The following is a 72,089-nucleotide window of genomic DNA, read 5'->3' on the forward strand; positions in this document are numbered from 1 at the left end:
TCAATCTTCACACTCTCGCCCTGTTCATAGGGCCGATCATCTTCATGCTGAGAGTTATATTATAAGACTGAGCTCGTAAGCTGAAAGTAATACTGTAGAAGTGAGGAACTGAACCTCATATGCTCAATCGGTGCATTAAAATTGAACGAGTTTATTCTGACCGGCGTCGCAACCAGCCTGCTTGTGTAGGAGATAGGGACACTGAGCTTGATAAAACCCAACCAGCTTTGTAGCTAACCATTCGTATGAAGGAGAACTGGCATATGAGGAGTACACTAAAGCCCATAGGTTCGCTCAACTATATACCGAGGGAATACGTTTTAGCAATGAGGAGTTGTATCTCATATGTTCGATCGACTTTAGGGTCGTAGAGCGAATGGTAAGCTTAGATACGCCCGATCGGCCTTTGAGCCAATCATCTATAAAATAGAATTATGTAGTGTGGGTCATAATTTCAATTGGTCTTTATGTCTAGAGTTGTCAAATGGCTCGACCCGTGGCTGGCCAGGTCGGCATGTGGTGGGCCAACCATTTGGTGGGGTGAGATGGACCAACCCGTCAAATTGGCGGGTTGGAAAATCTCCAACCCAACCCAATCAAAGGCGGATTGTGGGTTAGGCGGGTCAACCTAAGGGCCCATAATTTTTTTAAAAAAAATTAAAAAAAACTTTCATATCTTTGGCAAGCTTCTACAACTTGAGATGCAACCTTTAAAAGAATAATGAAAAATTACAGTTTGAGATAAATTCACAGGAAATGTTGCTTGAAGAAGAGATTGATGGCTTGTGAGAGACAATTAGGAAGATCAAAGCAACAATGGGTGAGATAGATGGATTGTTGGCTATGCAAGAGTTAAAAGTTGTTGATCAGCAGAAGTAAATTTCAATGTTTCAAGCTGAAGAATATTCAACCATCTATGACCTTAATCTCATGATCAATGAAGTCGATAGCTGGTTAGAAAAACTTTCATATCTTAAACAGTATCGTGTCTTCTCCACGTCCACGAACATATGTTTCTTAACCTGGGGGCCAACCCAAGGTCGTCGCGGGGCAACCCGCGCAGGTCGTGGCCATAGGCGGGTTGGCCTGTGACGGACTTGGGTTGATAAAATTCTAACCCAACCCACTTAATTGGTTTGGCGGGGCGGGACAAGCCGACAGACCCAACCTAAATTGATGACTCTATTTATGTCAGCCAGTTGTTCACAAGCAGAGTGTGAAGACCCGATTTTGGACATGATGATGGACACTAGTGGAGATACCTTTAAAGGTTAAGTTAGGTTCGACTCCTAGAAATCTTAATATCAAAAAATTGAATCCAAATTTATGTATATTTTTTCTATGTTCTGCATAATGATAATTTAATGAGTCACATGTTAATTTTATATATTTAAAATTTTTATTCTAATTATATCTATATTTTTCTTGCTTTCTAACAAAATGACTTAGTGAGTCATATGTTAAAATTTTATGCCTATGTTTATTTTGGTTTTATCATGATAACATAATAAGTCATATGTTAATCTTTTTATGTAATTTGGACTTGTTCTAGCTATGCATATGTTTCATGTGCTAAGTTGTAATGGTATAGTGACCTTTCACCTAACCTTTTTAATGGATGACTTTTCATCTAGCCATACCTTTCACCTAGCCTTTTTAATGGATGACTTTTCATCTAGCCATGACATTTCACCTAACCTTTTTAATGGATGACCCTCCATCTAGCCATGGTTGGCCTATAAATAGCCAAGGCATTGTCTCCCAAAGGTACACTTGAATCCTTTGAAAAACTTCCTGTCCAAGTGCTGCAAAGATTCGTCCAAACCTCATCCACATTTCGTGCAAGTTTCTGCCCAAGTTTAGATCAACAAGTGCAAGTTCAAGTCCCATAAAATTTCTGTCCAAAATTGAAGAAGTTTCTGACCAAGTAAGTGGGTTTTTCGTTTCGAGTATAACTGCGAACTATGTTTACATTTCATCATTTTATATTATAAATTCATTTCTTTTTATTCCAAGATGCACTGTTATGATTCAAGTTAGAGATGGTAAAGGGAATTTTCGAAAATATGATAATATATGACAAGTTATGGCCTTGATGTGGTGGGTAATAATAACCGATATATGATCTCGCCCCTGAGAGGGATTACATATAGAGGACTGATCAATTAAAGAGAATTTTCGAAAAATATTATAAGATATGACAAGTTATAGCCATGATGCGGTGGGTAATAATAATCAATATATGACCTCACCCCCTTAGAGGAATTACATATAGGGGACTGATCAGTAATACCATAAAAAATAAGATGATTAACAGTGCTAAAAGTATATATTTTCGAGTAAGTTATGTTTCGTCAAGTTTCATGAAATATGTTTTTGTCATGAATTCCGAATGTCTTGCTATGTTTTGTATTCTGTCGTGCTATGCTCGATCGATCTCACTTACTGAGTGTCTTCCCAAGTACTCACCCCCTACTCCCATCCCCAGATAAAGACGAGGAACAAGTCGAGAAGGAGGAGCAAAAGATGTTTTGGGGCTGGTAATGAAGCTGTGCCCAAGTGATTCGTTCTTTTAGTTCATATTATCTTTATTTGTACGTTTTCGCTTTTGGATTGTAAAGACAATATTTTCGTTATATTATTACTTGTTTGGTATGCACTTTATGAGGCTTGTTGTTTTTGAATATTTATATTCGCAAACAATGCCGGTGTCACGCGCCTAGGTCACAGGGCGTGACACAGAGCACTATATCCTTAAAGTTTGACCAACTTTTAGGCTGACCGTCCTTATACCAAAGGTCTTTGCGTTGATTGAGAAACTAAGCCCTGATGAGGGTGATGTTCTGGCTATAATCTTACCCTTACTTTGATCACCACCTCACATTGACTTTTACTACCACATCACCTCTGGGTCTGTTCGTGACATCCCGTATCATATATATATATATAGGATGACTTCTCGGTTTATGAGATATTTTAGCCTTGGCGAATTAACAGATGAATTCTGTTTAATGTCAATTGACCTAAGAACATTGGGCTGATGGTCGACCGTCCGGTACGAGCACTCCAAATTTATCACTTTCTAATTTATCTTGATGGGTTGATAAAAAAACTTTTGTGGGGACCCTTTATGTGAGAACTGGATCAGTCATCCCTGTGATTAATCATCATAAATGAGATACCTAGTACCAACTAAAAAAATAATATTATATTATAGCATTGCTTCAAGTCTGTCATCGCATGATTACATCTGAAAACCTTTCTCCCCCGATCTGCCGGGCCACATAAAACTTCTAATTCTATTACATGAGACCAGAAATGAAATACTTAAATATGGATTGACACAAAGTTAGTTAGTTAGTTCAGGGAAAGATCAAAACAAAGGTCAAGTGAGATGACAAATCAACTAAAACATGACAGAAACCTAGAGATCAGAAAAGAGAAGAGAGAAGCCTTTATCTTCAGGGCAATTCAATTGAAGAAGGGAAAAAAAAACTCACATCACAGTGCCCATGAAAGTCCAATTTAAAGATTTAAGTCCATTATGTTCTGTCTTAAAAAAAAATACTTTTACTGGACTCTAACTTTTAGAACGCTATTTGCTTAACAAATATGCGATAAATACGAAAAAACTATACATTTTTTCCACTACAAATTTATATATGCATGCTGCAAAAGAAATTGAAAGCAAGGACATTGCAATGTCTGTATGAGATGCCTAATTGATGAGGTGAGGCAAAAAAAAATTCCTTCCTCTTTCCAGCCATTATGAGAGTCACATGGATGACCATACTTGTGCTACTGACGTTATAACAATTAGCCATATCCAACGATCGATTTTATATCTTATATGTATATATGTATACGCATGTATTACTCCTTATTGTTGGACCTAACTTTGTAGTTTGAGGATGCTCCAAATAGACTCAATGGAGGGTTGAATGCGGACTTAATGGAAGCCCATCCAATCCTACTATAGCCCAATATAAGGTAGCTTCAACTAGGCCCAAACTGACATCGTTTTGGATGATCTTAACTGGCCCAAATCCGATTATTCTCGTAGCTACTTCCTCCGCCACCGCTGCATCCATCGCCCGACCTGTTTTTTTTTTTTTTTCATCTCCCTTCCCGATCCTCGATTCTTGCCTAGTCATGGTGATCCGCAAGCTCTTCGCACTCTCTCGCCGCCGATTCGTCCCGTCCGGACGCCGATCAGCCTCCACCGATGCTGCTGATGCTTTGTCAATCAAGGGCGCTGCCCCTTCACTGGCCAAACCCCCCGTCATGCCCTACGATCGTCTCGTCCAGGCGGTCAGATCCAAGATCAAGAAGCTCGATGACCCCGACCCCCGATTCCTCCGCCACGCCTCTCCCCAACCTGCCCTTGCGGACCACACTGCCATCCTCACCGCCCCCGAGACCCGCGTTACCACCCTTCCCAACGGCCTCCGCGTCGCCACCGAGTCCACCCTCGCCTCGCGCACTGCCACCGTCGGGGTGTGGATCGACGCGGGGAGCCGATTCGAGACGGACGAGACCAACGGGACCGCGCACTTCTTGGAGCACATGATCTTCAAGGGCACCGAGTCGCGGACGGTTCGACAGCTTGAGGAGGAGATCGAGAACATGGGCGGACATCTGAATGCTTACACGTCGAGGGAGCAAACGACCTACTATGCTAAGGTTTTAGATAAGGATGTGCCCAAGGCGCTAGAAATTCTTGCGGACATACTTCAGAATTCGTCTTTTGATGGGAAACGCATTGAGAGGGAACGCGATGTCATTCTTAGAGAGATGGAGGAGGTAAAAGTTCAGCATTTTCTACGTCTTTGATCATTAGCATTTTTACTTGATTGGAAGATAATCCATAAGTCCCCCTTTGAGTCGGCTTAGCTTGACCATCTTCATTCACCCTAAATTCTGTTATTGTATTACTTTTTTTTTAACACTGGAGATAATACGATTGTTGAGTCCCCTCTTAAAAATTGCACGAGGATAAGGGGAGATAGTTCAGATGGTGTTAATCTAATTGATTAAAGTCCGAACAAGCAGTTTATAAAGATCTAAAAAAGGCATCATTCTTCAAACTCATCTCATTGGAGCTCCCATATTATGGTTTTCAATCTGGTAGACTTCTGTAAGAAATTGAAACAGATATTTTTTTAATTGTTTTTCTTTCCTGTGTGCATCATATAATTTCAAAATGCTTGTCTGGTGACCATGATTTTTATGCATGATATTGCATGATTGCATCATTTCACTCTGCTGTTTTTGACTGAAGTGCATTTAGCGTTGAGTCCATGTTTTCAGTCAAATTGAGCAATTACAGTGCTTTCACAAGTTTTTTATTATGTTAATATTCCTGGTTTGGTCCTTTACATTTATGGCCTTTATCTCTTAAATACAGGTGGAGAACCAAACTCAAGAAGTTATTTTTGACCATTTACATGCGACTGCTTTCCAATACACTCCACTTGGCAGAACTATACTGGGGCCTGCTCAAAACATTAAGACGATTACTAAAGAGCATCTTAAGAATTATATATCAACTCATTATACAGCTCCTAGAATGGTTTGTGTTGTTTTGTTTCGTCAAACTAAGATACCACTTTTTTTGTGCGGGGGATAGAATTATCTTTTCTTTGTTACTGTTTTTAATGTTTTAGGTTATCTCAGCAGCTGGTGCCGTTAAACATGACAATCTTGTTGAGCTAGTGAAAAAATTGTTTCCAAAGCTGTCAAATGATCCTACTACAGCATCTCAGTTGACTGCAAGGGAGCCAACTGTATTTACTGGTTCTGAGGTGAGATTGTGTTATAATTGTTTATGAAGTCAACCTCACTTATAAAATGAGAGAAACGAATCAGAGAAAATAATCTGAAAACGAATTAGTCAATATAATGAAAAATGATTTTCTTAATTGGAATAACCCTATTGATATTGCCTTGCGTAAAGCTCAATGGAGAGCTAAGATTTACGCATACAGCTCTTAAGTAGTTGGGACAAGCATGGCTCTGATGATGATGAAGTTAATCAATCTTAGATGTGTTATCTTTGTTAAGATGATGACGATGATGATGATTGAGAAGTTAACCTCTATTAGACAGTTATCTTTGTGGAGATTTTTTCTTTGACTGCTACAGTGTGTGATATTCAGGTTAGGATTATAGATGATGATATTCCTCTTGCACAATTTGCGGTTGCATTTAGTGGAGCATCTTGGACAGATCCAGATTCTATTGCTTTAATGGTTATGCAGTCTATGCTGGGCTCTTGGGACAAGAATTCAGGCGGGGGGAAGCATATGGGGTGGGTGGTGATTGTTTTATGTTTATAGTTAGATACTACTACTTGTTAACTTCTCTAGTTTTGTGCTCTTTTATGACCATCTACCCATTGTTTAAGCAGTTCAGAGCTAATCCAAAGAGTTGCTATCAATGAGATTGCAGAAAGTGTGATGGCCTTCAACACAAACTACAAGGATACTGGCCTCTTTGGTGTTTATGCAGTTGCCAAGGTTAGCCATCTGTTCCTTGTAGCTTATGAGATCTTAAGCTTGCATCATAAAGGTGCGATTGATTGGCATACATGATTTTTTTATTTGATTTGAATCTGATATGTTGAACTTTGTTACAAATTAATGATGATTTAGGAAATTTTTTTGCAGTGGATCCTATGACCATTTGCTATTCATCTGGTTTCTCTTAAATTTGTTAGAGATTTGTTCTTGTCGTGGGTTTAAGCAGTTCAGAACTAAACCCTTTCTCAGTTTGTTTCGTGTCTTTCAAAATTTGTGAAATCTATTTAAGTTGTGTTAGGTCATCATAAATAGTATTTGTATGAATTATGGGTATATCACAATAATGGAGCATGAACCCTATCTCATTCTAGTTGCAAACCTGCATTCAATTCCTGCCTGTTTCGCATGCATGATGACTAACATTTTTCATATTTCATTTTCAGCCAAATTGCCTGGATGATTTGGCCTATGCAATTATGCATGAGATAAGCAAATTGTCATACAAAGTTTCGGAGGATGATGTTACTCGTGCTCGAAATCAAGTAATTAAGTGATCCATATATAGTTTCTTTGATACTTTGTGAATTTGCGTACTTATTTCCTAAATATTGAAGATAATATCTTGATAAATGCAATCTAGATACTCTTGATGCAGAAAGGTTGTTATTATTTTTTTTCTCCAATGAGCATCACTTTGTTTCATGATTGCTACTTGCAGCATATTATTAGTTTAATTCTTTAGTTAACATCATTAATAAAACCATTTTTTCGTGAAGCTACACAAACATATTGAACGTGTGATTTTGTGGTACTAATAGCTAAGGTAACTAAAATGGTGTTGGTATATCCTAGGTTACCATAAAATTTCTTTAGAGAAAACATGTAAGTTTATTGGTTGGAATTTGGGTGATTGTTGCTAGTTATGTATGCAGTAAGTTCACTTGAGTTTCTTTTGTTATTTTGCAACTCAAATGCCTGATGCAAATGCAAGTTATTGGGAGGAAAATACAGAACCTTTAAAGTGTTGAGAATGCAATGAATTAGATGTAGAAAATGTGACCACAGTACACTTTGGTTATTTTTATTCTTATTTTTTCAAGCTATTGTAGAAGATGTGCACATCGTACAATTATTTCAGATAGAAAAAACCTGTACTGTTCGTCTATAATTTGCATTAGCACTATTGGTTTTTTAAATCTATTTACCTACACTCTTGGTTTTAGTTGAGATCAAGTTAGTTACTTATGGTACATAGATGAGAGGAGATGCAGAGAACATAAATATGCACATTATAATTAACACCATGTAATCATGTAAACATACAGAAGTGTAATTCATTGCATAGAACAATGTATCTTCTTGGATTGCTATAATTGAGAATATGCTTTCAAGATCTTTTGTTTGATCAATTATCCAAATGTTTGCATATATGATTGGCAAAATTAACTTCAATTTGTTAAGACAATTTTAAGGTTTTAAAATTCATCACATGGATGCAAGAGTTTTAGATATTTTAGATTTATTATTTAACTTGGAAATATTGATAAAAGTATTAGTAATAGGATAAGACCAAGGTGATTAAAATAGGTAAGATGAGAATTGTGTGATCATCATGTGCCTTGTAGTAGGCTAAAAGGAAAATTTTGTTAGACTTGGTTACGAATGGTCATACTTCACATGTTTGGTAGAATAACATAACTCATACAAAAGGTTAGTGTAGCATATATTTGAGTGGAAGATGGATATATGGGGTTAAAAAAGAAGATAAAAAAATTATTCTACATGTTATAAATAAACTCTATAGGTAGACAAATTAAACAAAATAAGAGTTGAATGGGCTAGAGGTAAAGGGATCAAAGTAAACTTTACACTAACCTAGTTAAAAGTGAGTTAAAAGGTTACTGATAGTGTCAAGAATAGATACGTGTAACCAACTAGATACTCAGGGTTAGTTTGAATCTGTTAGGTTTTTTTTTGCATTGGTTAATTTTGTAATTTATGGCTAGATCTCTTGAAATTGGTTCATTGCTGGTCCTAAGCCCGGTTAAAGGAGGAGGGTTACGTTAGGTTGCTAGCCGACATTAAACTATGACAAATGTTCAATGAATGAATCAATTAAACTATTATGCTAATCCTTCCCTTGAAGGAACACGTTAAAGGGTCTGACTGTAATGTATCGACAAGGATCGCTACATCTCCATGAGAATTTCGGTGTAGTGTTAAATAGGTAAGAGTTCTCACACTGATAAGAACAAATATTATAGGAAAATTAATAGTCTAATATTTGAAACATGGAACACGGAAGAACTGTAAATTAATGGGAGTAGTAGATGCGATGATTAGGAAAAGAATTAGTATTTTGTGTATACAAGAGACAAAATGGGTAGGCGGTAAAGATGATAGAGAACTTGGGTTTTAAGTTATAGTATATAGGAAAGAGTAAAACAAAAAATGGAGTGACGTTGTAGGAGTAGTTAGAAAAGGGAATAAAATTATAACCGATAAGATAATAGTGACGAAAGAAATTATGAACGTAATTAACATATATATACACTAGAATTACATGAAGCTACCAAATCAAGGTTTTGAGATGACCTAGATGGAGTATTACAAAATATTTTGTCAAATGAAATGATTTTAATAGGAGCTAATCTAAATGGACATGTCAGAATGAAAAATGAGGAATATGAGAGAGTACATGGGGTTATGAGTTTGGAATGAAAAATGAAGAAAGGAAAATTATATTGGATTTTGTGATAATATATGATCTTATATTAACTAATATATTTTTTAAGAAAAGAGAAGGATACTTGGTCATTTGCGAAAATGGGAATAAAAAGTCGCAAATTGAAATATACGGTGACTTTAATACAACATGAGATAAGATGATATCAAAGTTGAAAATAGTAGATAAGAGTATACTCAGTGAGTTAAAGAGACATGTACCATCATGTAAGGAATCTTGGTAGCGGAATGAGAAAGTACAAGAGAAAATGAAGGAAAAATAAACAGCTTATAAGAAATTATATATTTGTCAGAACGAGAAAAACTTAAAAAAGTATACAATAGTAAGAAAGATGCTAAGAAAGTAGTGAATGAAGCAAAGAATAAAATTTTTGAATGATTATATAAAAAATTAGATACAAAAGAAGGGAAAAGAGACATGAGAGAAAGGAAAATCTTATCCAAATAAAATGTATTAAAGACGAATATAATAGGGTACTACTGAACGATGGAGAAATAAAAGAGTGGTGAATGAAGTATTTTCGTAACTTTTTAATGAAGTTTTGTGTGACTAACTTAATTTAGGTAATTTAAGTAGGTTAATGAGTATAAATATTTAAAGTTTTATCGTAGAATTCAAATTTCAGAAGTAGAACAAGCTTTAAATGGGATGTACAATGGAAAATCGTTGAACCGGATGATATTCCTATAGAGGTATGGAAGTGCATAGGGAAATAAGGTATTGAATGACTTAAAATTATTTAATATGATATTGAAAATGAAAAAATGCAGGATAAGTACTTTAGTTTCCTTATATAAGAACAAGGGAGACATATAAAATTGTGTAAACTATAAGGGTATTAAATTAATAAGTCATACCATAAAATTTTGGGAAAGAGTAATAGAAAAAAGATTAAGGAGGGAGACAATAAAAACTATACATCTTCTTAGGCAACTAATTGAAAAATATTAGGAGCAAAAACAAGATCTGCGCATGATATTCATTGGCTTAGAAAAATTTTATGATAGAGTTTAATTAAGGATATGTATGAGGATATAATGACCAGAGTGAAGACTTCGGGCGAAGTAACTGAAACATTTCTAATAAAGATAAGATTACATTAGGGATCAGCTCTAAGTCCCAATTTTTTTATACTAATTATGGATGAACTACTGCACACACATTGAAAACACAACATCGTGGTGCATGTGTTTGCAAATGATATTGTTTTGATAGATGAAGCACGTGAAGGAGTAAATGCTAAACTAGAATCTTGGCTGGAAATACTAGAAGGAAAAGGTTGTAAGCTTAGTAAAATAAAGACAGAATATATGAAATTTAAGTTTAACAATATTATACATAATAAGATAATTGTTAAGATAGGAGATGACGAGTTGTCTAGTTTTAAATATTTAAGATCATTTTTGCAAAACGATGGAGGGATTGAAAAAGATGTCTTACATAGAATACAAAGCAAGATGGTTGAAATGGAGGAGAGGGTTGGATATTTTATGTAATCGTAAAACATTTCTAAAACTTAAAGGAATGTTTTATAAAATCGCAGTTAAACTTGCTGTGTTATATGAAGTTGAATATTGGGTTATGACTCGAGCAATGAGCAGAAGATAAGAGTTGTAGAGATAAGGATGCTAAGGTGAATGTATGAACATACGTGGATGAACAAAATAAGAAATGAGAGCATTAGAGAGAAAGTCGGAGTTGCATCTATTGAGGGAAACTCTGAGTGACACGTTTAAGATGATACGAGCATGTATTTGGATGACCAATAAATGTTCTAGTCAAGCGATATGAAACTATGACAAACACACACGTTAAATAAAGAAGAGGAAGGCCAAAAAAAAGATTTGGTTCAGTAACAATAAAATAAAAAAAAGGGCAGCCCGGTGCACGAAGCTCCCGCCATGCGGAGTCCCGGGGAAGGATCCATTGTACGCAGCCTTATCCTGCTTTTTGCAAGAGGATGTTTCCAGGATTCAAACCCGTGACCTTTTGGTCACATAGCAACAACTTTACTGTTATGCCAAGCTCCCCTTCTGTAATAATAAAATAAGATAAGATAAAATTTATTTAAGTATAGATGATGATATAGTAGGGGATAGAGCTTAATGGCGTAAAATAATCCATATTGCTGACTTGTCTAACAATTATAATCTGAATAGCGGGCAGGCCAAGTTTATTACATCTGTTGTAGTTGTATTCTTCAATTATAATATGCTAATAATTAATGATTTTACAGCTTAAATCTTCCCTTCAACTTCACATTGATGGTACCAGTCCTATTGCTGAGGATATTGGCCGTCAGGTAATTACTTTTGGCACCATATGATGATTGCTTGGTAGCACTGAGTTCTACAGGAAGTTTATGTTCTGGCCAAGCGTAGCCCCATCATCTTTTTGCTGCTAATTCTTTTCTTTGTAGATACTTACTTATGGTCGTAGAATCCCAGTTGCTGAACTTTTTGCAAGAATAGATGCAGTAGATGCAAGCACTGTTAAGCGTGTTGCAAACCGCTTCATATTCGATCAGGTAAAGCCTTCTTATTTTACTAGTCTCTGTGATTAAATTCCTAGTAATTAAATCAGGAAAGAAGGATGCAGGAGCTTAGAATCTTATTGCGGTATGTCATTACTTGAACCTCTTCATAACAAAACATCGTGGAACACAGATTGAACCTGACCAAATACATTTGTCGAGTTAATTCAATTCCTTTATGTCAACCGGATAATTAATTAACTATAACTAAAATGTCTTCACTTATGCATACTATTGTTGGAGGAATGTATTAAGTGATGGAGGGACGTAGAAACATGGAATTGCATTGGGGTATTTGTTGGTTCACCTCTTCATAACAGAAATCTTTTGAACACAAATTGAATTGAACCAAATACATATATTGGTTCCATTCAATTGCTTCAGGTAGAACTTGAAAACTGGCTATAATTAAGAAAGCCTTAACAGATATTATGATTGGAGGAATGTGCATGACTGACGTGGATGCCCTAAGGAGGTTGATGGGACATGCCGGTCAGTCATGCCATGATAGTTGGATACTATTGTCAAACTGAGATCATCAAATGGGTCATACTGGCCTAGCAAACTTGACAAAATTGAGTTCAGGGATGGCAATCGCTACTAGAGAATTTGGTATCCGTGATTAAGTTTGATTTAGGTTCACAATCATGTATATTAATCTGATTCAGGTCAGATTTGCTTAAAATTGTGGGTACACATAAGTATCTATGGATACTTGTTTTTTTTTCCCAGTTTAAGCAGTTGGGTTGAATGTGTCAAACCGACAGAAACATTATTAGTTGCTTAGCATACATATAAGCAGATAATAGACACAAGGGCCCTCTGTCTGTCTGTTATTATTCATCCTTTTGTTTTTCTTTTGAGGGATAACAATGTATCCAATTTTGGGGATGCAGGATGTAGCACTTGCAGCCATGGGACCTATCCAGACCCTTCCAGATTATAACTGGTTCAGACGCCGTACTTATTTGCTCCGCTACTAGCTGCACTGCTTTTGTTTATTTGTTTATCTATCAAGATCTTTGTTAGCTCGTCCTTCTACAATGTCGTACGAGTATGTTATTTGTACCATATTGATCCGTGCCAATGTCCAAGATGCTGTGGGCTGCCCCCGTAGAGACACTAGCTGTAGAATTCCTGACTGTCAAATAATGAATGTGGGAAACTACAGTATTTTTTTCCTTTCGCCAATAAAACTGTTAACCTACCATTTCTCCAAGAGCAACATAAGAGTTTGCATCATGTATCGATCTCCCAAGAGTTGAGAAACCATGTCTTACTCCTTTTTAATCCTTACACTTTGTTGTTTTCATGTTTAGCAACTGCAATTAGTTGCCAAAAAATATCCTTATACTTGTGACCCCGCATAAAGGTCTTGATAAGCAGGTTTTGTTAAACTAATGGGTGATGTACAGGTTTAAATTAAACGATTGTTTTAGTGATTTCTCAGGTAATTATTGTTTTACTGATAGCTCGTATTAGAGTATTTATAAGTTCTTGATTAAAGTTGATAAGAAACATAATTTGGATATATAATTGATGATATGGCGACGAAGAGGGATCCAATCAAAGAAGGGTTAAAGGGAGAAAGATTTACTAATGTGGAGGTCAAAGTTAAAAATGGTCAAAGGTCTTGGTTGGCCGATTGGGTGTGACGATCAAGAGCCCTTGGTTGGTCGGGCGAGGATGTCGAATGACCATCCTTTGGTAGCGAGCAATTGGAGTTAAGAGGTAAGCGGCAAGCAACGAGCTTCCAGTCCTCGTTGATCGAGCGGTACAGTCGATCAAACAAAGGTAATCACTGACAATTGGGAAGCAGAGAAGGGGACAAGCCAGTAGCTTCGAACAACATGATCGAACAGGGACAACCCGTTTGAGCGAGATTCGGTTGGCCAATAGTGGAGCTCACCTATATATCTCCTATATCCTTTTGGAAGTTTGTGTCGTCGACAACAGAGTATGTCCAACATGTAAATCATACTTTAAAAGGTCACATAATAGATTCACATGTCTATTTAAGGAAGGTGTCAGAGACACTTTTGACTTGTCTTTTCTTACAACACTTTGGAAAACACGCATTCACTTTGAGATGCGTGCACAAGCGATACAGTGATACTATGAAAGGGGGTCTCCATCTACAAATGGGGGTATGTGATGCTTCACTGTTGAACACACTTTTGCTATAACATATTTACTGTTTTTCATCTTCATTTGCGTGGATCATTGATTTGAGTGTCAGAGGACCAATGTTGGGAATCCCCTCCCTGGCCTGACATTAACACTCTCGGTTTTGTAGGATAGCGTGGAGTCTTCTCCCAGTCAACCCAGAGCCACCGCCCCAACTAACCGTCTTCTCAGCTTTCGGACATGATCATATTTGGCGTCGTTTGTGGAACTCTATCTGAATCCGAAACGTGAAGATAGAGGATGTTGGACGATATACCATGGTAACGCTAACACAAGAAGACTTGGAGATGTTGATATAAGCCCGAGATGTGAAGATGGTGGAGCAACAGCAGACAACAGTTGACTGCCAAGTGAACGACCCTGCAGCGTCGATGGTAGGACAACAAACTGATCCCAGAGCCCGAGTGGAAAACCCCGCTGTTCGCAAGCCAACTAACAGGGCGACCGATGCCTTCCGAGAGGCACCGAACGCGCCGATCCCCTATCATCGGGCATTATTCTGCACACTCTTGGAAGAGCAAGACCGAGCGGAAAAGACACAAGGATCCTTTCAGAGAACACACTCGCTCGGGATGAGCGGAAAGACAAATCACCCAGACTTGACGACTCACTCGAACAGATCAATAGGTAGTTCTCCCAAGAAATCCTCGAGGTTCAGTTGCCGCCTCACTATAGGTCTCTGACAATTAGAGAATACACGGGGCCAACTGACCCCGAAGACCATCTTATTATATTCAAAAACATGGCGACACTCCACCAGTACACGGATGGAGTCAAGTGCCGAGTATTCCTTACCACGCTCTTTGGTTCGGCGTAGAGGTGGTTCAAACGCCTATTGATCGTGTCCATCCACAGCTTCAATGACTTCCGAATGACTTTCCTCAAACATTTTGCTAGCAGCCGCCACTACCAGAAGACGAACGTGAACCTGTTCGCGATCAAACTAGGGCCCAAGGATATGGACGTTCCATCGACCACTTTGGAGATCTTGGTAAGTTCATTTTCCCAAGGAATTACAGATGACGACTTCTTCTGCTCACTCATTCGGAAACCCTTGAAAGACTTCGACCATCTGCTCGGGCGGACATTAAGTACATCAATGTGGAAGAGACTCAGTCAGCTCAGAAGAAGGAAGCAATTCTCGAGTCGTCAATCGTCTTGGAGCACCGAATGTCGCACACCCAACAACCGCTAAAGGGGTCCTGAGCGGGCACAACTTAGCAACAACAGGAGCACCAAGCCCATGCAGTTCAACATGTGGAGGTTGATCGGGCAAAGTTCCCCGAGCCTCGGCCATGGACCTATTCTGCTCCTACCATTGATTGGTGACTTACAACATGAGAGATTGCTAACATCTCAAGTCGAAGCTCCGCCAACCGACTCCGTCGAGACTCCACTGTCGATCTCCGTCTCCTGATCGCCACCATCGCCGCCAATCAAGCGAATGACACGAGGCAGGCAGGCCGGCGTATGAACAACCCCCATCATAGCCCAACAAAGAGAGTATCAAAGGCTTGCTAGGGCACCGTCCGAGCGGTCAAGACCATCTGCCTATGAAGAAGAGAATCGCAGTGATGCCTCTCGGGATGACATTGGCATGATCGCAGGAGGCCCTATAGACGGTGATTCTAACAGGGCCCGGAAGTCACATGCCTGGTGATTGGAAATCCATGTTGTCGAGTGCAAGAATGAGAAGGCGGTGGGACCAGAGATCAGTTTCGGTCTTTAAGATTTAGAGGGAGTAAAAATCGCTCATGACGACGTCTTGATCATCAAGGCAGTAATTGCTAATAATATTCACAGTAGTTTTGTAGATACAGGTAGTTCGACGAACATCATATTTAAGAAGACGTTGGATTAACTTTAGATCGACCAGAGTGAGCTCTAGCTCATGACGACCCCCTTATACGGCTTTACGGGTAATGAAGTGTTGTCGATCGGCCAGGCTTGACTTGCTATATCACTTGGAGAGGAGCTACTCAAGAGAATAAGGACAACGAGTTTCATTATAGTGGATGCTCCATCCGCTTATAATGTTATATTAGGCCGACCGACGCTAAATGAGTTCCGAGCAGTTGTCTCCACATTTTGCCAAAAGTTCAAGTTTCCTGTGGATAATTTGGTTGGAGAAGTTAAGGGCAACCAACTAGCAGCTCATCGGTGCTATGTGGAAATGGTCAAGACTAAGTCACGAACAGCTCGGAAAGCCCAATAGTTGGAGGTCAATGCAATTCTGGAGGAGCCTCCTGCGTTAGTTTATGAAGAGAAAGAGAAAGAGGAAGTCCAGGTGCACCCCAATCGACTAGAGGCCACAACCTTTATAGCGGCTGATCTGAGCATGGGAAAGAAGGCCGAGCTGGTTGCCTATTTGAGAAAAACGATAACATATTTGCATGGGCAACCCACGAGCTCCCGAGTATCTCCCCAGCAATAGCGCAGCATGAGTTGCACGTCCGACCAGACACCTGGCCAGTGAAGCAGAAGAAGAGAGACTTTAGCGCAGAGCAGAACCAAATTATCCGAGCCGAGGTGGAGAAGTTACTTGAGGTCGAGCACATCCGCAAAGTTCAATTCCCGAGATGGTTTACCAAAGTGATATTGGTTTCCAAGTCGGACAACAAATGACGGGTTTGCATTGACTTCCGAGATCTGAACAAAGCTTGCCCGAAGGACTACTACTCGTTGTTATGTATCGACTAGATGGTGGATTCCACGGTTGGTTGTGAGCTGATCTACATGTTGGATGTGTACCAGGGCTACCACCAGGTTCTGCTCGCTAAAGAGGATCAAGAGAAGGTCAGTTTCATAACGACCGACGAGACCTTCTACTACAACGTAATGTCGTTCAGACTGAAGAACGCTAGAGCCACCTATCAACGGTTGATGAATAAGGTGTTTCGGAGGCAGATCGATCGAAATATAGGGGTATACGTCAACGATATTTTGATAAAATCCCTCTGAGCTGCCGATCTCTGTGCAAATATAGAGAAGATCTGCCTAACGTTGAGGGAGTACGGAGTCAAGATCAATCCTAGCAAGTTCCTGTTCGGAGCAAGGAGTGGATGCTTCCTCAGTTACATCATTACTGAACGGGGAATCGAGGCAAACCCAAGTAAAGTGAATGCCCCCTCTGCGTAACCTAAAGGAACCTCAGCGACTGATCGATCGGATCACAACTTTGTTAAGATTCATCTCTAAGTCGTACGACTGAAGCCATCGGTTCTTCAAAATCCTTTGCCGAGCTATGAAGTTTCAGTGGGACGCGAAATGCGCAAAGCATTGGAGGAACTCAAGGACTATTTAACTTCTTTACCTGTACTAGCAAAGCTATCGTTGGAGAGCCGCTCTGGATGTACTTATCGCCCATAAAGTGAGCGGTCAGATCGACGTTGGTGCGACAGAACAACACTGAACAACAACTGGTGTATTTCTTGAGCCACTTATTGAAAGATGTCAAATGCCGTTACACTTGTCTTGAGAAGTTGGTGTACGGGTTGGTCCTTGCAGCTCGGAGGTTATGCCCTTATTTTCTCTCGCATCCCATAATTGTGTTAACTAACAACGCGCTAGGGAAAGTGCTCCTAAACCCAAAGATGTCCGAGCGGTTGATCAAGTGGCCTACAGAGTTGAGCGAGTTTGATATACAGTACCAGCCCAGAGTGGTGATTAAGGCACAAGCCTTAGCCGATTTTGTGACTGAAGTCCAGAACACTGAGCCAAAAACAACTTGGAGAATATATATAGATGGGTCATCCACCTGGCAGGGCAGCGGGATGTGCATACTCTTGATATCAGCACGCGAAAATCGAATGTAGTTGTCTGTTCGGCTGGACTATCAAGTTATAAACAATGAGACAGAATACGAAGCGCTAATCGCCGATCTACAAGCAGCCAGACATATCAGAGTCACACAAGTCATTATACACTCCGATTCCCAACTACAACCCAACAACTCGTAGATACTTTCAAAATAAATAATGGCAGGCTAAAATTATACGTTGAGGCTTTCGAGAAGTTAAAGTCAGGATTCCAAGAGGTGACCATGCAAAAAATCCTCCGGGTGGACAACCAATATGTGAACAAGTTGGCCAAGTTAGCAGTTCATTGAGCCCGATAGTGGTGGATAAGCTGATCAAGTGATGTTGGTAGCTCACATCAAGAGAACAACTGAAAGAGGAGTCTCAAGCGATTGGAGGACACCATTAATGGAGTTCTTCCGATCGGGCAGCGTTCCTGTCGATCGGGAGCAAGCTTAGGTGATTAAAAAGAGATTCGAGCGGTTCACCTTAATAGGAGACCACCTATATAAAATAGTTTTCTCGAGCCCATTGTTCAAGTACATCTGATCAAAAGACATTCAATACATCATGCAAGAAGTACATAGAGGCTCTTGTGGCAGTCATTTGAGCGGCCGCTCCCTAGCTTGGGAAATTTTGTTGGCTGGATATTTTTAGCCTACCATGCAAGTAGACACCACCCAAACGGTAGCAACTTGCTTATTTTGTCAGAAATATCAAAACATACTACACAGGCTTATAGAGGAACTAAAGGTATCCATCATGTCTTGTCCGTTCGACTAGCGGGGCATAGACATTATCAGACCTTTTCCTATGACGACCGGTCAGAGGATAGTCCTTCTTGTAGCAGTAGACTACTTCTCTAAATGAATGGAGGTCGTGCCACTCACCCAGATTACTGAGCGGATGGTTATCAAACTTTTATGGCAAAATATTGTGTATCGGTTTGACATCCCTCACAAGTTTGTCTCTGACAATGGGAGATAATTCCAAGAACGAAGGATAAGAGAATGGTGTGCCGGCTATGATATTATACAGGCCTTCACTTCGGTAGCCTACCCTAGAGCAACGGCCAGGCGGAGGTCACCAACAGAGAAATCCTCCGAGGGCTCAGAGCTCGGCTCGACCACGTGGGAGGAAGCTGGGTGGATGAACTGTCGAGCGTGTTGTGGTCCTATCGCACCACACCTCGCGAAGCCATCGACATAACCTCGTTTACTTGGTATAGGGGGGAGGGGGTGCGGAAAGCATCAGACGATCGAACCTAGGTTTTGATTATGTCAAAGGGTCCAAAGTTAAGTTGTCTTGTGATCTAACAAGATTGATTGAGTTTACAGGAAAGTCCTAAGTTGTCTTAGGCAAAAGGCCTAGTGGATTCTAAGCAGGTGGAAAACCCTGGGAGAGGTAACCCTAGGTCCTAGGGGCGGTAACTCTAGGTGATGGAAAGTCCTAGCTGTGGTTAGGCAGGTGGAAAATCCTAGGAGGAGATAACCCTAGGTCCTAGGAGGTGGTAACCCTAAGTTATGGAAAATTCTAAGGGGAGGTAACCCTAGGTGAAAAGTCTAGTCGGTCTGGAGGACCGATCTGGCAACATGTAACTTCTCTTGAGAGGAGAATGTGAGGACACGTTCCCCGATGAGGGAACAGTAGGTGTCGGTTCGACCTAGGATTTTTAGAAGAAATCTGAAGTCAAAATCGGATAGCCCGAAGGCTGTCAGGTTAATGATTTATATATTATCTGCTATGTGCTAATTCTGTTTTGCAGGAGATTAACACTTTGTGCAGGGTTAGATTCGATCGGAATCGAATGTTCGGTTTAGTCGACCGAACCTTCAAGCAGCAAGATCAGAGTTCCAACGAGTGGACCGGGTTCGACCAGGGGATCGGTCGACCGAACCTTGGGTTCAGTCGATCGAACCAAGGATAAGTGATGACTGATTAGGCCGGGTTGATCGGGACAGAGATCATCGGTTGATCGCGGGATCGGTCGATTGAACGAAGGCTTATCCGAAGCGACAAAATCTGAACAAGAAGCGGGGTTGTTCCAGGCAAGATCGGTCGACCGATCACCTGGTTCGGTCGACCGATCAACGACGAGTCAAACTGATCCCAAGATCAGTGGATCTGGATCAGGTCTGGGTTGACTATAAAAGGAGGGATCGACCAGTTGTTTCGATAACACTGACGAAACACAATTTCCGAGATCAAGAACGAACAACTACTATTCTCTCCGACGCTACTCCGACAATCGACAAAAGACTTAGGGTATGTTTGGTTTGTAATTTTTTTTTTTCATTTTCTACTTTTTATTTTCTATTTTTGTTTTTATGTTTTCTAATATAATTTTTAGAAAATAGAAAATGTGTTTGGTATGATAGATTGCATTTCTATTTTACAGAAAAGAAAACTGGAAAATGCGTTTGGTAGGTTAATATGAAAAATGGTAAGTAAAATTATTCTTATTTAGGAAAAAAAAACAAAGATGAAAAATTAATATCACAAAATTATTTTTATTTCTAATCTAATATAGGATTAAGCTTCCATATTATAATAATACCAGAGCTAAGCAAATCACAATATGGTTGATTGAGAAAACAAGATTTTTAGGTGCTCAATTACAAGAGTGCAACATTAGATTAGAACATCAAGAAGAATTTAAACAAGGCACTGCATCCATGGAGCTTCTATTCATTCTTTTGAGACTTCATGACAATAAAGAACTATCATATCCTTTACACTACAAGAGAATAATTTCAGCGCTTCAAACAAATAAATCCTATTTTTCTGAATTTTTAAATAATATAGCTTAATTTAGACTTCTATTTAAATTTTGATTAATTGGTTAAAATGCTAGAGTCCCGCTTGTAACACAGATATCAACGAAACGTCTTTAGTTGAAATTAACAAATTGTTACTTCAATCTAAAAAGAGAAAAGTTTTAAGAGAAAGTTGTGAATAAGAACGTAGAGTCATCATCTTGCCTTAGCTGACGACATATTCACTAATGTTACTGTAACTACTTGCCCGCAACTTTTTCTGCACTTTGTGAAATTAATAAGAACCACATGTTAGAGACAAGTAAGCAAATTAAAAAGTTGTCCATATTTAATCACAAGATACCTATAGCAAGAGACTGATGTCTCAAGGGAAAACTAAGGTCGGGTAAAAGCCGTCATTGTAAACTTGGGGGGTGCTCCATATAATCATTCCATATATTGCTTGTAATTTCATCATGTACGTTTCCCATCTGAGTTGTTTAGCTTGAATCAATTGGAATCGACTCTTGATTATTAAAATCATCTTCGACTCCAGACATGAGCATATCATCAGAAGAGTATTTCATAAACAAATTATTCATTGTATGATGTCGACGTATGAAATTATGCACCGCACAACATGCAACTGGAATTAATCTTTGCCTAGTAATGGGATAGTTTGACATATCTTTTAAAATTCAGAACCTTGCTTTGAGCACCCCAATGCATCGCTCTATAATATTATGACATGTACCGTACCTATAATTGAATAAATCCTCCTTCCCCCTTGGCCTACCTTGCCCTTGATAATCTCGCAAGTGATAGCATCGACCTCGATATAGAGCAAGAAACCCTGGCATGTTTTGGTAACTAGAATCAACAAGAAAAAATTGATCTGCATATATTGTTTCCAAATTAATGATGTAAAATATCAACATAAATGAATATATATAGAGAGTTTTATATGTTATTTACCACCGCAAGGTTTAGAAAATTATTTTCATGCCTTGTCAATGCGTCTATGAACACCCTGGAATCATTTGTCGTCCTTTCCCAACTAGTATACACAAATGTGAAAAGTATATCGAAGTCGCATGCAAGCATCACATTTTGTGTAACAATAACCTTTCTACCACTAAAAGATGTCTAAATTGATAATGGTGCCCATGCCGATATGTGAGTCCCATCGATAGCTCCAAGACAATTCTAAAAATGCATAATGTATTAGTAAGGACAAATTGTTAATGTAAGTAGATACATTAGTGTAGCATATGTACCTTAAAATACAGAACCCACTTTGGATTATTCAATATGTGAGGATGGATATCATTGTGTTCATATGGTCGAATAATATATGTGCCCAAGGTACAAACAGTTCATAGAACTCGTTTGAACCACTTGCTACTAGTGTAGAATGAGTATTGAAATTGATTTGCACATATCCGATGTCGTGTGTTGTGCCCGACAATTAGTAAGAACATAGCGACACCTTCTTCAATTGTAACTTTCTTTCCATTTTGCAATAGATTCATCTCTTTTAATGTACTACAAAAATTCATAAACACATGTTTTGACATACGAAAATTGTCAAAGCAAACTTGGGGGTGCCCATCAAGTATTTCTTGTATATACATCCTCCCTATAAGAGATGAAGTTCGACACGACATTCGATCAATGTATTGTCGATATTCAGTCATCATGTCATGAAAAAAATCATTTGCAATACCCAAAACTATCAGCAAATTAATATCCGGGCCTAATTCATCGTATTCATCATCAGAGCTTGACATGATATGCAATAAACCAATATTAAAATCAACTCACATGTATCAAATTACCAATAGCTAGATTCATCACATAAACACCCAATAAACAATTCATATTAAAAAGCTCAACATAGGCTTCAACATTAAATTCCAAAATATCAAACAAGTCTTCAATATTCACGCCACAAAATCAAACAAACTCCATTAACATTAAGTAATCTTCGACTAGGTAATAAAAGCACTTCCCATCAACTTGGCAACATATGATCCTACACGTGCTCAAGATTGAGGCAATCCAACCATTTAACTCTCCTATTTGATGGAATTTTCATAAAAAATTCATGCAGACCATGTTTAAGGAAAGCTTCGGTAGCTTTTGTGTAAGCTTGGGTAGATAATGATTTCATCCCATTTAAAATCTGCATGCACATCTCTATAAAGTATGGATCATTGAACACGTTAGTTCCAGAACAACAGGATATATCTTGTTCATGTTCTAGCTTAGCAGCCCTCAACTCCAAGTATTTTTGCCTAAAAATAGATTCTCCACTCAGCTGTTCCATGATATTACTCCACTTGTCCATACAAGCCTCATATTTTTCAATCCTTGAAAGTTTAGGATCTTTATGTCGACGACTATTGGATGATTCTGCAACACGACACCGCCGATTATTAGGTTCCCCTCTGACATCCTCATTCTCGTCATCAACGATTTCAACATATGAGTTAACTCCTCTATTAATGAATGCTTCTTCAAGCTCTCTCTCTTCATCAGACGTGGGAGGTAATTGAGTAGAAGCCTTATGCATATCACTTGTTGTTGTTGTCCCATCGAAAACTTCACTAAGAATATGAAAATGATCACAACCTTCCTTTCGAATTGACTTGTACTCCCTTTTATTTTTCTGTACCATTAATTAGGAAAGCATTTTATTATACACTAGCATACAATAAAAATATATATTTGAATGGATAAAAATATTTACCATATAAAATTTTGCCCACACTTCCTCTAGAGCATTCACTTTACCAGTGTCTGGATCCATTGTCGCACCAGTATGAGCAAGCAATGCAGTAAAAAGTCATTGCCTGGTGCGTAGACGATTCCATTTACCTTTGAGCCTATCGACACCATAATTCATCTTCGTAGCTTGATATAATTCTTTGTTGATCTCCTCCCAAACCACATTACTAAAGGTAGATGTTTGTTGTTGGGGTTGCAAGGTTGCAAACATAGTCCCATATTGGAAACACATGGGAAAGATCATGGGTTTATAAGAGAAAAGATATCTCCATTGGCATGAGGCCTTTTGGGGAGAGCCCAAGAGTAAAGTCATGAGGGTCTAGGCCCAAAGTGGACAATATCATGCTATTGTGGAGATATCTAAATTCTTTTCGATCCAACATTTGTAACTTATTTTGCTTCACTTTATCATAAATGATCTCGACAAACATGGCAACATTAGCCTTTGACCACTTATATTTCTCCACATCGATACCGAGATTATACCCTCCCATAATGTCTTCTATAAAACAATTGTCTTCATATTTAAGGGCACAAATAGAATGAAGAATAGTAAGAACAATAGAATTAAGGAAAAATGGAAAAGAATGTCAGATTTCTTTTTAAACAACGCATGCAAATAATATGATTCAAATTTCAATACAAGATTAACTCCACAAGTCATGGCGATATTTTACAAAATTCCTTACGAGCTATAAAGAATTCAACTAAGAAAGCAAAAAAAGTTATTATTCAACTCTGATCCACTCATCTTCATGTGGAAACTCAAAATATGATAGTTTGCATCAAGGAAGTAATTGTTTTGAGCTAAAGAAACAAGATGCATGATGTTAAAAATTAATAACATACGAGATTAAGTCAAAGGTTGAAAATCTGCCATGGAACAAATTGAAAATATGACTTTGGATGCTTACCCGATTTGGAATAAGTAGAGGTGGTGTAGATAAATGCCCGTGGTTGGAATTTTGATTCAGCAAGATTACGAAGGAAGGGAAGAGGCAAGCCCAAGAGATGGAAGGGACTGCACGCCCAATTTGTGGAGGATGCGATAGACGGAAGGGACCGCACACGTAATTTGTCGAGGAGGCGATGAACCGAAGGGATTGCGGGAAATATGGAGGAGGCAAGTCCGATAGACGGGATGCGGGACCAGCAAAGGGCTGGTTGTGTGTGAGCAACAGGGGGCGAAGGAGGAGCGGTGGTGCGACGGAAGAACGACGTTAGGGCACGGGGAGAGGAGCGGCGGAAGTGGTGTTTTAGGGCATGGGAGACACAGAAGGCACGGAAGTCAGGAGGAAGGGAGAGGAGGGAAAAAATTTGACGATAAGGTCAAAGAAAATGAAAAAATCGACGCGGGTCGGGAGGACTCGAAGATCGTGTTTTCATTTTTTTCGATTGTGTTTTCTAATTTTTTGACCGCATTTTCATTTTTTCTGAAAATGACTTTTAGACATTTTCTAATTTTCTAAAAATGGTATCTCATTTTCTGGAAAACATAGGTAAAAATTATCAACCAAACATGTTTTCTATTTTCACATAAAATGAAAACAAAAAATAATCAAACCAAACACCCACTTATATTTCTATTGTTGTCGGTAACTTTATTGTATTGCAATTGTATTTAATATCTGTATCTATTTCCGAATCTATAGTGATTGTCCAACGTAAGCGATCAACGATCGTGGGCCTTGAAGTAGGAGTTACCACAAGCTCCGAACCAAGTAAAAGAAAGCTTGTTAGCGTTGCTTGTCTTTTTCTTCTTTATTCCGCTGCGTATTCTGTGTGTTTTGCGAAACAAATGAATTAGCCACGAGTGATATTCACCCCCCTCTAGCACGTCTTCGATCCTACAGGAGGGAGCAGTTAAGTAGGTGTGGAATTCAATCGGATTCAGCTTTACAATGAAGGAAATGTCGAACGACATCTTATGGAGTTAGATTTGATAGACGAAATCAGAGATAAAGCAGTCATTCGACTGATGACGTACCAATAGAGGATGAAGCAGAACTACAATAGAAGAGTGATTCTTAGATCATTCCAGGTTGACGACTTAGTCTGGAAAAGAGTGAAGTTAGTCGGTGATGTTAGCAAACTGGAATCCCCATGGGAAGAGCTATATAGAGTGATACAGAAGCTCAATACAGGGTGTCGTATTATTTACAAGATGAGAATGGAAGGAATCTAGATTGATCGTGGAGCGTGAACCATCTACAATCCTATTGGGTCGGATAGCAAGCGTGAAATAGAATTCATGTAAATTATAAGCCTATTTGTTCTATGAATACAAAAAAATTTAAACGAAAATTCACTAAGTGTCAAAGTCTCACGTATTGTTCGGCCGTGTTATAAGCGAGCTAAGCTCTTGCGCTAAGTGTTAAAGATTCACGTGCCGTTTAGCCGTGTTATAAGTGAATGAAACCCTCACACTAAGTGTCAAAGACTCATGTGTCATTCGGCCATGTTATAAGCGAGCGAAGCCCTCATGCTAAGTGTCAAAGACTCACATGTTGTTTGATCATGTTATAAGCGAGCGAAGCCCTTGCGTTAAGTGTCAAAGAATCACGTGCCATTCGGTTGTGTTATAAGCGAGCGAAACTCTCACGCTATGTGTCAAAGAATCACGTGTCATTCGGTCGTATTATAAGCAAGCGAAACCCTCGCGCTAAGTGTCAAAGATTGATGTGTCATTCGGCTATGTTATAAGCGAGTGAAGCCCTCGCATTAAGTGTCAAAGACTCATGTGCTTCCGCCATGTTATAAGCTAGCGAAGCCCTCGTGCTAAGTGTCAAAGACTCACATACCATTCGACTGTGTTATAATCGAGCAAAGTCCTCACACGAAGTGTCAAAGACTCATGTGCCGCTCGACCGTGTTATAAGCGAGTGAAGCCCTCATGCTAAGTGTTAAAGACTCACGTGTTGTTCGACCGTTTTATAAGCGAGAGAAGCCCTTGCACTAAATGCCAAAGACTCACGTGTCGTTCGGCCGTATTATAATTGAGCGAAGCTCTCACACTAAGTGTCAAAGATTCATGTGCCGCTCGACCGTGTTAAAAGCAAGCGAAACCCTCACGTTAAGTGTTAAAGACTCATGTGTCGTTCGACCGTGTTATAAGCGAGCGGAGCCATCACGCTAAGTGCCCAAGACTCACGTGCCACTTGACCTTATTATAAGCGAGCGAAGCTCCTGCGCTAAGTGTCAAAGACTCACGTGTCGCTCAGCAGTGTTATAAGCGAGCGAAACCCTCACGCTAAGTGTCAAAGACTCAAATACCGATCGACCGCGTTATAAGCGAGCGAAACCCTTGCGCTAAGTGTCAAAGACTCATGTGTCGCTCAGTTGTGTTATAAGCTAGCGAAGCCATCGCACTAAGTGTCAAAGACTCATGTGTCGTTCAGTCATGTTATAATCGAGCAAAGCCCTTGCACTAAGTGTCAAAGACTCATGTGCCGCTCGGTCGTGTTATAAGTGAGCAAAGCCCTCGCACTAAGTGTCAAAGACTCAGGTGACGTTCGACCGTGTTATAAGCGAGCGGAGCCATCACGTTAAGTACCCAAGACTCACGTGTCGCTCGGTCGTATTATAAACAAGTGAAGCTCCCACGCTAAGTGTCAAAGACTCGCGTGCCGCTCGGCCATGTTATAAGAGAGCGAAGCCCTCATTCTAAGTGTCAAAGATTCACGTGTCATTTGACCTTATTATAAGTGAGCGAAGCCCTCGCACTAAGTGTCAAAGACTCACATGTTATTCGGTCGTGTTATAATCGAGCGAAACCCTCGCACTAAGTGTCAAATACTTACATGCCGCTCAGGCGTGTTATAAGTGAGCGAAGTCCTTGCGCTAAGTGTTAAAGACTCAGGTGTCGTTCGATCGTGTTATAAGCAATCGGAGCCATCACGCTAAGTGCCCAAGACTCACGTGCCGCTTGGCCTATTATAAGCGAGCGAAGTCCTCACGCTAAGTGTTAAAGACTCACGTGCTGTTTGGCCATATTATAAGCGAGCGAAGCTCTCGCACTAAGTGTTAAAGATTCACGTGCCGCTCGGTCGTGTTATAAGCGAGCGAAGCCCTCGCGCTAAGTGTCAACATGTGCCATTCGATTGTGTTATAAGCGAGCGGAGCCCTAGCGTTAAGTGCCCAAAACTCACATGCCGCTCGATCATGTTATAAGCAAGCTCAACTTTCGTTCTACATATTACACGAACAAATCAAAAAAGCTAAGTCTCCTACGCTAAGAATAAGCTAAAAGATCGCAAAAATCTATAACAAAGAACTCAAAAGCACTAAACGGGCGTGCATGGATTCATACTTAGAAGATTTTTTATAGGTTGCCTTTACAGGGTACAAGAAGCCGTTGCCAAATTTATAAAAAGAACTACGCAAGATAGTCAATCACGCCGTCTAGGAGCGAATCCACGATCTTTTCCTTTTTATAATTTTGTTCCAAATCTCGGGGGAAAGGTAGTCGTCGTCCTTCAGTTGTTGGAGGGTTCCATCAATGCCATAGTCAAACAACTAGAGTCCAATCGATGAACATCTAGTTGAAATATAGGGAGCAAAGGTACTTCACCCTGAAAGATTCCAGCCGATTGAGCTCCTTCTCCTTGAACTTGTTAAATTCAGCCTTAGATGCCTCCAACTCGGCCTTCAGTACAACCAGCTCAGTATTTTTCTCACTAATTATTCGTTTGTGCTCCCCGAGCTAGAGCTCACTCGCCATCTGCTCAATGGTTTGGCAGACTTGCTCGGCCGCTAAAGCTGTTTCTGCCTCTTCAAGATTCTTTGCCAAGAGCTAAGCCTCCTTGTTTTTGATATCCAAGTCTTCAATGGCTTGGATCTTCTTGGCGTTGGTAGAATTAATCTTTAACTAAAAGTGATGAGCATGCTTGGTTAGCCGGTTGAGTTGGAGAGACTGATCGTGGTTCTTATTTGTTTCCATTGTGAGCGCTCGCTCGGACCCGAGCAGCTACTCAATGATAGTGTCTAAGTCTTTCTTTAGTTGGATCACCTCCATAGTTAATTGCTCGACTTGAGTCTATGAGGTGTCTGTTTGCCCGACCAGGGCTCGTAACTGCTGGTTCTCGTACTCTAGGAGGGCCAGCCTCTGGCACATTGCTAGACTTTCCACTTAGAACTGCAATGGAAAGAAGCTAGTTAGTGTCGACAGGGAAAAGTGAATAAGAGATTCCGGCTAAACTTACCCCAGTTGATTTTTGATTAAAACTATTAGCGAGCTCCCTTGGCGGAATGACCGTCGCTCTGTGCCTAGCATTTGCCTAGGTCTGTGCTAAGGGACCTTGAAATTTAATTTGGTGCTTTGGGGAGTGCAACTCAATGTCGTTTGGATGGCACCACTCATTGGTTGGCAAGCGGATGATGCCCCTGATATGTCTACGACCACTTGGATCTGAAGGTTCTGAGATGGCCTTGCCCTAGGACTTGGACATGGGGGAGGAATGAATAATGCAAGTGGGAAGCTTCTGTGCTAACCGATTGGGGTGACAGATGTTGGTGCAATATTCCCTAGGTCAAGGTTGACCTGGTTGAGTAAGCTTGAGAAGGCTCAAGCTTGAGTCTTGATGTTTGAGTTTCGATGTTTGACAATACATGGAGATTGCAGGTGCAATTGTTCATTTGAGAAGATTGTTGGTACAATTCTCCTCTAGTTAAGATTGACTAGTTAGATGTGAAGAAGAGTCAAGTAGGTCAAGATTGACCGGATACTTAACTGGGAAGTCCTGGTGAGTGAAGCTAGACAGTTGGGAAATCCTGGTGAGTGAAGTCAGGTGAAAGACTTAGTGAGTGAAGCTAGGTGAAAGTGAGAAGTTCTACCGAGTGAAGCCAGATACGTGGAAATCCAAGTGGGTCAAGGTTGACCGGACACCTAGTATTGAGAAGTCCAAGTAGGTCAAAAATTTGACCGGATACTTGGCACGAGGAGAAAAGTCCAAGTGGGTCAAAGGGATTGACTGGACACTTGGTGAGGAAGTCCTAGCAGGTCGAGGGTGACCGAATGCTAGGCATGATGTCCCAACATGTCATAGTTGACCAGGTATTGGGTTTTAGGGACTTGGTACTTGATTAGGGCAAATCAAGTTGATTCATGTCCAATCGATCGGCTGATCGATTGGACTGGTGCCGCGACAAAAGCCTCTCCCAATCGATCACTCGATCGATTAGGAGCCTCCAATCGATCAGGCGATCGATTGGGAAGCTGTCGCCGATTGCACTGAAGCCCTCCCAATCGATCACCCGATCGATTGGGAGCCTCCAATCGATCGGTCGATCGATTGGAGCGCTGGAAATTGCACGATAGCCTTGAATCGATCGGTTGATCAATTCAGGCGATTTCCAGAGAGCACAGAGGCGCTCTAGATCGATCGACCGATCGATCCAAAGCCTCCCCAATCGATTTGGAGCAATCCAATCGATTGGGATCCGACCGTTGGCACTGGATAAAGCCGTTGCGAGCGTCTTCTTCAGCAGTTCTTTCATACCTCTTCGCCCGATTCTTCTCCGATCTTCACAGCAACTTCTCCGAGCTATCACCGCCAGTTCTTAAAGGTTCTTGGAGGCAAGTGCTTGTGCACGTCCAAGTCAAGAGATGATCCACAACAAGAAGAAGAAGCTAGGGTTAGGGTTTCAAATGTAAATCTTGTAAGATTTCAATTGTATTTGCTTCCCTTTTTTTCTTCTTATATTGAGAGTGTTGTAGGGCTTCTCCACCTTCGGCAGTTACCGTAAAGGAGTGTTTTCATAGTAGAGAGTGTATGTCGTGTGTGGATCCTTGGATTAGTCACCTCTTATTGAGGTGGATACCAAGTAAGTCCTTCGTGTTAGCGTTGTATTTTTATTTCTTGTATTTTCCACTACATATCATCAACAAGAAACAAACGACGATAAGCGCGATGAGCTATTCACCCCCTCTAGCATATTTCGACCCTAATTCGTGGTATTAGAGCGATGTCGCTCTTCACCGGAATCATCGCCGGAAGGGGTAACAAGGCTAAAGGGTGAAGAAGTTGAAGCAAATTCAAAAGTCAAAGAATTCATCAAAAGCTCAACTTTAAATGGAATTCTAAGATGGACTCGGATTCGACACAAGGGTGCCTCCACCATTTACAATGACGAGCTTCGATTCTTGGAAATCAAGGATCGAAAATTTTCTTATGATGGAGATAGAGCAATGATTTGCTCTAATGGAAGGCTTCGAAGCTCCAAAAAATTCAAAAGGCAAGATTCTCAAGAGGAGCAAGTGGAGCCAAGAGCAAATTAAAAAGAGCGAGGCAAATGACAAAGTGACCAAGTAATTGGTCAATTTATTGCCAAGCAATATTTTGGCTCAAATTGGAGAGTATAAAGATGCCAAAAAGTTTTGGAGCAAATTGGCAAAGATTCATAAGATCCCCTCCACTGTACAAAATCAAGAAGGATCCAAAGAAGGTGACTCAGTGGATCAAGAACAAGAGCAAGAGGACTCCGAAGTTGAGAGATGCTCAACTTCCGAAGAAGAAGTCCAAAAAGCCTCATCTTCAAGGGAATGCAACCAAAAGAGCAAGGAAGGAGCATATTCCTTGTTCCATGTACAAGATGAAGATGAAGAAGCCTCCACCTCTAGGATTGAGGGGGAGAGACGTTCATTGATACCGGATCAAGAAGAAGGAGAAGCTTTTACATCCGGGTCAAGTGGAGAAGAAGATGATGCATCCTCCAAAAATCAAGAGACATCAAATGGAGGATTAAGTGACATTCCTACACATGAAGGTATAATTATTTCAATTAAAAATAAAAATCATATTATATGTTTTGAGTGTAGGGAACATGGACACTACAAGAGTAAGTGCCCTAAATTGGCCAAGAATAAGGGCCAAATAGCACAAAAGGGCAAGGACAAGCCCAAAGAGATTGCCCCCATAATAAAGAAGAGTAAGGAGCACATTGTGTATTTCTTGCGTAATCAAAAAGGACATTATCGGAGCCAATTTGTTTATCAGTGCTAAAGGAGGGATCACAAGTAAAACCCATTATCAGTGCCCTAATAATGTCCAAAGGGGAAGAAAGCGGTCAAAGCTAAAGGAGGAATCACAAGTCAAGGGGGAGCTTCCAAGGTAAAACCCAAGGTATTATTTATTGAGCCTACTCCTTTGAATAATGGTAAAAAGCATGCTAGCTCTACTTTATTTCATTTTAATGCTATTTACCATAAAAATAGAAAGCATGATAGCATTAAGGAAAAACATGTAGCTCTTTATGCTAAAACTACTATACCTAGGATTAAGAAGGTAGATAAAAATCTAGGCAAGAAAAAATAAGGATCGTAGTTATAATTCTAGAAATAAAAATGCTCAAGGATTTAATGAAAGATCAAAATCTAAGGATTTATGGGAAGAAAATCAAGTCTTGAGATCAAGGTTTGATAAAATGGAAAAGACCCTAAAAAGGATGGAAAATATCCTAAAAGGGCAAAAAGAGCATAAAATAGGTCTAGGAGCACATAAGCCATCCAATGGCCATAGGGGTTTGGGATACACACCTAAAATCAAGAAAGATGTGCCTTCTTATCATAGGATTCCATATAGTTATGAAACCAACTCTAGGTCTAGCGATCAAGTCAAGGATACAAGAGAAGTTATCCCTAGGAGTATCTTTGCAACAACAAATGTGACTAAGACTTCTAAGAGGTCTAAGAAAGTCACTAAGAAGGTCACAAGGGAAACAATCCCTAGAGTGGACCTAGAAAAGGTGACCAAGGCTTCTAAGAAGCCTAACAAAGTCATTAAGAAGGTATTTAGGGAAGTTATCCCTAGTGAGTACCTAGAACATCCAAGGAGCACAAATAAATTTTGGGTTCCTAGGAGCATTTTCTCTACCCTTTAGATGAGTTAGAGAGTGTCAACTCTAATTAGAAGGGTAGTTAACCCAACTTTGATGAAGTTGACACTCGGAGAGCATTTTCAAAGTTATTATTAACCTTTGAAAATGAAGTAGATTTTTATTTACTCTTTAAAAGAGTAAAATGTGCCATAATTTGAAATTTTTGATTTTATTTTAAATTGACACAAATTGGGAAAACATAAGAAATATCAAGTTGGGGATTTGGTATTTTCTTAGGGATTTAAAGGCAAATCTAAGCCTTAATTTAAAGTGATTACTCTTTGAAAGAGTAAAATGTGCCAACATTAAGGAATATACTTAATTTTAATTGGCACAAATTTAATCATGGGTTAAAGAAATGTCAATTTAGATTTTAGCATTTTCATGAGTAGATAAGGGGCAATCAAGGTTAATTTTAGGTTAGCTAAGGATTTAAGGACACTTAGATAGAAAATCTAGGTATTTTATTTATGCTAATTTGCCATCCCTTGCTTGCCCTTCATATGCCATGACATCATATGTTGCATTCATGTTTCATTATGAAAAATATAAAATACCATGTCATGTCATAAATACATTATGTAGTTCTAGCGAATTTTCTTTTAAAAATTATTTATTTTGATGTATACCATAACTCATCATGTATTATTTTTAATTCCTTGCAATTAAGGATAAATGACATTTACTAACAAGTAACATCCTAAGTGGATGTTTATAATCTCAAAAATACCTAAGTAGATATGCATGATCCCTAGTTTAGGGCAAAACCAAACTTTACATCTCACAAAGACTTATAAGGTGACTTATATGTGTTTTAGTGCATATTAGATACAAGTGAGATGTTAGGACGATGAACGAAACTCAAGATGTTGATTTAGTGCATCTAGTTGAGTTTTAGGTTCATCAAAACACATAGTTATGTGTTTTCCAATCATAGGAAAAACTAATGTACAAGTCATGTGTATTGAGCCCAAAGAATATGGTTGGATATTGGTTTTGAAAAATATTTTAAAATACTTTTAGAAAACCTTGGTGAAGGCTATCTTTTGATAGTAATCATCATTGAAAAGTTAAACACAAACTTGAAGAAAACACTAAAGTTTTTATAAGTTTTCAAGTTTATGTCAATCTTTAAAAATATGACGTATTTTTATAGAAAATTATTTTTCCTTGATAATATATATCCTAAATAATGTCTACAATAATTTTCATGATTTTTAGAATTTTGTAGAATTTTTGAAGAGTTTCTGAAAATTACTGAAATTGCATTTCAATTTTTCAGGCCTTCAATCGATCACCCGATCGATTGAAGTGCCTCAATCGATCGAGCGATCGATTGAGAAGGTGTTTTGCGTGAACAGAAACTCAGTGGATCGATCCACTGATCGATCTATACTGCTTCAATCGATCCATTGATCGATTAAAGTGTTGATTTTGGGTGGGAAAGCATGTTTTCAGCATTTTAGACCATGTTGAGTCTAGGTAATCATTCCTAACCCCTCAAAACACATTTGTTTACATTTAGGGGGAGTTTTCATGATGAAAACAAGATTGGATTGGTTAAGGAAGACTAAGTAGAAGTTTAGGTTGAGGTTTGATTTCATTATTGAATTTTTGAATCTCAAAACTTCTAAATTTTGGATTTCCTAAAGATTTAGGAATTTCAAATCATTGTTGGTGCAATGACAGAAGTTACATGCATATCTTTAGGGGGAGTTACTCTTTAAGGACATGAAAATTTATTTTCCAAAACCTTTGAAGGTGGTTAAACCTTCATTTAGAAAGACAAGTGCTCAAGGTTGAGTGTTGAAAAGCAATGGAGAGTAGATATCTTCATTGTGGGGTTATGGATGCTCTAGGATGAGCATCATGATGTGGAATAATGCTCTAGGGTGAGTATTGAAACACAGTGAAGGGTATGAGACCTTCATTGTTGGATTGGTTAACGCTCAAGGGTGAGCGTTGAAGATAATGAAGGGTATGGAACTTTCATTATGGTGTTGTGAACAACGAGTGAAGTTGTGAACAACGGTGAGTAACTCTTCAAGGGGAGAGTTCTTTTTGATGTGTGCCAATAGGGGAAGAATGTAGGGTTTAAGTTAGGCTTTCATTACCTAAAGAGAGGATTTGCCCTCTACGGAAGGAGGAGAATGAAGGAAACCTGGCCTCATTCATGCCTTGACATGAAGGAAGTTGAGGCTATGGAATTAGCTTAACTTAAAAGTATTGTCAAAAATCAAAAAGGAAGAGATTGTTGGTGCAATATTCCCTAGGTCAAGATTGACCTGGTCGACTAAGCTTGAGAAGGCTCAAGCTTGAGTCTTGATGTTTGGATTTCGATGTTTGACAATACATGGAGACTGATAATACATGGAGATTGAGGTGCAATCGTTCATTTGGGAAAATTGTTGATACAATTCTCCTTTGGTCAAGGTTGGCAGTTAGATGTAAAGAAGAGTCAGGTAGGTCAAGATTGACCGAATATTTGACTGGGAAGTCCTGGTGAGTGAAGTCAGGCAGTTGAAAAATTCTGGTGAGTGAAGCTAGGTGAAAGACCTAGTGAGTGAAATTAGGTGAAAGTCCTGGTGTGTGAAGTCAGGCAGATGGGAAACCCTAGTGAGTGAAGCTAGGTGAACGTCCTGGTGAGTGAAGCCAGGCAGATGGGAAACTCTAGTGAGTGAAGCTAGGTGAAAGTCCTGGTGAGTGAAGCCAGACAGATGAAAAGTTCTGCCGAGTGAAGTCAGACACGTGGAAATCCAAGTGGGTCAAGGTTGACCGGACACCTGGTATTGAGAAGTCCAAGTAGGTCAAAGGTTTGACCAGATACTTGGCACGAGGAGAAAAGTCAAAGTGGGTCAAAGGGATTGACCGGACCCTTGGTGAGGAAGTCCTAGCAGGTTGAGGGTGACCGGATGCTAGGCATGATGTCCCAACAGGTCATGATTGACCAGATGTTGGGTTTTAGGGACTTGGGACTTGATTAGGACAAATCAAGTTGATTCAATCGATCATCCGATCAATTGAATCATGTTCAATCGATCGACTGATCGATTGGACTGGTGCCGCGACAAAAGCCTCTCCCAATCGATCACCCGATCGATTGGGAGGCTCCCAATCGATCGGGTGATCGATTGGGAGGCTCCCAATCGATCGGGTGATCGATTGGGAAGCTGTCGTCGATTGCACAGAAGCCCTCCCAATCGATCACTTGATTGATTGGGAGCCTCCAATCGATCGATTGGAGCATTGGAAATTGCACGATAGCCTTGAATCGATCGATTGATTGATTCAGGCGATTTCCAGATAGCACAAAGGCACTTTGGATTGATCGAGCGATCGATCCAAAGCCTTCCCAATCGATTGGGAGTAATCCAATCGATTGGGATCCGACCGTTGGCACTAGATAAAGCCGTTACGAGCGTATTCTTCAACAGTTCTTTCATACCTCTTCGCCCGATTCTTCTATGATCTTCACAGCAACTTCTCCGAGCTGTCATCTCCAATTCTTGAAGGTTCTTGGAGGCAAGTGCTTGTGTACGTCCAAGTCAAGAGACGATCTACGACAAGAAGAAGAAGCTAGGGTTAGGGGTTCAAGTGTAAATCTTGTAAGATTTCAATTATATTTGCTTCCCTTTCTTGCTTCTTGTACTGAGAGTGTTGTAGGGTTTCTCCACCTTCGGTAGTTACCATAAAGGAGTGTTTTCATAGTGGAGAGTGCGTGTCGTGTGTGGATCCTTGGATTAGTCACCTCTTATTGAGGTGGATACCAAGTAAATCCTTCGTGTTAGCGTTGTATTTTTGTTTCTTATATTTTCCGCTGCATATCATCACCAAGAAACCAGTGACGACAAGCGTGAGGAGCTATTCACCCCCCCCCCTCTCTAGCACATTTCGACCCTAATGGCAGATAAGAGATTAGAGGCGTGAATATCATCCTGGACGGTAGCCCGGACAAAGAGGGAGTCTGATCAGATGAAGGAGGAGTTGGTAGGACAACCTCCCTCTCAGGAATTATTGAGGAAGAAGTCTCGCCTCTCTCCAACAGAGGTCGAGCAGTCGCTACGGGAACAAGGGCCTGCAGAGCTAAAGTTACTGAGCAGGAGGAAGACTTTGCTCGGTGCCTCCTGCGACGCTGGATCAACGGCTCACCAGAGGTGACCGAGTTTGATGGAACCACGAGCGACACCATAGAGGGCGCTTAGGCGACAACTCACCAGTGCTGGCTGTTGTGTCGCTAGCCACCACCTAGCTTCCCCTTGCTTCGCCAGTCATCTCTTTAGAATGCTCGACTAGCAACAGATCATGACTCTCCAACTCGACCACTCCTTTGGCATTGATCTCTGCATCGGCAAGCTTACTCTTACCGCTCGACAACACCTTGTTCATGATTTGAGTTACAAAAAAAAAGAAGAGAAATCAGTTAGATTCAAAGATAATAGGAAGAAAAATGACGTACCTAAAGCGGCGGGCAACCGTGTCCGGATAGGGCTTAGGTCAAGGTTGACCTGGTTGACCTGATTCGAGTTGACCTGACTCGAGTTGTATTTTGATGTTTGACTTAGGAAGATTGTCGGTGCAACCTTAGGTCAAGGTTGACCTAGTTGAGTTGCATGTTGATGTTTGACACTCGTGGAAGAGTTGTATTCTTGATATGGGACAAGAATAGATGTTTGGGAGATTATTGGGGCAACCGTAGGTCAAGGTTGACCTGGTTGACCTGATTCGGGAAAAAATCCAAGCAGGGAGCTTGGCACGCGAAAAGTCCAAGTATGGAGACTTGGCACGGGAAAAGTCCAAGTATGGAGACTTGGCACTGGAAAAGTCCAAGTATGGAGACTTGGCACGGAAAAGTCCTAACTGGGATGTTAGGCAGTGTGGAAAGTCCTGGTGAGTGAAGCCAGGCAGTGGGAAAGTCCTAACTGGGATGTTAGGCAGTTGGAAAGTCCTGGTGAGTGAAGCCAGGCAGTGAGAAAGTCCTAACTGGGATGTTAGGCAGTGTGAAAACCCTAGTGAGTGAAGCTAGGTGAAAGTCCCGTGAGTGAAGCCGGAAGGGAAAATCCGGATGGATCAAGGGTGATCGGACATCCGGTGATGGGAAGTCCAAGTAGGTCATGGGTGACCGGATACTGGCACGAAGAGGAAAGTCCAAGTGGGTCAAAGGATTGACCGGACACTTGGTGGGGAGTCTTAGCAGTCAAGGGTGGCCGGATGCTAAACATGATGTACCAATAGGTCAGGTTGGCGGATATTGGTTTGAAGGTTTGGGACTTGGTTTGGGCAAAACCAAGCTGGATCGATCTGCAGACCGATCCATGATACGTTGTGTATCCGATCGATCCGGTGACCGATCGGATAACAAACAAGGCAAAGCGCATTCAGTGAGCTTCGATCGATGCGGGGCGGATCGGCATGAAGCTGATCGGTCTCCACGACCGTCGAGACGCAGAGAAGTGGGATCGGTGCGTGGACCGATCCGGTGGCTGATCGGTCCACGCATCGATCAGAAACAACAGTTGGGCACTTTACGTAGGCGATCGATCGGTCTAGGGACCGATCGGACCAGGCTGATCGGTCCCGCATCGATCGGAAGGGTTCTGGACCGATCAGGGTGGAGCCTGATCGGTCCACGATTCGACCGTTGAGTCACAACGGGTCGCTCCGTCTTCTCCGCTGGCTTCTATCTTCGCTGTACAAGTTCGCAGGTTATAAAAGGAGATCAAGGCTTTGGTGCATCTAATTCTTCCTTCTTTTCTTCTCTTCTGCTGAAGATTTGTGGGCTGCGATAAGAGCTCTGTTGAGTTCCTCCCGAAAGCTTCGCGTGAGCTTCCCCGACTGGAACAGCTGCTGCTGCTTCATCCGGACTCCAGTCGACGAGAAAGCAAGATTGGTAGAGTGCTTGTGTATTCTTATTGTATTTCTTGCTTATTCTTTGTACTTGTACTCCTGTTTGCTGTTGCAAACAAGTGTGGCGAGGTTTCTCCACCCAGAAGGAGTTTTTATTAGCCGGTTTTTCGGGGACTCATCCACCGACGGATTGATTGGGTTCGTCCACCTTACGGACACGCCGAGGAGTAGGAGCATCATCTCCGAACCTCGTACATCGCTGTGTTAAGGTTTGATATTCTTCCTTTCGTTTCTAGTTTATTTTTCCACTGCGCTAACGAATTGTAGGAAGAAACGAGTGATTTGGGGCGGCTATTCACACCCCCCTCTCTAGCCGTACGAAGAGATCCTAACAGTGTCGCTAGCCACCACCTAGCTTCCCCTTGCTTCGCCAGTCATCTCTTTAGAATGCTCGACTAGCAACAGATTATGACTCTCCAACTCGACCACTCCTTTGGCATTGATCTCTGCATCGGCAAGCTTACTCTTACCGCTCGACAACACCTTGTTCATGATTTGAGTTACAAAAAAAAAAAAGAGAAATCAGTTAGATTCAAAGATAATAGGAAGAAAAATGACGTACCTAAAGCGGCGGGCAACCGTGTCCGGATAGGGCTTAGCTCGAACACATACAAGACTTCTCTTAATAGCAACCTGTGTATGTGATACTTTTGACCTACCAAACTCATGGCTACTTGGAGGTAAGCCGGCTCGCCTTTGTATCTCCCGAGTGGAGGAGGTTTCGACATTTCTATCTATAGTCGGTCGAAAAGACAGGTCAGTCGGGGAGACGGATGAAGAAGTAGTACTCTTTCCTGTGCTTATTGGAGATGGACATTTTGTCAAAATAAACAGCGGTCACTCAGGCTTGAAAAAGGAAGGTGTCTAAATTAGAAAGCTTGGGATAGTAGAAGTAGTAGAAAAGGCGAGGCAAAAGGGGAATGTCGTACACAAGGAACAATATCACCACTCCACAAAATAACCTAAATGAATTAAGTACCAACTTGTGTAGGGGAATGTGAAAATATCGACAAACTTTAGAGAAGAAGTGATGTATGGGGAAGTGTAGACCGATGCAAAATTGATCTTTCAAGAAAGGGAGAAAGCCATCTAGAGGTGTATGAGGGCGAGCATAGGTAAAAGGAATGATGATTTGGTAATCGTCGGGAAAATGATAGGTTAGTTTCATTTGGTAGACCTTATCACCATTAAAATTAGACTCAGTGGAGGTATACCACAACCCAGGGACAACCGGGAGTGGGGAAGGAGAGCATGCCATGGAACAAAGGTCGGAAATCAAAGATCAAAAGGGGGGAAAGAGAAGGAGCTTACTGGGAAAGTATCACCGACGACAAGTAAAAGCAGAAAGTGAGAAGACGAAGGTGGCATAGTGAACAAAAAAGAGAATGGAGGGTTTAAAAACCTTGGGGACGACTGCCCTAAGCCGTCCGATTCAAGGCTTAGGAAAATGAGGCTTAATCTTGACCATTGAATTCGAAAAGACAGCCGTCGCATCAGAGCCCAACAGTCGTTTGTCATGCATATAGTGACAATGGGGGGTGACACGTGACACTTAACTATAGGAGACATTAATGAGGGATGAGAGCGAATGATTAAAAGGCGTGGTTGACATGCTTTACATTAATGGGCAGGGATTTGAGCGGTTTCCAAGAAATCATGGTAATGTTAGAAGCAATTAACCGACATTGAGCAGGGGCGTCGCTCGGAAAGGAAAATCAAAAGATGTGGAAAATGACTAAGTGTCATACATGTTGACGCCGAGCGGCATCCCGCTCGGAAGAGGAGTGGTTGATCGAAGAAGATATATCAAGGAAGTTAACAAGTGGCCAAATGTATCGGTGTTATAGCCGAGCGGCGACTCTAAACCCTAGAGCACCAGATTGGGAAGAGAGCATCTTCTTGAAGAATAGTATAAATATTGATTGTAACAACCGAGCGACGACTCTAAATCCTAGTGCATCCGGATGACGAGGGTGTTTATAGAGAACATCAAGTGTCCAGTCAGTCCGACTTAAAGCCTCCTTCAACTAGATTTAAAGGGAAGACTTGTGATACGATGATGAAGAGAGACCCTACTAAAGAAGGGTCAAAGAGGGAAAGACCTGCTAACGTGGAAGTCAAAGTCAAAAATGGTCAAAGGCTCTGGTCGACCGATCGGATGTGACGATCAGGAGCCCTCGGTCGGCCAGGTGAGGATGTCGAATTGCCATCCTCCGGTAACGAGCAACTGGAGTTAAGAGGTAAGCGGCAAGCAATGAGTTTCCAGTCCTCGCTGATCAAGCGGTACGACCAGTTGGACAAAGGTACTCACTGACAGTTGGGAAGCAGAGAAGGGAACAAGCCAGCAGCTCCGAACGACACGATCGAACGGGGACATCTCGTCCGAGCAGGATCTGATCGACCAATAGTGGAGCCCACCTATATATCTCCTCGTACCTTTTTAGAAGTTTGTGCTGCCGACAACAGAGCATGCCCAACATGTAAATCATACTTTAGAAGTTTCTAGTCCGTCACATCAGGGATTTACATGTCTATTTAAGGAAGGATGTCAGAGATACTTTTTAACTTGTCTTTTATTTGGACACTTTGGAAAATGCACATCCACTTTGAGATACATGCACAAGTGATACAGTCACTATGAAAGGGGGTCTTATCTAGTGGAGGTATGTGATGCTTCACTATTGAACACGCTTTTGCTATAACATACTTACTATTTTTCTTTTCCATTTGTGTGGATAACTGACTTGAGTATCGGAGGGCTAACGTCAAGGACCCCCTCTCTAGTCCAACACTAATGATCTTAATTTTGTAGGATAGTATGGACTCTTCTCTTAGTCAATCCTAAAGTCATCTCTCTATCTAAATCATCTTTTCAACTTTTGAATAGAATGATTTGATAAGTCTTCGTTTAGTGTTCAATTTAAAAATAACTTTATCATATTCTTACATATATATATACATGAATAAAATTAGAGACTGTGAATTATTCATAAATAATATTTTTATCCAAATAAAATTTATAAGTTACATTTATTATTAAATTTGTAAATAAATATATAAAACAAATAAAGACATTTTCAAAAATTATAAAATTTATAAGTTACATTTATTAATAACTTTTTTATATTAAATTTATAAATAAATATATAAAATAAATAAAGAAACTCTTAAAAATTAAATAAGGGTGTAATTTCAAGTTGACTGACCAACTCAAATAAAGTTAAAAAAAAAAAAGGAGAAAAGCTATAATAGAAGCTTGTGCAAAGATGCTTCATAAAAGACCGTTTATTTATAGATATTACAAGTTGCATAATTATACTCAACGAAACTCTAACCAATAATTTAGATATATGATTTTCAAAATCCCACTTAAATATTTTGAATTCAAAAACACAATTAGTAATTAACAAAAATCAGAAAAATAAAAGAACGAGAAGGAAAAGAAAAAAAATTTAAGCTGCGGAAGAAATAGAACGGAACCTGCCCAATCCATCACAAGCTCCAGCCGCGAGGCGGCGCCGTGGATCCCCCAACGCATTCCCCCTCGACGATGGATCTGCCGCCGCGCAACATCGTCACACTCCTCCGGCCTCGTAGGGCCTCCTTCCCTCCCTCGCCTTTGCTCCAACTTCTTGGTCCCCGAGGGAACCTTCCCGCTCGGATCTGTGCTGCAGGATCCTGTTCACTCGGTCTCCTCTCTCTACCTGCTTGGAGCTGTTCCAATCCCTGTCTCCGCGGTTCTCAGATCGGACGTGCTTGTTCTAGATCGCAGATTGCGTCTCCTTTCACCTCTACTTCTCCTGTCGATAGGAACAGTCGAGATGGGTTCCGCATCGTCCTCGTCGCGATTGCCTGTGGGGTACTTGCGGTAAGGTGCCAAAGGGCTCTCGCGTTAGCAGCCGCAGTGGATGCCACGGTTGGGATTCTGGCACCTAATAGAGTGAGTCTTGTTGGAGTATGGCCGAAGGTGCTGCAGATTCTTCAAGTATTGAAGGACCAGGGCTTGATTTTGACAGCGCTTCTGGGTCTGTCCGCCTTCTTTTCGATGGCGGAGACGTCCATCACTACGTTATGGCCGTGGAAGGTACTGCACTGATATCCATTTTCATAATTTGTGCCTCAGTGATGCTGCTAATTCAAGCTTAATGGTTCTTTTTTCAGGTTCGAGAGTTGGCTGAAAAAGAACCTGAGAATGGTGTTTTCAGAATGCTCCGTAATGATGTCACTCGATTTCTCACAACGATTCTCATTGGCACAACGTATACAGATGCCTTTTTAGAGATTTTTTGGAGCTTTGTTTCTATTTTATTATCACACAGTTGCCATGGGTATTCATTTCCATTGGGCGTTGTCTTGTGTTCTCAGAGTGGTTAATATCGGTGCAACAGCACTTGTTACTGAAGCAACGACTGCAATTTTTGGTGAAGCTGGCGTTAGTGCTGCTACAGCAGTTATGACGGTATTCCCTGGTCCCATTTATAATTATTTCGCACAAATCTCTAAGTCCTGTAGGTTATCGTGCATAGCTAACCATGTTGTTTGTAACACAGTTGAACTTTTTGAAATTGTTATGTATGGTAAGTTTTTAACAGACCTCAGTTAGTGGATTTGGTACGTCTATTATGATTTTGATTCTGACTATTACAAATCCCAAGCATCCATAATTTCATGCTAACCACTTTTGAACTTCAATTTTCTATCATTTTGTTATGTCTATCAAAACATGACACTCGTCCAAAATGTCATATCTCAGTTAGCAAGGGCTTTTTTCATGTTCACTCTGCAAATTCATGCTTTAAATAACCCATTATTCAGCTCAATTATTCCAGGCTGCTGTTTTGTTGCTCACTGAAATTACTCCAAAAAGTATAGCTGTTCATAATGCCACAGAGGTAGCTAGGTTTGTTGTAAGGTGAGTAGTTGGTTCAGCCTTCAGGAGTGAAGTTGAATTAGGATGTGCTTCCTGTGGTATTCAGAGCTAAAGTTATGATGCATTTAGATCAGGCCGGTTGCTTGGCTTTCTGTAGTCCTGTATCCTGTTGGAAGAGTTGTCACTTTTTTGTCGATGGGAATTTTGAAGCTGCTGAGGCTAAAAGGTAGAAGGTAAGAGATATATTACATTTCTAAACAATTCTTTATCACCTGATAATATTTTTATCCAACAAACTCTTACCATCTGCTTACTGATTTCTTGAGTTTATTCTGGGCCACAACTTTTAAATTTGTGATTGTAACTAAGGATTCATTTGTATGTATAATAATGTAGTAAATTTACCTTGTAAAAGAAATTTCAATCTGTTTTTCTGAGTTCCCAGGCATATTATTAGTGTTGTGGGTTTCCTTACTCTCTGATAAAAAAACTCAAACACTTTTTCATTTTAAGTTCTGCCAATCAGTGTTGAAGTTGCTATCTTAATATTCAGTAAAGAGATATCAACCTGATTTTAACTTCCAGAAAACTAAGGTCTTATTAATTGTGTCATAATTAAGTCTTAAACTAATTGCACAGTAGTGGCTAGAACTCAGTAATATACTGCAGCCCATCCTCAATGATATTGGTAAGTTGAATTTTAGCTAATTCAAGACTCACTGCAGCTATTTTTTTCTCTTGCCAATGGTTCTGTGAATATAATATACATTCTCTTCATGGAATTCGGTGATATAATCAGTTTTGAGACAGGAATCCTTGTTGTGGATTCTTATTCTTGTTGGTTGTTTGTACATGCAGTCAGCCATATGTCACAGAGGATGAACTAAAATTAATGTTACGTGGGGCTGAGCTGAGTGGAGCAATAGAGGAAGAAGAACAGGTGAAAGCAGAATTGTTTATTGTTTAGATAAAGTTGATCTCTTTTTGTTTTACTCTAATCTCTTAAATAGCCTTCATAGTACTTTTATTCTACGACTGGGGGTTTCTTATGTGATTTAACGAGGATATTCCCTTTTTGCATGGGCAACCTACTGTTGAACATTAATGCCTCTCCATCAGTTAGCACTTTATCATTCGACAAGGATATTCCTTCTGGCATGGCTATCATTTTTTAACATTAATGCCTCCTGGTAAATTAGCAATTTATCATGCAGAACATTAACATTACCAAAAATTTTTATCTAACAATTTTCTTTAACAAGCCTTTAAATCTTTTATGCATTAGCTAAATTGTTTAAGAATCTTGTGAGTGTACATGCAAACACATCAAATAACTTATCCTCTTGTGTAAGAAGGAAAATTATTCCATGAGTAAGATATGAGGGAAAAGGTGTTGCAGATTGCTCTAACAGCTTTGTGATTTCAAACAACTCAAACAGTTTTGTTATTTCAAACAGTTGTATTGGTGAATTATTTTATAAATTTATTTGTAGAGTCCTTATGTGTTGAATGCTTGCAGTTTTCCACTATTATGCTTTATTAACAGCTAAGTTTGTAATTTATTTTCCTTCACTTATATATTTTTTATTATATCTTAAATATTTAGTCAGATAATGAGAAGTCTGTTTCTGTTCATGATTAATTACTTCTTCCTCTATGTGCTCTCAACAGGATATGATCGAAAATGTACTAGAGATAAAAGACACACATGTTCGAGAAGTGATGACACCTCTTGTAGCTGTAGTTGCAATTGATGGTAGTGCAACACTCATTGATTTTCAGAATTTGTGGGAGACTCATCAATATTCAAGGTTACTTCAGTTTGCTTCAATGTTTCAATTTTTGTTTAATATATAAGTTAATTTCTCGCATAAAATGAATTTCAGAGTACCAGTCTTTGAGGAGCGTATTGATAATATTGTAGGGATTGCATATGCCATGGACATGCTTGAGTATGTCAAAAAGGTGGGTTCATTGTAATCCTTTCGATATTTATTTTAGATGCATCATCAGATTTGTGTTGATATTTTGTTAATCATTGAGTTTATTTCTATTATTCAAGGTTGAGAAGCTAAAAGAAATCACAGTGAATGGTATTTCACGCATGCCGGCGTATTTTGTACCAGGTACTACAAATCAATGAAACTGAATTTGGGAAGTTAATTAGTAATTTAGGATGTGAGCCAAATCTCTATGTTAATCTTGACTTCTCTTATTTCCCAAACTTGTTTGTTTTGTTGTTGTGGAAAGCATTTATTGTTTCATTTAATTTGTGGCCTAGAATTTTCCTTTTTGGTCTTTCTGCTTTTTGTGTCAGTAGTTAATCAGTGTTTGCATAGATGGAGCTTGATACATTATTATAACATTGTTACACAGTTGGAGATATGATACATTGCTAGAGCATTCTTATACAGTTCATTCTTTTTTCATACTGCAGATTCAATGTCCGTCTGGGATATGCTGAGAGAGTTTCGCATAAGGCAGGTTCATATGGCTGTAGTCCTTAATGAATATGGTGGAACAGTTGGTGTACGTTTTGTTAAAACTCTTCTAATTATTGTCCTTAAGCAATCCATAGTTAAAATAACATAATCTTGTAGCTGAATTCAGAAGCAAAAGCAACTTGATATATCATTCCAGATATGTGTACTTTATTTGAATTTTGATCTCTCTTTAACATTATTGCGTATTTATGTATAATTAATTGCACAGATTGTAACCCTAGAAGATGTTGTTGAAGAGATTGTTGGTGAAATATTTGATGAAAATGATTCAAAGGTAAATTGTCATAGCTGGCATTTGCAGAGATTTTCATTGTTCCAGTTGACTTGTTCTTTATTGTTAAAACTGTTTCTCATTAAACTTGAAAATTAAATTTAAATGCTAGGTTAATGAGAGTTTATATATGTATATATCCAACAACAAAATCATCTTATGTTTATTTTCTTGTCTTTGTTTCTTCCCGTGCATGTATAGGATTGTAATCACCTTCCTATGTATATGTGATCCAAGTTGCATGTTCTCATTCCCGCCATTCTCTCATGCCACATACTAGTCCATTCTTACTGATACATTTCATTGCCTGTTACGTACCTCCTTGCAGGCATGCATAATGATTCACATGTACTGGCTTTTTATTTACCTTGTTTCCCACTTCATTGTAGTCATGTATTCTAGGACGTTACTAGCATTACAATGATTGAACCTCCAGGTGGTCGGAATTGCATTGTATTCTATTTTGTTGAAAATGAGTTTGGGGATGTAATGCATCATATAGTTTGTGATTTTGTAATACCTGATCATCTGTGTTATTGATGTAATTTTCCTAAAGCTACTTCTTGTGTCTAATGTAGGAGGAAATCCAACGGAAAACAGGGAACATTGTGATGCGAGATGATGGGACATTCGATGTCGATGCCAACACAAGTATTGATCAACTATCAGAAGAACTAAATATTAAAATACCTGAGGTTTGCATCTTCCATTACTGCAGAAGTTGATTCTTTACTTCAACAGATATCAATTTATATGCAAATAGTTTTCTTCCTCAGAGGAGGATACTGCTGAGCCCATGTATGACTTTTCTTTAGTGAGAAATTGAGATGACTAACATATTACAATGAGGTACATGGGCATTGATAGTATGAATTGAAAATTGCTCGAGTAAACCAAAGGGAGTTGCAAAGATTTATTTACATTGCTATATACTTAAGTTTCATTTTAATTATTTAACTTGAGTTCATAATAACTACATGTGGTGATCAGATCATATCTTATAGTATCATGTTATTTTCAGTTTTGCATTTGATGTGAAGAATTTTCTTCTAGTTAAAATCCGATGATCTTTATTTTATGATTATAAATCATAATAATCTCATACCTGAAGCGTGACTATGGGTCAACCAACCATAATCCATAATATGCAATTATTGTAGCAAAAAGTGATTATGTTCACCCCAAGTACCCCTCGTAGCTTAGGTTATGTGAAAGGAGGTAAATCTCGGGGTGAGCTTATAGCTGACCGCCAAGTGGCTAGGAGTTGGGAAGAGTTTTTCTCCCCTTCAGGAATTGATCCCGGCCTCATAATATGCAATTATCTCTATATATACGTGTGGGTCAAGTATAATAATTTATTTAATGGGCTGAAGTAGTCATGTGATCCAATGGTTACAATAAATTTGACCCCTTTACTTCCCTATAACTTGAGAGCATGAGGGACAAGAATTTGATGTAAATCTTTTAATAAGTTTTTCTTAATATGCATATTATCAAACTAATCTTTAGTGCAGAATATTTTAAAATTTTATTTAGAACTTTATTTTAGTGTGCAAGAATGAGATAATAAATTCAGCTACAACAACAACCAAGCCTTATCCCACTAGGTGAGATTGGTTATATGAATCCTTTCACGCGAGCTCTATCTACTACTATATCATTATCTATATTTAAATAAATTTTATCTTATTTTATTGTTACTAACCAAGTCTTATTTGATCTTCCTCTTCCTCGTTTGTCATAGTTTCACATCGCGTAACTGGAGCATTTATTGGTTGTCAAAGTACATGCCTATACCATCTTAAACATGTCTCTCAGAGTTTTCCCTCAATAGATATAACTCCGACTCTCTCTCTAATGCTCTCATTTTTTATTCTGTCCATTTTTGTATGTCCACACATTCACCTTAACATCCTTATCTATGTAACTCTCATCTTTTGCTTTATGTGCTCGAGTTATAGCTCAATATTCAATTCTATATAACATAGCAGGTCTAACTGTGGTTTTGTAAAAATTTTCTCTAAGTTTTAAAGGTACTTTACAGTCACATAAAACACCTGATGCTGTCCTCCATTTCAACCATCCTGCTTGTATTCTATGTAAGACATCTCTCTTAATCTCTTCACCATTTTACAAAAATGATCCTAAATATCTAAGGCTCTCGATTTCGGACAACTCGTCATCTCTTATCTTAATAATTGTCTCATTATGTCTAATATTGCTAAACTTAAATTTTATATATTCTGTTGTTAATCTACTAAGACTAAAACCTTTCCCTTCTAGCGTTTCCTGCCAAGATTCTAGTTTAGCATTTACTACTTCACGTGTTTCATCTACCAAAACAATATCATCTACAAACAATATACATCATGATTCTGTATCTTGAATGTGTGCATAATTATTGTAAAAAGATAGGGAGTTAGAGCTGATCGTTGATGTAACTCTATCTTTATTGGAAATGCTTTAGTTATTCCGCCTAAAATCTTTACTCTAGTCGTTTTATCCTCGTACATATCCTTAATTAGTTCAATATATGTTATGCTAACACCTCTCTTTTCTAGAATTCTCCATATAATTGCTCTTGGATTCTATCATAAGTTTTTTCTAAGTCGATGAATATCATGTGTAGATCTTATTTTTACTCCTGATATTTTTCAATTAATTGTCTAAGAAGATGTATAGTTTCTTTTGTCAACCTTCCAGGCATGAGCCTAAATTAATTTTCGGTCAACATGGGCTCCTTAATTTTTTTTCTATTATTTTTTCTCAGTTTCATGGTATGACTTATTAGTTTAATACCTTTATAGTTTGTACAATTTTGCATGTGTCCCTTGTTTTTATATAATAGAATTAGAGTACTCATCCTCCATTGATCGGATATTTTTTTCGTTTTCAATATCATGTTAAATAATTTTGTAAGTCATTTAATACCTTGTTTCCCTAGACACTTTGATACCTCTATCGGAATATCATCTGATCCAACGACTTTTCCATTATGCATCTCATTTAAAGCTTGTTTTACTTCTAAAGTTTGAATTCTACGATAAAGATTTAAATCTCTATGCTCATTTGACCTACTTAAATTACCTAAGTTAAAGTTAATCACCTAAACCTTCTTTAAAAAGTTGATGAAAATACCTCTTCCACCGCCGCTCTTTTATTTCTCCATCGTTTACTAGCACCCTATTATATCCATTTTTAATACATTTTATTTAGATAAGATCTCTTGTCTTCCTTTCTCTTACTTTAGTGATTTTATAAATGTCTCTTTCGCCTTCTTTGGTACCTAATTTTTGATATAATCGTTCAAAAGTTTCATTCTTTTCCTCATTCACAACTCTATTAGTTTTTTTCTTGGTTATTGTATATTTTTTTAAGTTTTTCTCGTTCTTACAAATATATAATTTCATATAAGCTAGTTGTTTTTCCTTCACTTTCTCTTGTACTTTTTCATTCCACCACCAAGATTCCTTATTAGTGGTGTATGCTCCTTTTTAGCTAATTAACCAAAATCATCGTTGAAGGAATTCTACGAGAAAGGACATTGATTCCAAAATATTACCACAAAGATAGGACAACTTTGTATTTTGTGTGAATATGAATATTAGATTGTCTCGTTGATGTAATTGGTTCTGCTAAAAATTTGTCTCACGGACAACAAATTTCTTAAGACCTCTCGACTTTGATCTTTCAGGGTCATCAGTATGAGACAGTATCTGGATTTGTCTGTGAATCCTTTGGATATATTCCTGAAGAAGGTGGAAAGATCATAGTGGTACTTGAGAAGGCAAATAAAGAAGAGGATACTGAAGTCATTGAAATAACAACGGATGGCCATGACGAGGAGAGATTTCAATCGTTTGAACTTGAGGTATTTCTTGAGACTTCCTTAACTACTTCAACGAAAACATCTTTGGTTGTCAATTTGTTTCCGCCCTATGCGTTCTTTTCATATATTTTCAAAGAGGAAAAAATTGTTCATGAATTTCTATTTAGAAATATTCCTAAAGTTACACCATAATGTTGCAACCGCTTTTCTGACCATTGATATTGTTATGGAGGAGATCACATCACATGTAACAATGCACCATACATTTTATTTGACAGTTGGATTAGTTGCCAGTTTGTTTTTCATGTGGTGCTTGGTGTTCTTATGTTGGTTTGTGAAGAATTATGTATAGAATTTTATGGAGCTCGTCTACTACATAATAGATCAATTATTCTATAACTAGTTATGATGTAAACATCTATGATCTCTATGAAGTTGATGCCTCTATAAAAGCTCTGCTGCATTTAGTGTTTCTGCATGCAGATACTTGAAGCTAATGAAAGAAAGGTTGGTAAAGTTCGTTTTATACCAATCAACAATGAGCATGGAGAAAACTTAGATAATAAGGGCATGACTCGAAAAGTGGATAAGCAAGCAGACAAATCCATAAATGAACTGGACAGCTCGGACGAGGAGATTGAGGTGGGATTGAAAGATGGATGCTCCCACGAGGCAGTTTTGTAGCAGGATGAACTCCAACATAAAAATTCCTTGATTCATAACAATAGTCAAAAGTTTGGTGACCACGATTAACAGTCTATGATAAATTCGTCACATCTACAATGCTTCCTCTTCTTCTGCAGATAAATAAACAAAGAGAAAAGAGGACCTTTTCTTCAGAGTGAGATCTTGCAGGATTATTTTACAGGTGGAGAGACGACGCCAAATCATCTGGACGACTTAGATGTGTGTCTGTTTTCAGTATTCAGTATTGGACCACGAGCGTAGCATTAGCGATGTTTTGAATGACTGCAATTCAGTACAGTCAACATGATATTCATAATCCAACCGAAGGGATGGACCATACTGAAGCCTCAAAGGATTATATCAAGTCCCCATGGAAGAACCACCCAGGTAACTTCAGCCAGCACTTGCAGGATCTGCCTCTTCTACCTCATCTGTTCGATCTGTTGTAGCCGCTTGAACCTCTCTTGCAGCATTGCAACGACGAGCAGAGGACTAGAGCGTCGTTATTCTGCTTAGCCATTTTAAGAATGAAAACAGATTCAACAATGGGTTGTATTCTTGTTCGCTTGTGCTCTTGTATTTGTAGGTCTAAGAAGCTTTCTTCCGCTCAGCTATTATATGTTTCATAGCATTTGGTTATATGAATTGGCATCGGAGGTGCAACGACCAAGGAGTTAGGTTTGGTTGATTTTTTGGACAGGCCAAGTGAAGTTGAAAGGCAAGTCCAAGCCTCCAAGGCCTAATGGATTTATAATTTGGATGGGCTTTTTTCTTGGAGAACGGCAGGTGATGATTTGAGATGTTATTATAATATTAAATAAATAAAAATGATATTTTATTATATCTATTTTGTTCTCTGAGATTATGACCATTAAATTAGTGCATTAAATAATCAATTATTTTAAATAAAAAATTTTAAAAAAATTAAATTAAGACAAATATTTGTGAACATTTGGTTTCAGCGTTTACGGATCTTCATGGTCGTCGCCCATTTACCACGTCTCTTACAAATAGAGTGTAAATGAATAAAGTAGTTTATGAGATATTCGAAACTTGATTTAATAAAATTCGTTTGAACTCGTTTAATGAGATTCGTTAAGATAAATAAAGTTTAAATTTCATAATATTCAATTTGTTATTTCGTGAATATATTCGTTAAATTTATGAATTAATTTTTAAATAAAAAATAATAATTTTAATATTGAATTTATATATTTTACATTCTATCTATAAAACATATATATAAATATATTAAATTTATTTATTTGAATAAAATTATAAATTTTAATAAGTATATTATAATTTCTCTAAATATATAATTTAATTTTTAATGAATATTTAAATTTATAATTTATATTTATTAACTTCTTTTATATTCGATAAAAATTCGAATAAGTTATAAATTATGAATATATTTATTAAATAAAATTCGAACATGATTCAATTATAAATAAGTTAAATTTAAATATTCAAGAATTCAATTTAACTCGATTACATCCTTACCTACGAAATCCAAAACATACCCCGGAAAACAAGTATGTTTTACTCGATCAAAACTTTTAAGCGGACTAGCGCATTCCGGGCTCCCACCTGGTGTAGCGGTTGTAGACTCTCCATGTCGGCTAAGGCAACGAGAAGCCGCCCGGCGTTGGCGGTGCTCGCGGCTGAGCTGGTTTTATTTGCCACCTCAAAAAAAAAAAAAAGTTGGAAAAAAAAGAAACATCGTCATCTCATTTCTCCACTACTGTTTTTTTGTTCCATCTCTATTAATTCCCGGCTACGCGCTCGCTGCTCCGGCGAATCGCCTTCGATCTCCCCGTTGCGTCTCACGCCGGACGACCAGGTCTCGCCTCCCGGTCCCCCTAGTTGGCGCTGGCACATTCGTAGCTCCAGGGACTGGAACGGAATGCAGGAACCATGAACGGCCTTCGGTGGCGGCGCCGGACAAGGACTTCAACGCAGAGGTACGATCAATGATCTTTGTTTTATGACTAGTGCGATTGACATTCTTTTGCCTTTGCTTAGTATTTTGGGGTTGAATGCAATACATCCCTGAATCAGGTACTCTTTTCAGAGTTTGAAGCTGGCTCAGATAGTCCTACAGAAATGGGAGTTATAATTAAGGACACGATGGAAGTTTGCTCGGCAGAAGAGATCTTTAGTAGTCCTGAATGGCACGATGGGCAAAGGGATCTTGACATGCCTCGCTCATCCCCACCACCTCCTCCATCGCCACCACGACCACCTCCATCACCATCCCTAGCTTCTCGTCCCCCAAGTCCGGATCCTCAGATGCTATGTGATTCTATTGCTCTGATTGCCGCTTTATCTTCACAATTGTCTGATCAACTTCGGTCTATAAAAATGGATCCTCTATTGCAATCTTCAGTTTTAAATTCATTACCTTTGAATTTAAAGCTACCTTCAGTAGGCCCATCCTTCTCATCCCAACCACATCCTTTTCAATCTCTTATTCCTTCACATGTCCGACCCTCTTCTTCTATTCATTCTTCTGTAGCTCCCATTTCTAATGCATTTTTGTCAGCACCATCTCATCCTTCTGATTCTGAATTTACTAAACCTTCTTATACATCATCAGTAGGTGGAAGAGGGTTAAGTAACATTCCCAAGGCCTCTCCATCTCCTCTGGGAGAGAGTGTTTATCATTCCCTACCTTCAAATTTACCTGTAGAGAAGGATACATTTGATAAAGAATATATTGGACTTGTCAATTCCTCATCACATCCAGGAGACCCATCTCTACTTTCTCCTCCTACAAATATACAAGTTAAAATTTCGCCTCCACCTCCGCCTCCATTGATAAAATATACTAACAAGCATATTGCAGACACATTACCATCCTCTTGTGTTGAAGTTGACAATGCATCATCACATTTACCTCTGATGCCACAGATAGTGCAACCATCCTCTTCCCCAAGAACACATAATGTGCATTTAACATCACCTCCATTAGGTTCTCCACCAACTCTGTCGTCTCCACTTCTGCCGTCACCTTCTGAAAGTGTTGAGAGAACAAATCTACAAATTTTACATAGCAAGATAGATGAAGCTTCACATTCAGTGCAATATATTGGAGTAGTTGAAAAAGACCTAAGTCCACCTCCTCCTATAAGTAATTTGAAAGAATCTCAACTATCACCACCACCTCCTTTTCCTGGATTTTGTGGATTACCTTCATCTTTGCCTCCTCCAATAGTCCAAAGTTCAAAACAATCAGAAGCATTTCGAGAAGCTTCTAGTCCACCACCTCCTACTACTATGATCGGTGTGCAAAGTTTGCCACTACAGTTGCCATCACTTCCTTTAAAATCAATGTTACGTGGGGCTGAGCTGAGTGCCCAGGCAGAAGAACAGGTGAAAGCAAGATTGTTTATTGTTTAGATAAAGTTGATCTCTTTTTGTTTTACTCAAATCTCTTAAATAGCCTTCATAGTATTTTTATTCTACGATTGGGGTTTTCTTATGTGATTTAACAAGGATATTCCCTTTTGGCATGGGTAACCTATGTTGGCTTGAATTCAAAATTCGTATATTGTATTTCTATACCCTTTTGTACAACAGAAAATTAAAATACATTTTATAGTTTAACAATTAAATCAAAGAGTATTCCTATGAATTTTTTAAATAAATATAAGCATGATCTTTAATCTAAATATGCATTACAATCTAATTAGTCAAGTAAGATCCTAAAAGTATAACAAAGATAAACTATCATATGATTGATTCATCTAATGTTGATTTAATCATTTTAATTTAGACATGCTAAACTATCTAATTTAAATATACTAGATCTTTTAAACATAACTGATCCGGTGGTAAGAGCCCGGGACCCCCTAACGAGGGGTCAACGCCACGTGGAGGTCAAATGCCCAAGTAGCCCGCCGGAGAAGGGTGAGCCGACCGGACTTGGAAGAAATGGATAAAGACCGATCGACCGACCAAGGGATATTCGGTAATAAAAGGCGCCCCGACCAGGTAGGGGTTCCGACGCTCTGTCGAAACAGTAGTTAAGAGCCGAGGGGAAGAACCAGGAGAAAATGACACTGCTAACAGTCTCTACATAGCGCCTACTGGAAATTTCCCCAGCACACCAATGTCAACGACAGGCCGGACGCGAGGTGAAAGCCGTCCGGCCAGCGCGTAAAAGGAGGAGGGGCCGGCCAAACGGACTCCCTGTCCAGCCGGTCGGACACCCCGGATTATGAACAGTAAAGAAGGGGGAACATCTTCTGACAGCCGTCAAGTCATATGGCTAGGCCATACTCCTAGTCTGACCACGGGGTGTCCTGTTGTCCCATCGAAGGAGCAATGAGACTGTTGCAGTATGGCGTCAGGTAAGCTCTCTGACAGGTGCATACCGGGGTATGAGCTGCAGACACGTATGCACCTCGGTGGACGTGCGTTAGTTCTTTCACCGCTCTATATAAGGAACCTCTTACTTCGCCGGAGGTACGCATTCTGAAAGCTTTGGAGCCACTTTTTCCACCACTCGCTTACCTGACTTGAGCGTCGGAGGGTCGCCGCCGGGAAGCCCTTCCCGGCCCGACTTCTGTGCAAGATCGCCAGAGATTCGTGCGACCAGACGGAGGCCTACACCATCGACTAGGAGTGCGCCACGTGCCCAGCGTCCTTTGGTTCGGCGATTCGGACAGGATCAATTTGGCGCCGTCTGTGGGAACGCTCCTGCATCCGATCGGCAGCCATGGACGAGGCTGGACGACAACACGTGGTGACGCTCTCGAACGAGGAACTTGACGCTCTGATCGAGATAAGGGCCGCCAAGCTCGTGGAGCAAAAACAAAAAGCCACAGCCGAGCGACCGGAACAGCAAGCAACCTCGGCGTCCGGCGGTCGAGCGGAAGCACCACCGACCACCGTTGCATTTCATCGAGCCCTATTCCGCACCCCTGAAGCCGGACCAGCTCATAGGGATAGGGGATCTTCTTCGGATGAAATGCCTAGGCGAGATGACAGGAAGGGGAAAGCCCCCCGAGCGGACGCATCGCCCGAGCGGATCAATCGCCAATTTTCAGAGGCTATTCTAAGAGACCCTCTGCCAAAGCACTACGCACCTCCGACGATCGGCGAGTACAATGGGACAACCGACCCAGATGATCATCTGGGTAAGTTCGATAACACAGCTACTCTCCATCAATTCACAGATGGAGTAAAATGCCGATTTTTTCTTACCACTCTCTCGGGATCGGCTCAACGGTGGTTCCGGAGGCTGCCAGACGGATCCATCACAAGCTTCAAGGACTTCCGAACGGCCTTCCTCCATCATTTTGCAAGCAGTCGGCGCTATCAAAAAACGAGCGTGAGCCTGTTCGCCATCAAGCAAGAAGCCCGTGAATCGCTTCGAGCTTACATCCAGCGGTTCAACCAAGTAGCGATGGACATTCCAACGGCCACCTCGGAAACCATGATGAATGCCTTCACACAAGGCCTAGTGGATGGGGATTTCTTCCGATCGCTCATCCGAAAGCCGCCCCGAGACTATGATCACATGCTACACCGGGCGAACGAATACATCAACGTGGAAGAAGCGCAAGCGGCAAGGAAAAAGGAAACTCCAGCCGAGCGGGCTCCTCCGGCCGAGCGGAAACAGCACGCCACTCATCAGCCGCCTAGAGGACCAAGGGCCGAAGCAATCCGATCCCCCCACGCCAGGTCCCATGTGCAAGAGGTAGCTGCCGCCCGGCCCAAGCCAAAAAAGAAATGGACCCCGATGTTCTGCTCCTTCCACCGGACGGACACGCACAATACAAGGGATTGTCGAAGTCTTCCCTTCGTGACTCATCCTGTGCCCCGGCATGCCGGACGACGGTCTCCCCCAGTCGACAGGCGACAGAGAACTCATGAAGCCGATCGGACGAGAGATGGTAGGCCACAGCAACAAACTCCCGATCGGCATCGTTCTCCAAGGCAGGAGAATCGCCGAGCGTCTAGAGAACGGTCTCGACCGTCCGCTCGGGAAGAGGAAAATAGAAGCAATACTTCCTGAGGCGAGATCAACGTTATTGCTGGCGGGCCGACCGGAGGAGACTCCAATCGAGCTAGAAAGGCGAGCGTCCGGCAGCTCCAGATTCATGCGGTCGGCTGTAGCCAAGAACGAGCAGAAGGACCCGAAATTAGTTTCGGGCCCAGGGACATGGAAGGAGTTGAAGTACCCCACGACGATGCTCTGCTCGTCAAAGCGGTAATAGCAAATTACACTATTCATCGCGTATTTGTTGACACAGGGAGCTCAGTCAACATCATATTCAAGAAGGCGTTCGATCAGCTACAAATTGATCGAGCCGAGCTGTTGCCCATGACAACTCCGCTCTACGGGTTTATGGGTAACGTTCACCATGACGATCCGGCTACCTCACCGGGAGAAGAGCCGCCAGAGGACAAGGACAACGAACTGTGGTAGTCGACTCTCCTCGTCCTACAACGTCATTTTAGGACGACCGGCTCTCAGTGAATTCTCACCAGAAGATCAAGTTCCCCGTGGAGGACAAAGTGGGAGAAGTACGGGAAGATCAGCTCGGCAATGCTACATCGAGATGGTCCGAACAGAAGCCAAGCGCCCCGGATCGAGGTAAACGCCATCACCGAAAAACCACCCTCTTTAATTTATGAAGAAAAGAGCCATCCGACCCGATCGGAGGCCACGACCTTCATCGCATCCGATCCGGAGGCAGAAAGAGGAGCCGATCCGATGCCTCAAAAGAAACCATGATGTCTTCTGTCGACACATGAGCTAATTTCACCAAGTATATGCAAGATGAGCTCCACGTCCGACCGGACGCACGACCAGCAAAGCAAAAGGGACGAGCAAAATTCCATCATCCGAGCGGAGGTGGAAAAACTGGAGGTCGGCCATATACGCGAGGTGCAGTTCCTGAGCTGGCTAGTATTAGTCTCTAAGCCGGCAACAAGTGGAGGGTATGCATAGATTTTCGGATCTCAACAAAGCTTGCCTGAAGATTTTATCCTCTGCCGGATAGATCACCGTGGACTCTACTACCTACGTGAATTAATCAGATGCTCGATGCCTACCAGGGCTATCACCAAGTGCCGCTCGCCCGCGAAGATCAAGAAAAAGTCAGCTTCGTGATGGCCGACGGCACTTATTGCTATAATGTAATGTCGTTCGGATTGAAGAATGCGGGGGCCACATATCAGCGCTTGATGAATAAAGTATTCAGAGAGCAGATCGGGCAGAATCTAGAAGTTTATGTGGACGACATTCTCATTAAGTCCGTCCGAGCGGCCGAGCTCTTCAAAGACATGGAGGAAACCTTCCGAACGCTGCGCAAATATGGAGTCAAGCTAAATCCCCAGAAGTGCCTGTTCGGAGCAAAAGGAGGGCGCTTTCTGGGGTACATAGTGACCGAGCGGGGAATTGAAGCAAACCCCAGCAAGGTGAAAGCTCTACAGGATATGCCGTCTCCAAGAAATACAAGGGAAGTGCAGCGTTTGACCGGACGGATCACCGCTCTGTCCAGATTCATCTCCAAAACCGCCGACCGGAGCCTTCCTTTTTTCAAGATCTTACGCAAAGCTACAAAATTTCACTGGGATGAAGAATGCGACTGGGCGTTCGAAGATTTGAAGGCATTTCTGAACTCTCTCCCGATATTAGCCAAGCCGACTGCGGGTGAGCCACTTCATATGTACTTGTCTTCAACCGAGCATGCAATCGGCTCAGCTTTAGTGAGGTCGAGCGGAGAAGAGCCTGTGTATTTCCTTAGTCACATTTTAAAAGATGCTGAATCTCGCTACACTAGGCTCGAGAAGCTGGCTTTCGCTCGGCGCCTTCGTCCATACTTCCTAGCGCATACGATCATTGTCAAAACCAATAGCCCGCTCGGACGTGTCCTACTAAATCCGGAGGCATCCGGACGGCTCATCAAATGGACGACAGAGTTAAGTGAATTTGATATCCAATACCAGCTCCGCTCGGCGATCAAAGTGCAATCCTTGGCCGATTTTGTGACTGAGGTGCAAAGGTCGGAGCCGGAAGCTATGTGGAGAATATATGTGGATGGGTCGTCCACTCGGCTCGGAAGCGGGATTGGAATATTGTTACTCGCCCCTCAAGAAGAGAAGATGCACCTATCCGTCCGGCTAGATTATAAAGCTACCAATAACGAAGCAGAGTATGAGGCCCTCATAGCTGGCTTACAGGCAGCTCGGCATGTGGGAGCCTTGCAGTTGGCCGCTCAGCAGCTCTCTGGTACCTTCGAAATCAATAGTGCTCGGCTCAAGCTCTACGCTGAAGCCTTCGAGAAGCTCAAAGCTGATTTTAGAGAAGTTATTGTCCAGAAGATACCCAAAGCAGAAAATCAAGCAGCCGATGAGTTAGCCAAACTCGCGAGCTCAATAGCGTCGGTTGCCATTCAGCAATCAATTGAAAAAGTACTGTTGGTGGCGCACGTCGACCTGATGGAAGGGCTCACATTTCCAAGCGACTGGCGGACACCCATCATAGAGTTCCTCCGCTCGGGCGCCACATCATCCAATGAGTATGAAGCCCAGCTGCTAAGGAGAAGAGCCGGTCGGTTCACACTCATCGGCGATCAGCTTTACAAAAAGGCTTTCTCACGCCCGTTGTTGAAATGCGTGAGCTCCGAGGACTCGGCTTACATCCTCCAAGAAGTACATCAAGGATCATGCGGAGGGCATCCAGGCGGACGATCGTTGGCCAAGAAGATCCTCTTGGCCGGGTACTTTTGGCCGACTTTACAAGCAGACGCCGCTCGGACAGTATCTACGTAACTTCAACCACCGACCGGCAGAGGAAATGAAGGCATCTACAGTCTCGTGTCCGTTCGACCAGTGGGGAATGGATATCGTTGGTCCATTTCCTATGGCGACCGGACAGCGGAAATTTCTACTAGTGGCGGTAGATTATTTTTCCAAGTGGGTGGAGGCCGAGCCGCTAGCCAGGATCACCGAACAAATGGTCAAAAGGTTCATATGGCAACACATCATTTGTCGGTTCGGCATCCCTCGCCGGCTGATTTCCGACAACGGGTGGCAATTCACAGGGAAGGTGCTGGAGGATTAGTGCAAGAGCTACGGCATCGAGCAACACTTCACGTCCGTGGCAGCCAATCGGGAAATTCTTCGTATTCTGCGCGCTCGGCTCGACCATTTGGGAGGAAGTTGGCCGGATGAAGTGCCGGGCGTCTTGTGGGCCATCCGGACGACTCCGAAGGAAGGGACGGGCGTCACACCATTCCATTTGGTGTATGGTGGCGAGGCAGTTATTCCGGTTGAAGTCGGCGTCGAGTCCGTCCGGATTCAAAGTTATGATGATGGCAACGCCGAACGGAGGAACATGGAGCTGGATTTAGTCGACGAGGAGCGAGCCAAGGCGTCCGTTCGGCTGATGGCGTACCGGCAGCGGATGAAGCAAAATTACAACCGTCGTGTAATCCCCAGATCATTCCAGGTCGGCGATCTTGTCTGGAAGAAAGTCAAGCCGGTCGGCGATGTCGGCAAGTTAGAAGCTCCCTGGGCGGGCCCCTTCAAGGTTATTGAGAAGCTCCGATCGGGAGCATATTATTTGGATGATGAAGTCGGGCGGCAGCTGGATCGACCGTGGAGTGCAAATCATCTCCAGCCTTATCGAGCTGGATGAAAGGTGCATGAATGTAATTCATTTTTGTGTATATACTAGTCGCCTGCGTCCTTGTAATGCAGGAAGCAAAAAGATGAAAACGCATTGAGCATTATCCGCCGAACGGCTTACTGCGTGAGGACCCCGTGCCGTTCGGCCGGGGCGTATAAATATATAAGCCAAATGCTCGAAGGTGAAGACCCCGCGCCGTTCGGCAGGGGGAATTGTACCCGAGCCAAAGGCTCAATATCGAAGGTCCCGGGCCGTTAGGCAGGAGGTATATTGTACGAGCCGCACGCTTGATAGCGAAGACCCCTCACCCCTCGGCAGGGCGTATATAATCAGTTAAAAGTTAGCCGTGAAGACCGTCGAGCTCCTACGTTAAATATCGAGAGACGAGCCGGCGTCTATAAACGACCGAGCGGAAGACCGTCGAGCTCCGACGTTAAATATCGAGAGACGAGCCGGCGTCTATAAACGTCCGAGCGGAAGGCCGTCGAGCTCCGACGTTAAATATCGAGAGACGAGCCGGCGTCTATAAACGTCCGAGCGGAAGATCGTCGAGCTCCGACGTTAAATATCGAGAGACGAGCCGACGTCTATAAACGTCCGAGCGGAAGACCGTCGAGCTCCGACGTTAAATATCGAGAGACGAGCCGGCGTCTATAAACGCCCCGGGCGGAAGACCGCCGAGCTCCGACGTTAAATATCGAGAGACGAGCCGGCGTCTATAAACGTCCGAGCGGAAGACCGTCGAGCTCCGACGTTAAATATCGAGACGAGCCGACATCTATAAACGTCCGAGCGGAAGGTCGAGCTCCGACGTTAAATATCGAGAGCGAGCCGGCGCTATAAACGTCCGAGCGGAAGACCGCCGAGCTCCGCGTTAAATATCGAGACGAGCGCGCGTATAAACGCTCGGCGGAAGACCGCCGAGCTCGACGTTAAATATCGAGAGAGGCGTCTATAAACGTTCGAAGCGGAAGACCGCCGAGCTCGACGCTAAATATCGAGACGAGCCGCCTATAAACGCCCGAAGGAACATCGCCGAGCTCGACGTTAAATATCGAGAGACGAGCCGCGTCTATAAACGCTCGAGCGAAGACCGCCGAGCTCCGACGTTAAATATCGAGACGAGCCGGCGTCTATAAACGTTCGGCGGAAGACCGTCGAGCTCGACGTTAAATATCGAGAGACGAGCGGCGTCTATAAACGCCCGAGCGGAAGACCGCCGAGCTCCGACGTTAAATATCGAGACGAGCCGGCGTATAAACGCCCGAAGGAACATCGTCGAGCTCCGACGTTAAATATCGAGAGACGAGCCGGCGTCTATAAACGTCCGAGCGGAAGGCGTCGAGTTCCGACGTTAAATATCGAGAGACGAGCCGGCGTCTATAAACGTCCGAGCGGAAGACCGTCGAGCTCCGACGTTAAAAATCGAGAGACGAGCCGGCGTCTATAAACGTCCGAGCGGAAGGCCGTCAAGCTCCGACGTTAAATATCGAGAGACGAGCCGGCGTCTATAAACGTCCGAGCGGAAGACCGTCGAGCTCCGACGTTAAAAATTGAGAGACGAGCCGGCGTCTATAAATGTCCGAGCAGCTCGCATTGCAAGAATCTAGTGCAAACCCCTTTGAGATAAGGCGCAAAGCTAGAGATGGTTAATTAGAATTAAAAATGTGAGCAAGTGAACGAATGACGTTCGAGCGCCGAGCGGCTACCTAGTTGCATGGCGAAAGATGTTATTGAAGGCAAGCCGCTTGAGTCCACGTTATAGCGTAAAGCCGAGCGGAGGAGTTATAAAGAACATTTAAAATGTGACGAAAGAAAAATTTCTTGTCAAAACAGAAGTTGGAGGAACAGAAAAGATTATCTATTATGCACTGGGTGAACCAAAAAAGTTACTACAAAGATAAGTTGAGCCGAACGGCTGGAATACAAAAAAGTTCAAAAAACGCTTATCACGCGTCAAAGTCAAAAAGAGTGTCTGGGATGGCGCCAATCATGGTCGCGAGGTCCTCGGGGGGGATGGCCAGCTCGGCTGGCAGGTGGCCCTTGGTCTTCAGGTAATCTACCGCCGCCTTGATCGCTTCTTCGAAAGTGAGGGATATCTTGTCAGTAAACTTCTCTCCGAAATCCTTCGAGCGGAGATACGCCTTCCTCACTTCGTCCGAACGGGCCGACTCCCCCTCTTGATATTCTTTGAGCGCGGCGTGGGCAGCGTCGCTGGCGGCTTGGAGATCCTTCAAGTCTCCATCAAATCTTTGGAGATCGGCCGAGCGACTCTCCTTCTCGGTAGCCAGCAGAGCATCCAGATCCTTGATGCGTTGCTCCAGCCCTCGGATCTCCACCTTCATTCGGTCCATATCATCGATGGCCTGGAGCTTCCGGGTGGTCGCCGTCTTGATCTCCTTATCCCGTTGCTTGATCATCGCCTCAAGCCGAACGACCTTGCTCGCCAGATCGGAAGCCCTTTTCCGTTCGGCATCCAGTAGTTTTTTGGCCTTCTCCAGAGCGGCCGTCGACTGCCTGGTACCCTCCGCAGCTTTTTGTTTTTTCAACTCGTCCTCCAGTTCGGCCAATCGATCGCTAATGGCGATCTGCTCCACCCAGTTCTGCTAGCAAATAGGGACAGGTTAAAAACATAATTCAAATACGCAAACAAAGAAACAGAGCATACCCCGGTGGCCTGTTGTAGGTTGCTATCGCCGACCTGCCCGGGAGTCATCTTGGCTATTCGACGCCGAGCGTCCACCCAAGCTTGGGCAAGAGGGCCCGTCAAGGTGATCTGCTGCTCAGGGACCATTGGCCGATCAGCAGCAGCCATGTACGCCTCCGAAGGAAGGCGCAGAATGGTTTTAATTAAGTTCTGGCAGCTCGGCTCGCTCTGAGAAGCGTCGGCCTTACCGGACGGCCCACTGGTGGACGAGGAGGGAAGCTCGCCCAAGCGCCTGATACAGCGCAGAGTTCTTGTAGGACTGGACGGCGGCACCTCGGAGCTTGCCCTCGGAGAGCCATGCGGGGTCGGGGTACTCTCTAGGGAAACCGTCCCGGACAACACCGGAGCATCCGCACCCCGCTCGGGCTGTGGTTCATCAAATGGAGTTGAGGCAGATGCGGATTTCGGTCGTCGACGTTTCCTAGTGCGTAGCGGCACATCATCGGCCGAACGACCCTCCACCTCGGCTTCGGTAGAAGGTTCTATGTCGCCCACGGCCTCATCGTGAGAGGCAGGGGCGTTTAAGGCTTCGGGGACAGTTGGAGTCCCCTCACCTTCTTCGCCGGCCGAATCAACTAGAGCCAAGCCCCGCTCGGCGACCTCTTTGTTCTTCACCGCCTCGATCTGAGCGGCTTTCAATTTGAGCTTTTCGGTTGCCTTGGCGCGCCACATGACTTCAGCTGCAGAAGCAAAAAATAAATCAGTTAGAACAAAACAAATGGGAGGATAAGGGAACTTACTCATGCTGCAGGGCAGATCGGCCGGGGTAGAAGACAAGCCAAATATGTACATTACTCCCGGGAGAAGTAGCTTGTCGATATGATATCGTTGGCCGACCAGCCGTTCGGCTGCCTGAAGGTAGGCCGCATCACCTCTAAATTTGCCGAGCTCCGGTTGTGCCGGCATCGCCGTCTGCCACTTGATACGAAAAGTTGGTCGCTCGGGAAAACGTATATAGAAGAAATGCTCCTTCCAATGTTTGTTGGAGCTCGGCATATTATCAAAAACGACGAAGCATATCCTAGACTGGAAAACAAAGGTGCCCCACTCGGCTTGCTTGGGATAAAAAAAGTAGTGGAAAATTTTTGGGTCTAAGGGGATGCCGTTCAATTTGAACAAAACTATCACTCCGCTCAGGAGCCTAATAGAGTTGGGAACTACTTGGCCGAGCGGAATGCGAAAATAATTGCAAACTTGTAAGAAAAATTGGTGGGGTGGAAAACGCAGTCCGGCCAGAAATTGGTCTCGGAAGAAAAGAACTGTGTCGGACGGCGGTTCATGAGGCCGATCGACCGGTGTGGCTAACACTATTTGGTGGTCGGTCGGCAGGTCATAGGTTCGAGTAAGGCGCAAGGCGTCCTCCTCGTCGAACCGGCTTTCCATGGCCGAATACCAAAGACCCGGAGCACCGCCGGTCGATTGCGAAGTACTGGTCATGATCGAAAGACAAGAATGCGGGACAAAAGGGGAAGGTTCAAGCGAGGAATGGATGGAAACCGACTGAAGGAGACGATTAACAGAAAGAAGAAAACGTTGGGAGCGAGAAAAAAGGTCTTACGAGCAAGGAAGACGGTCTGAAGACGCTGTAGGGTCGCCGAAAAGCAGAAACGCAGGGTCGCCGGCGAAAGGAGGAGCAGCTGGATGTCGGGAAACGAGGAGGTCGAAGTGCGGCGAAGAGCAGAGGTCGGGAGCTTTATATGGGCGGCCGCCATCAATTTCCACCGTCCGATGCAGGTCACCGATATCAAGGTCGTCATCCAGCCGTTCATTTCAAACGGCGGCTGTCCCATCGGAAGTGACGCCACCGCCATACGCTGACAAACGCACGATCGCCACGTGTCAGCGGGATATTGGCCGCATTTAATGAGCTCCCCTTACCGTGCGCAGCGCACGTGATGGATAGTAGGGGAGAGCATCGGACATGGATTCCAAGAAAACACAAGGCACGGACAAGATGCCGCCGAACGGACAAGCATCCTTATGCCTGGCCGAGCGGCCCAATGCAGCGATCATTGGTCAGTCAGATAGGCAGTCCAGTCAGTCGGATTTCGCCTCCTTCGACTAGACTCGAGGGGAAGGCAAGTGATCCGGTGGTAAGAGCCTGGGACCCCCTAACGAGGGGTCAACGCCACGTGGAGGTCAAATGCCCAAGTAGCCCGCTGGAGAAGGGTGAGCCGACCGGACTTGGAAGAAATGGATAAGACCGATCGGCCGACCAAGGGATATTCGGTAATAAAAGGCGCCCCGACCGGGTAGGGGTTCCGACGCTCTGTCGAAACAGTAGTTAAGAGCCGAGCGGAAGAACCAGGAGAAAATGACACTGCTAACAGTCTCTACATAGCGTCTACTGGAAATTTCCCCAGCACACCAATGTCAACGGCAGGCCGGACGCGAGGTGAAAGCCATCCGGCCAGCGCGTAAAAGGAGGAGGGGCCGGCCGGACGGACTCCCTGTCCAGCCGGTCGGACGCCCCGGATTATGAACAGTAAAGAAGGGGGAACATCTTCTGACAGCCGTCAAGTCATATGGCTAGGCCATACTCCTAGTCTGACCACGGGGTGTCCTGTTGTCCCATCGAAGGCGCAATGGGACTGTTGCAGTATGACGTCAGGTAAGCTCTCTGACAGGTGCATACCGGGGTATGGGCTGCAGACATGTATGCACCTCGGTGGACGTGCGTTAGTTCTTTCACCGCTCTATATAAGGAACCTCTTACTTCGCCGGAGGTACGCATTCTGAAAGCTTTGGAGCCACTTTTTCCACCACTCGCTTACCTGACTTGAGCGTCGGAGGATCGCCGACTTTGGAACCCCTTCCCGGCCCGACTTCTGTGCAGGATCGCCGGAGATTCGTGCGACCAGATGGAGGCCTACACCATCGACTAGGAGTGCGCCACGTGCCCAGCGTCCTTTGGTTCGGCGATTCGGACAGGATCAATAACCTAAATAAAACTATGAACACATGCATCAACATTCATATGAATCAAAAACATATGTTAAGAATCATACTTCCCAAACAACCTTTGTTTGGGAATGACTAACTATTTCGGATAGAGAAATGACTCTTCGATGTTTTGTCTTGAATTCGTGCTTCTTTTTTCTAATCTGGTCCACGATCGGATTCCCTTTTCCAACACCTGATCGCATTAGTGATCAAGTGTTATTTTTCGTTGAGACAGTCGTAATGACTTCCTCAAAGATAAAGAAAATGCTACCCAGTTACCCCCTCATAAGGGGCTGCCCAAAGAGCCCTCAACAAGGGGCAACAACAATAAAATCTGCAAGTAAAGTGGGTGGCAACAATCCTTCTTTGAGAAGAAAAACAAGAGACAAAGAGATGAATTTCTCTTGATGGAAGAAAGGGAAGAAGATTTTTATCAACTCTCCGAGAAAGATAAGAGATGTGTGTCTCATCATCTCTTTAAGGAAGATGAAGAGATGCATGTCTCATCATCTCTCCGAAGATAAAGAGATGCGTGGCTAAGAAAAACAAATTGAACCTAGCCATTTTCTTTCTTCCATCTTGACCCATTGGATATTAGAACTTTTATAAAACCCAATAATGTGAGTTCATCATAATCATATTAATGATAACATTTGATTATATCGAACTTTAGTTGTTAATTCACTGTTTGATCACATCAAACTTACTTGAATTTGACTTTCTAAACGGAGAATAGGGAAACCAATACTTGTGTGACTCTCAATGGTTTAGGAATACAACTAGTTGTGGGTTCACAACTTTTTATGATTCAAGACAATGCTTGTCCTTTATTTGGGCATACCCTTAATAACCCTATCATATGGTCAACTGCTTAATTATAGGATATCAGAACTAATTCTGATTAGCACCCAACGAATCATGATAAGAGCGTCTAGCAGCACCGCCCTATAACTCTCTAAGTATCACTGAATACTTATTGTACAGTCTGGTCCCTTCATCTCATATATCCCGATCGTATCTACAATCATTGGTATATCGAGGGTTATATATTGATTTGACAACCATGTAATGTATCTTATAGTGACAATGCATGTGCAACTAGAAAACTTTTTTCCTAAAGCACATATTACAGCTCTAGTCAAAAACTTTATACACTATAGAACAATATATTACATAGGATATCCAGCCTAGATATGTAGTGAATCCCCGACGATAATGCAGTCTGGTCCCTTCATCTCATATATCCCGATCGTATCTACAATCATTGGTATATCGAGGGTTATATATTGATTTGACAACCATGTAATGTATCTTATAGTGGCAATGCATGTGCAACTAGAAAACTTTTTTCCCAAAGCACATATTACAGCTCTAGTCAAAAACTTTATACACTATAGAACAATATATTACATAGGATATCCATCCTAGGTATGTAGTGAATCCCCGACTATAATGCACTGACTCCTATATGTTTCATTACTACACCCAATCTCAGCACCTTATGACCCTAATTGAGTTAGAAATCAGTCAAAGTGCAACCCCAATATATAGAGTCTCAGTGTTATCTCAGGTTATAAGGATTACAAGGACTTATCCATTCGATAAATGATAGCCACTTAGAAAGTCCGTATGAGGGTTATTCGATGAACTCATCATATAAGCATCCATCTGTATGCTTGAACATCTCTATGTCCTTACACTACATCATAGATGCTAGTCTCTAACTTGAGTGACTAGGAGCATGTTTAGAATATCTCGTGAGTATTGATGTATTTCATGATGACTATTATATGTACCATGTTTATCTATAGTATATCCAAGGACTTTATCTATGCATCTAACATGGGTATAAAGATAAAGTAAATGTCATACTGAATTTATTTATATTAAAATAAAGGTTATTTATTTACAAGATCCCATAAAGCCCTACTCGACCATTGACTTGTAGGACCCTTACTCTAGCTAACTCTTGTTGGGACCTTGACGTCCGCTAGAAGGGGGGGTGAATAGCGCCTCACCCAAATCGTCGCTTTCTACGCTTGTTAGTGCACAGCGGAAATAAAAATACTAACAAACAAAAGGAAAGCTAACCTTAGAAAATAATAAACAAGAAGCAAACCCAATGACACGTTGTGTAACGTGGTTCGGAGATGAAGCTCCTACTCCACGGCTGTCCGTAAGGTGGACGATCCCGATCCGTCGGTGGATGACTCCCCGGAAAACCTCCGGCTTGCTCGTGTTGTTCCTTGTGGGTGGAGAAACCTCGCCACAACCTTGTACAAGCACGCTAGATCACTTGGGCACTAGGAGACTCTAATTAGGGTTAACCACCACTAATTTCGTCAACTTTAACAAAGCTTCCAATGCTTGGTTATATAGGCCACGGGTTGGAAAATCCCGCCTATCAGTCGACTACCAAAACATGCAGTCGACTGCCCTTCGTGGAAATTCGACCGTTGCAGCTCAACGACTCGATACCAGCCCTTTGTTTGCTCCCAGTCGACTGATGAAACATGCAGTCGACTACTACAGTACTGCTACAGTAAAACCCTAGAGTCTAAGATTTGGCCCCCCGAGTACATTCGCTCAGCACTCATCCTCGCCCGACCAACCTAGACCTAGCCTTCTAGCCTCCTCCATCAGCCTTGCGTCCCTCGGATGCCTCCCCATCCTTCACGTCTTACCTTCTGGAGCTTCCATCGGCCTTGTCATTATTGTCGGGTCTTCCTTTGCCAAGAGGTCACGCCTCCGGGACTTCATCTATTGTCAAGTCACACTTTGACTTACGTTGCCAAGACTACATGCTTGGACTTACACCGCCAAGACTCATCCTTGGACTTTCTTCCTTTGCTAAGATCACACTTGGACTTTCCTTGTTGTACCTGTATCTTGCACACTCACAATGCATATCAAATACAACAATAAACCTAACTTAAACTTTTGCCCAAACATCAAAATTTAGGGTACCCAGATTGCTCCAACAATCTCCTCCTTTTTGATATTTGGCAAACCGTTTAAGTTAGGGAAACAATATAGCAATAATAATGCAAATAAATATGCAATCTACACATGCATAAATCATGGAACCTAATCCTAGTCTCCCCCTTCACCTAAGCTCCCCTTTGAGCTAGGATTTCTTGCAAAGGTAAACTTCTCCCCCTTTGTTAATAATTGAGCAATCGCTCCCCCTTTACCTAAGCTCCCCCTTGAGCTAGGATTTCTTGCAAATGTGTGTAGGTTTCCCACTAAAACCTAAACTTCTCCCCCTTTGCCATACATCAAAAATAGCTCCAACAAAATCCCAATTATTGGACTCTTTGACCTCTAATGACCATAAACATCAGGTATTAATCCCCCATAAGATTATATACATGTTTTACTACTCTTTTGGTCATTTTCTAATGCTGGAAAATATTCTTAGATTGTATCAGTCGACTGTCATAAGTACCAGTCGACTGACATCATCAAAACGAGCTTACAGAGACATTCTATGCTCATGAACAGTGCTACCAGTCGACTGGTAAAATCAACAGTTGACTGCCATCGTCAAAATGAGCTTACAGATGTCTTCTATGCTCAAAATTACTGTTACCAGTCGACTGGTAACTATACCAGTCGACTGGTACATTATGTTAGCAAAAATCAACCTTTTTAATCTAACTTCAGGAATGCACCAGAAATTCCACAGACCTCCAAAAATTCCCAAATTTTGTGGAGAGGTCTATTTTAATCTTGTCTACTTGGGAAAAATATATATAAAAATATATTTATCACAGATCCAAAGATTGATATAAAATTCAAAATTAGCTAAATGATTCAATTAAACCTTGACCTAAAGTCCTAGTTTTGACTTTCTCTTGATGTATCTGCCCATACTAAACCATAATGCATCCCTAGCATTAGTTTATATGACATCTATACATCAAAAACTAATTTTCATGCAATATGAACCCAATTCATATTTTCATGCATGAAACTCAACTCAATTGTGTCAATTTCTTGGATTTAAGACTCAAGTCCGTCTCCAAATCACTTGGCACATTTAATAACCCATCTACCATGGGTCCCAGAGGCTTTTCCTAACCTTAGGAATCTGAACCTTAGTCACCTTCCTTGATGACTCATCCACTATGGCTAGGTCACTTCGGTGCACCTCGGGTGACACTTGGCCTACAAAACTCACCTTCTTAACCTTAGACACATTGTCTTTGGTTAATTTCTTCTTGTCCTTAACCTTGGACACCTTATCCTTGCCATAATTATATGCCACCCTAGCATATTCCTTTTTATTGGCCTCGGATAACTTTCCCTTGTCCTTGGTCACTCCTCCCTTACCAATATCATGTGCCACCTTAGCACTTGACCTCCTTTTGGTCTTGGAGGGACTCAATTTGACATTTTTGGATCTTTGACCACACAAATACATGTCAAGTCCTTTAGGTTCAATAATAAATCTCTCTAGAACTTTCTCCATTTCCTCAAGCTTTGCCTTCAAGGCTTGATTTTTCAATTCTAGGGTTCTAACCCTAGAATCAACATGTCCATCATGGACATTCCTAGACCTACCCTTCCTAGGCATGTGTCTCCCATTCTTGGGATTAATGCCTAGGTTTTCAACTACCTTCTTCTCCTTAGGTAAGATAGGTTGTTTCCTTTTAGGTCTATCATTTGAAAATGATTTTCTAGAGTTATTACCTACATTAACCCTATTCCTATCATTATACCTAAATCCATGATTATGCTTGGGTAAACAATCTACATTATTTCTAACAAGCATATAAGAATTAGAGCTTGGATTAAACTTCAAAATAGGGATTACATTCCCTTTTACCTTTGAAGCTCCCCCTTGACTTGTGCTCCACTTCTTTTCCCATTTCTTCAAGTACGCTAATTTCTTAAGATCTCTTCTTCTTGGGCACTTTGTGTGGTAGTGACCCCACTCACCACATGTAAAGCACCTAATATGCTTCTTCTCCTTCTTCTTCCTACAACTCACATTAGTTTCTAAATTAACTTTAGTGAGTTTAGGATTTACCTCCTTTACCTTCTTGAGCGAAGGACATCTACTCTTGTAGTGCCCCATCTTACCACACTCAAAGTATTTGATGTGGTCCTTTGTGCTCTTATTGGTAGTTGAGGTGGAGGGTTGAGCTTCCAAGATTTCCTCTTCCTTGGATTGCTCTTCTTCCTCTTCACTTGAAGATGTGGACGGTTCCATTACTTCCTCCCTTGAAGATGTGGATGATACCTCCTCATCTTCCTTCTCCTCCTCGGATGTTGAACCCATGTCAACATCCGATTGGTCCTTCTCTTCTTGGACCAATGAGCCCTTCTCCTTGAGCTCCTCCTTTTCTTGGATTTGTGTAGGACTCTCACGAAGTGCAATTACCTTTTTCCAAAAGTCACTTGCATTCTCATATTCACTTACATTCAATATCGCATTAGGAGGTAATAAATTAATTAAAATTCTAGTTACCTCCTTGTCCGTCTCCGATTGCTCCCTTTGCTCCTCGGTCCAATATCGACGTCGGAGACGCTTTCCCTTCTTGTCCATTGGAGATTTAAACAGTTCCTTCAACGCAATCCATTGGTTCCAATTCATTTGGAACCACATCTCCATACGCTTCCTCCAATAGTCGAAGTCCTCGCGCTTGTATGGAGGTGGGATTCGAATGTCCCATCCGAGAGGTCCCTCCGACTCCATCTTCTTCCTCTAGCCGCTCTCTTGGCGATTAGTCCAACAAGAGCTCACCTAGCTCTGATACCACTTGTTGGGACCTTGACGTCCGCTAGAGGGGAGGGGGTGAATAGCGTCTCACCTAAATCGTCGCTTCCTACGCTTGTTAGTGCACAGCGGAAACAAAAATACTAACAAACAAAAGGAAAACTAACCCTAGAAAATAATAAACAAGAAGCAAACCCAATGACACGTTGTGTAACGTGGTTCGGAGATGAAGCTCCTACTCCACAGTTGTCCGTAAGGTGGACGATCCCGATCCGTCGGTGGATGACTCCTCGAAAAACCTCCGGCTAGCTCGTGTAGCTCCTTGTGGGTGAAGAAACCTCACCACAATCTTGTACAAGCACGCTAGATCACTTGGGCACTAGGAGACTCTAATTAGGGTTAACCACCACTAATTTCGTCAACTTTAACCAAGGTTCTAATGCTTGGTTATATAGGCCACGGGTTGGAAAACCCCGCCTATCAGTCGACTGCCAAAACATGCAGTCGACTGTCCTTCGTGGAAATTCGACCGTTGCAGCTCAACGGCTCGATACCAGCCCTTTGTTTGCTCCCAGTCGACTGCACCAGTTAACTGATGAAACATGCAGTCGACTGCTATAGTACTGCTACAGTAAAACCCTAGAGTCTAAGATTTGACCCCTCGAGTACATTCGCTCAGCACTCATCCTCGCCCGACCAACCTAAACCTAGCCTTCTAGCCTCCTCTATCAGCCTTCCGTCCCTCGGATGTCTCCCCATCCTTCATGTCTTGCCTTCTGGAGCTTCCATCGGCCTT

General features: G+C 41.7%; 3 protein-coding genes across 4 annotated transcripts; all 3 read left to right on the forward strand.

Annotated features, from left to right (window-relative positions):
• Nucleotides 1–4,061: 4,061 nt before the first annotated feature.
• LOC122005778 (probable mitochondrial-processing peptidase subunit beta, mitochondrial) lies at nt 4,062–13,042 on the forward strand. Its single transcript, XM_042560978.1, has 9 exons — nt 4,062–4,803; nt 5,408–5,572; nt 5,667–5,804; nt 6,159–6,310; nt 6,410–6,518; nt 6,965–7,063; nt 11,504–11,569; nt 11,687–11,794; nt 12,697–13,042. The coding sequence occupies exons 1-9, from the start codon at nt 4,153–4,155 to the stop codon at nt 12,781–12,783; spliced, it is 1,575 nt and encodes a 524-aa protein (XP_042416912.1). The 5' UTR covers nt 4,062–4,152; the 3' UTR covers nt 12,784–13,042.
• Nucleotides 13,043–41,553: 28,511 nt separating this feature from the next.
• LOC122005779 (DUF21 domain-containing protein At1g55930, chloroplastic-like) lies at nt 41,554–51,110 on the forward strand. 2 transcript variants are annotated; one of them, XR_006118538.1, is made up of 15 exons: nt 41,554–42,192; nt 42,270–42,367; nt 42,474–42,567; nt 42,938–43,020; nt 43,113–43,211; nt 43,837–43,918; nt 44,650–44,789; nt 44,865–44,943; nt 45,041–45,104; nt 45,416–45,507; nt 45,691–45,756; nt 46,332–46,448; nt 49,448–49,624; nt 50,066–50,656; nt 50,740–51,110. XR_006118538.1 is itself a non-coding variant. In XM_042560979.1 (14 exons), exons 1-14 carry the CDS (start codon nt 41,659–41,661, stop codon nt 50,264–50,266), a joined length of 1,926 nt encoding a protein of 641 aa, XP_042416913.1. In that variant the 5' UTR covers nt 41,554–41,658; the 3' UTR covers nt 50,267–51,110. The 2 variants fall into 2 exon arrangements, 1 of the variants encoding a protein (XP_042416913.1); XM_042560979.1 differs by having other exon boundaries at nt 50,066–51,110.
• Nucleotides 50,640–53,671, forward strand: LOC122004361 (vegetative cell wall protein gp1-like). Its single transcript, XM_042559262.1, has 3 exons — nt 50,640–50,656; nt 52,182–52,233; nt 52,331–53,671. Exons 1-3 carry the CDS (start codon nt 50,640–50,642, stop codon nt 53,669–53,671), a joined length of 1,410 nt encoding a protein of 469 aa, XP_042415196.1.
• The last annotated feature ends 18,418 nt before the right edge of the window (nt 53,672–72,089 follow it).

Source organism: Zingiber officinale, chromosome 7B, assembly GCF_018446385.1.
Source record: "Zingiber officinale cultivar Zhangliang chromosome 7B, Zo_v1.1, whole genome shotgun sequence".
In the NCBI taxonomy this organism is placed as follows: domain Eukaryota; kingdom Viridiplantae; phylum Streptophyta; class Magnoliopsida; order Zingiberales; family Zingiberaceae; genus Zingiber; species Zingiber officinale.

Coding starts and splice junctions, on each gene's coding strand:
- LOC122004361 (XM_042559262.1), top strand. Junction 52,234..52,330: donor ACAAGGACTTCAACGCAGAG/GTACGATCAATG, acceptor TCCCTGAATCAG/GTACTCTTTTCAGAGTTTGA.
- LOC122005779 (XM_042560979.1), top strand. CDS start 41,659: ATGGATCTGCCGCCGCGCAACATCGTCACACTCCTCCGGCCTCGTAGG. Junction 42,568..42,937: donor CTGCTACAGCAGTTATGACG/GTATTCCCTGGT, acceptor CAATTATTCCAG/GCTGCTGTTTTGTTGCTCAC. Junction 45,508..45,690: donor AATATGGTGGAACAGTTGGT/GTACGTTTTGTT, acceptor TTAATTGCACAG/ATTGTAACCCTAGAAGATGT.
- LOC122005778 (XM_042560978.1), top strand. CDS start 4,153: ATGGTGATCCGCAAGCTCTTCGCACTCTCTCGCCGCCGATTCGTCCCG. Junction 6,519..6,964: donor GTGTTTATGCAGTTGCCAAG/GTTAGCCATCTG, acceptor TTTCATTTTCAG/CCAAATTGCCTGGATGATTT. Junction 7,064..11,503: donor TTACTCGTGCTCGAAATCAA/GTAATTAAGTGA, acceptor ATGATTTTACAG/CTTAAATCTTCCCTTCAACT.